This window comes from Girardinichthys multiradiatus, chromosome 12 (genome assembly GCF_021462225.1).
Source record: "Girardinichthys multiradiatus isolate DD_20200921_A chromosome 12, DD_fGirMul_XY1, whole genome shotgun sequence".
Taxonomy (NCBI): domain Eukaryota; kingdom Metazoa; phylum Chordata; class Actinopteri; order Cyprinodontiformes; family Goodeidae; genus Girardinichthys; species Girardinichthys multiradiatus.
In genome coordinates this window covers 33500055-33558577 of record NC_061805.1, presented here as the reverse complement: position 1 = coordinate 33558577, position 58523 = coordinate 33500055, and the positions used below count along the sequence as shown (strand labels likewise).

Here is a 58523-nt window from a genome sequence, read left to right as displayed (position 1 = left end):
GAGACTCAAGTCCCAACACTCTGGATGAGCTAAAGGCCGCTATCGAAGCATCCTGGGCCTCCATAAGACCTCAGCAGTGCCACAGGCTGATTGCCTCCATGCCACGCCGCATTGAAGCAGTCATTTCTGCTAAAGGATTCCCGACCAAGTATTGAGTGCATAACTGTACATGATTATTTGAAGGTTGACGCTTTTTGTATTAAAAACACTTTTCTTTTATTGGTCGGATGAAATATGCTAATTTTGTGAGATAGGAATTTTGGGTTTTCATGAGCTGTATGCCAAAATCATCCGTATTAAGAAAATAAAAGACCTGAAATATTTCAGTTAGTGTGCAATGAATCTAAAATATATGAATGTTAAATTTTCATCATGACATTATGGAAAATAATTAACTTTATCACAATATGCTCATATTTTGAGAAGGACCTGTATGTGGTATAAATCTTTTTTGTCATGGCTTAATAAACAGGGTAGTATGTTTTCTTCTAAATACAAAATACAGAATTCTAACTTTATCCAGTTTGAGATCATCAATAAGTACAGTGCTGTGAAAATGTACAGATTTCTTCTATTTTTACTTTTTCTGACCCATGCTTCTGATCATCAAATGCATTTAATATCAGACAAAAATACAAAAAGATAGTATGTATATCTGTATAAAAATACAGATAGTAAATGATGAAGTAACCATGATTAACAATGTTTTTTGGAAAGCTGGTTCAGTTTAACTAGCCACAACAGGTCTACTTACAGCCTGACCTGTAGAATATAGAAATTGTTCAATAGAACCTGTCAGACAATATGAAGTAGGCTAAAAAATCTTAAAATGCATCACATCACGGAGTTATAAAGACATTTCTAAGGCTTTGGGACTCCAGGAAGTCTTCGTGAGAACCATTGTCCACAATTGGAGAAAACATGGAAATGTGGTGAACCTTTCCAGGAGAGGAAAGGCTACCAAAATTACTCCACGAGCACATGAACAGCTAATCCAGGAGGTGGCAAAAGAAGACAGAACAACATCCAAAGCACTGCAGACCTCCCTTTTCTCAGAAAATGTCACAGTTCATGATTCATTAATAGGAAAGAGACTATGGAGTAGTTCTCCTCCTGAGTTTTAGATTATGTTACACAAATTAAATTGAAGTGAATCATCAGAGAAGGTTTGAGCACCTGGACTTATGAGTATGACTCTTTTATAGAGATTGAAAGTTTTCATTGATTATATCTTAGTTTGAGTTATCTCTGCCTGCTTTCATATTATCGCCACTCGCACTATTTAAGCAAACATCAGGGCCAAATCTTAACAAAAACAATGGTTTATACGATAATTGTCTGGTCTAAAATTAAAGTCTGAGAAAGCTTTAAAGGAGTTGCTCCCCTGCTACATTTGACCACCAATGTCTTCGGTCATATTAAAAAGCCAAACCTGAAAGGCCCAAACATCTTTATCCAAAAAATTATTTGGAGAATCTGCACATTAGGGAGACTATCTCACACCATGAAAGCATGAATAATTCAGTCTGTGGCATTTCCACTCAAACTGATTTTAGGTGTGCCTACTTATCACTACAAGCAGATCTGGCCATGAAAAAATAAAAACTGACATGCTCCACAAAAATGATTAAGAGTTGGTTCATCGTCTCAGGGTGCAGCTCACCGCCCCTTGTTGTTTCGCACCTTTACTAAGTATGCTGAAGTTTCCCCCACCTACTTCAGAACGGAAGTTTTAAATGCATAAAATGTTAATGTTCATGGTTTGAAGGCTTAAAGCAGCTGGTACATTAAAACGGCAAACATTAGTATCAGCCATGGTACAACCATGCTGCCATTGGGTTTCTTATTCTGAGTGTCATTGGTATCTCTGTTTAACCCTAAGCACAGTGGAGTTTGGACATTTTCCATCAGCGACAGGTAAATGCATGCTTTGACCTCAACTTGACAAAATTCCCTCGGACATACGAGCCTCATCAGGCCCTTGGAGTGATCCCAGGTAGGAACAGGAAGAGTCAACATTTTAGTTACTGAGACAGTTTTAGAAAAGATGAATGATACTCGCTGGTCTGCAGCCAGGTCCGGGGGCAGATAGGTCCGGTTGTTTGTGCAAGACTGCAATCACGTGAAACTGCAACTGTGGAACAAATTGTGTGCACCACATAGGTATGGATGTTGAAGATGATTATTCAGCAAGGAGCTCAGCTGCAGCTACATTGCACTGTGTAATGGTATATAGCTGTGTCAGCCATTTCAAGCGTTACGGTTGGGTTCACAGAAGGATTATGAATCCATTGAGAAGCTCCACTTTGAGGGTAAAGAAAGCTCTCAACAGTAAGTAGGTCAGTAAATATTTTGTTTGTCTGCATATAAAATCACTTTTGCTCTGTCTTAAGCTTCTGTATTATGTAAAATTCACTGAAAATTCCTACAACCCTGCTGCAGGGCATAGTTAATGAATCCAGTTGTGAGTGATAATCAGTGACAGAGTATTAACAGAGTCATGATGACCAGATAATCACAGCACCCACTTCCACAGGGTTTAAGAGGAGCCCTCAAAACACTCGTTTGTCTCTGCCTGTCCTCCATCAGGTTCTCTGAGCTGAAACATGAGCACTTTTGTGACTCTCTCGTCGGGGCAGAGGATGCCTATGGTTGGAATCGGCACGTGGAAGAGTGCTCCAGGTCAGGTAGAGCTATAGACATTCACAAAGATTTAATAGATTAAGCCAAAAGACAGTTTTGTATGTTGTTTAAGTGTGAAGAGTAACCATGAACTTTCAGGTGAAGCGGGCAGTGCTGGCAGCTTTAGACTGTGGCTACAGACACATAGACTGTGCAGCTGCGTATGGCAATGAGCAGGAGGTTGGAGAGGCTCTGGCTCTTTGGCTGGGTGCTGGAAAGGTGAGGAGCCTCAATTATTCTTCCTTTTGTGCCAGTTTGAACAGATTTTCATTGACCTTGTTTTATATATTTTTTTTATTATTTTTTTGAAAAACAACTGGCCCAAGTCATGTTGCATTGCTGTTTAGTATTGTATTAGTATGTTGGTGCTTAGGAGCTAGTAATTACTCAGGTGATACTTGTCATGAAATATTTGAGTACCACTAGCTTCGCTTGTAAAAACCAATCACAGCTATTGCCTGAAGTGTTTCCTAGATCCTCTCTTAACCCCAGGCTCTGCGGCGGGACGAGGTGTTTGTGACATCCAAACTTTGGAACACTAAGCATGACCCAGAGGATGTTGAGGACACATGTAGGACCTGTCTGGCCCACCTGGGTCTCTCCTACCTGGATCTTTACCTCATGCACTGGCCCATGGCCTTTAAGTGAGTATCGGTTCTTTTAGCAAAGATTGCTTCTCCCCCCCAGCTGTTACGTGGCCTTAGAGTCAACGTTGAGGTGTAAACCAAAAATCCGTGTTGAAACATAATATGGTTGTTTCAGGCGGGGGAAGGAGCTAATGCCTCGACAAGACGATGGGAGTATTTGCTACTCTGATACACACTACAGAGATACTTGGAAGGCCATGGAGAACCTTGTAGATGAAGGTCTCGTTAAGGCTATAGGGCTATCCAACTTCAACGCAAGGCAGATTGATGACATCATGAGCATTGCCAGACACAAACCTGTGGTGAACCAGGTACGGCTATTCAAACAGAACATCTTGCAAGCTACAAATCCAGAGTTGACCCACGGCAAACAAACTAATATGTTGCTTAGGGTTACAATTCAATTCCATTCAATTTTATTTATATAGCACTAATTCACAACACATGTTGTCTGAAGGCACTTTACAAAGTCAATTCAATCCAATCATACAGATTTCAAGTCAGGTTCATACATTCCAATTAATCCTAACTGTCAAACAGTGCAGTTGGATTCAGTTTATTATTCAAATTGGTAAAGAAGTTGTTCTATCTAAGGAAACCCAGCAGATTGCATCCAGTCAGTGACTTGCAGCATTCCCTCCTCCCGGATGAGCATGTAGAGACAGTGGACAGTCACTGGCGTTGACTTTGCAGCAATCCCTCATACTATGCATGCATGTAGCGACAGTGGAGAGAAAAAACTCCCTTTTAACAGCAAGAAACCTCCAGCAGAACCAGGCTCAGTGTGAGCGGCCATCTGCCACGACCGACTGGGGGTTTGAGAGAACAGAGCAGAGACAGAAAAAGAACACAGAAGCACTGATCCAGGAGTCCTTTCAATAGGAAAGAAAAGTGAAACATTAATGGTTATAGCTGCTTTTGTGGCTTCATCTAAGAGAGAAATACAGCTAAGCAGATGAACTCTGAGCCAGTTTTCAAGTCTAGGGTATGAAAGAGAGCACATAGAGTTAGTCACAGTAGAAGCTCAGCCAGTGGCTATGTGTAGCAGACAGGGTTAAACACTGAGGCACAGGACCAAGTGTATAGAAGGCGAGCATTAAGTTGTTGGCAGCAGCAGCTTGGCCGATGTTCCCCTCTAGGAAGGTGTCACAGGTAGACATAAAGCCAGGTCAGATGTAGCTTCTAGAAAGAGGAAAAACAGAGAGAGGACACAGAGTTAAAAGCTGAAATAACAGCAAATAACACAATATTGGAGAGTAGTATGAGAATGTAGCAGAGAGTGTAAAAGTGGTCATTATGTCCTCCAGCAGCCTAAGCCTATCGCAGCATAACTACAGAGATAGCTCAGGATAACCTAAGCCACTCTAAATATAAACTTTATCAAAAAGGAAAGTTTTAAGCCTAGCCTTAAAAGTAGACAGGGTGTCCGCCTCACAGACCAAAACTGGGAGCTGGTTCCATAGGAAAGGAGCCTGATAACTAAAGGATTTGCCTCCCATTCTACTTCTAGAGACTCTAGGAACCACCAGTAAACCTGCAGTCTGAGAACAAAGTGCTCTGTTAGGAACATATGGAACAATCAGATCTCTGATGTATGATGGCGCTTGATCATAAGCCCCCCCAAGAGACCCTGACTTTTCTTGTAGATTACAAATCTCAAAACCTAAGGTTTTGTAGTCATTTTATCAGGAATTCACTCAAATACACTTCAAAGATTAAGAAAAAGTTAATTTAAAAGAACAAAAAACTCCTTAAAATAAAAAATATATATATTAATGTCTAATAATCATACAAATATTTCTAATTTGACCGCCATCATTTAGTGTTGCTAGTTATCTACATCTTGTGTCTGTGCTGGACTCACATTTCATGCACATCATTATATAGTGCTGAGATAAATAATGCAAGGGTAAAGCAAACACTTCTGTAATAAATGTAGTGTAATTGTTAGCTTATTAAACCTGGAAACTGAGAGTGTTAAATTCAAAACACAAACACACATTTGCGATTTAAAAAAATACAGTATTTATGCTTTGGTGGCTAATGAGCTTGCCTGGGAATGGGGCCTCAAAACTCTATTCGAGGCCCTATTAAATTTTAGACTGGCTTTGACAAATCAAATATTTTCCATAAAGGGATCAAAAACTACATCTGATAATTGTCCCCTTTTCTTGCTACAGGTCGAGTGCCACCCTTATTTATCTCAAGTAGACCTCCTGTCACACTGTCGGTCAGTTCGATAAACTTTAAATCCCAGTCCTCATTGAGATCAGATGCATTCATTGCAGCTGAAACCATGCTCTCACATCTGTTCCAGGTCTTTAGCAATTTGTGTGACAGCTTATAGTCCTCTAGGCAGCAGAGACAGACCCTGGACTTCTCCTGATGAGCCTAGTCTGCTTGAAGACCTGCGACTTGGAGCCATCGCCGAGAGATACCAGAAATCTCCCGCTCAGGTGATACTCAGGTAAGTATTGCTGTGCACTGCTAACTGTCCTCTAATGTTACTGTAGATCAAGGGGCAGTATCATCTGACTCTGCAGGTGGCAGGTCCAGAGGGGTGTGGTGTGTATCCCCAAAAGTGTGACTGCCTCCAGGATCAAGGAGAATTTAAAGGTGTTTGATTTTTCCTTGTCAGAAGAGGACATGAAGCTGATCGACTCCTTTAACCACAACACACGTTTTATTGTTCCAACAGTGGAGGTGAGCCATTACAATTACAAAGGACACCTCTAAGACCCTAATATTTTTGTCATTTCCAATATGGTCACCAATTCTCCATGCAGAAATTAAGCGGAAGATATTATTTAAAAAAGGATTCGGAGTAAGTATATATTTTTCTCTCTGCACAGAAGGACGGCAAGAGAGTGTGGAGGGATGCAGAACATCCTCATTTTCCCTTCCATGATCCATACTGAGCCATACTTTAAAGATGAAAAATAAAAGAAACTGAACCTCAATCAGAACTGGTGTCATTTTTCTTCCCAAGGGACATTTGCTGAAAAACGTTCGACATTTAATGTGCAGAATAAAGGTCATTGTGAGAGTGACACTGTGTGGTCAAAGACTTAACTGCCTCTCAGCCAAATCCCAACACGAGTTTAAGGGTTCCTGCATGATGTCACAGGTGGATCTCGATCATTTATATCAAAACGTTTTTTTATTCCAGCAATTCAATTTAAAACGTGAAACTTATTGAGATTCATTACACACAGTGAGAGCGAGGCTTTTCATATGTTAATTTGTGTTCATTGTGATTACGGCTACTGCCTGCAGAAAAGTATGTCCACAGTGTCAAGGTCTTTCCCAGGGCCCAAACGTTAAGATCTATAAATTAAAAAAATCCTTTGGTTTTTACCCCCATACCAATTTTCAGATTTTTAGCTACAAACTGTAATTATGAAAATGAACAGAAACAAACATTTAAAGGGCTGTTTCATGAATGGTTGAGTTTCACTTTTTGAACTGAACTTACTGATGACACTATAATTTACTGAGAAGCTCCTGCCTAGTTGAGTGCCACCCCAGGCAGTAAGTAGGGATGCTTATGTTATGAAAGCTAGTTTATTGCATAGAAATTGCAAAGAAATCTCCTGAGTTAACGAGAAGTGTTAAAAACTTTAAACTAATAAAAACAAAACAGTCGAAACCTTGGTAACGCCTCCACTTAGTGAGATTTTATTTGCAACAACATAACCTTGACAAAGTTGTAATACATTATATGCTACTGTTTTATTTTAAAAAAAAGAAAAAAGTCATCAGCAATGTTTGTCATTCAAAATCTAGCAGAAATCCCAACACTAAAGCCATTCCTGTATTTTTGTGTGATATACCGACAATGAAGCCACTGAAAGAACGCCAACCACGCCTTCTGACCCTTCTTTGCAGTCACTCACCTTCTATTTTCATCATCCCAGGCCCCCACCCACATCAAAGTCAGGGCAAACCAAGTGGCTACATGCTTTCTCCAAGGTAAATTATACAAAATAAAGAAGAAGAAAAAAAGAAAATAAAAAGAAAAGAAGGGAACACATGAAATAAGCACAAAGTCCTAAAAATGTGGAATCTGGTGAGAATTTGTACAGGTGTGATCCCAAGACTGACCACTGTGGGGCAGTGTGAATTTATCCGTAAAGATCATCATCGTTATCTTCGTTGAACACTGGACCAGTACCAGTTCCACCTGAGCTGTGACTTGGACCGCTGCCACCTGCAGTACTGGAGGGAAACCTGGGGGGGAAAAAAATGAAAAAGATATTCAACTTCATGATTTCACCGTTTAAAAAAAATAATAAAAACAAAAATCAGTTTGAGTCACAATATAAACTGTTTGGAGTCACTCTTGACAAAACTGAAATTAAAACGTAGAGTTTTGTTGAATAAGGATTTATTTGTGATGTCATCCAGTTGCTCACCAATATGCCAATTCTGATCAACCCCTATATGTCCTACAATAAAAAAGGAACCACCTAAAAAACCATAAACAGTTTAACACCTGAAAATACCAGAAAGTATACCTGAAGCTGCCAAAGCCTCGGCTTTGCTGCAGTGTCTGAGCAAACATCTCGTATTTGCGGATGTCGTTGTCGCTGACAGACCGACGAGCAAATCGCATTGCCTCTTCAAAGTGGTCCTTCCTGATCTCTGGCACAGGATCATCCTCCTCGACCTCCTACAAGGACAAAGATGGAGGATATCATAAAGACTTCAGGGGCAGCAGTGAACAGACGCTCAGCCAGACAAAGCACTGACCATGGCTGATGGGTTTGTTTGCCTCTCCCTCTCTCTGCGGATCTCGTTCTCGATGCTTTCTCGGATAGCGAGCTTACATGCCCGCTGACAGATCTCTGTGAGATCAGCACCGGAGAAGCCGTTGGTCATCTTAGCCAAGAAGTCTAGGTCCACGTCCTTTTGGACAAAACCGAGAAATTGTTTAATACTTTGATTCAGGTTTGATTATATTGAGTCATCCCAAGAAGTCCATCCTAAACTTGTTTTCCAGAGAGGTCTGTAAATTTCTGTACAGAAACCGTAAATCACATAGAAAAGTTAGTTATTTATGAGGGATTTACTAGAATACATTATGGCCATTTCAACTGAAACATGTCTGTGTATAGACCATGGATAATGGTGAACGGCACCTTGCTGATGGGACTCTTGCGCAGGTTGGCCTTCAGGATGCTGATTCTGCTCTTCTCGTCTGGCAGGGGGATGTAGATGAGCTGGTCGAGACGGCCAGGTCTCAGGATGGCAGGGTCGATGATGTCTGGTCTGTTTGTGGCCCCGATGATGAACACATTCTTCTTGCTCGACATTCCGTCCATCTCGGTTAGGATCTGGTTGATGACACGGTCGGCAGCTCCGCCGCCATCTCCAACGTTGCCGCCACGAGCCTTAGCTATGGAGTCCAACTCATCAAAGAAGAGTACGCACGGGGCAGCCTGACGGGCCTGAAAACACGGGTACAACAGTTTTACAAAGCGGTTTCTACACATCTGTAATTATTCAGACTGAAATTTCAAATATTTCGGGATGTGAGATAAAAATAAACAGTACATAGCTGTCATCTCCATGTTCCATATATCATTATACACCATGCTGATACTGGCTTCTAGGAACCAGTATTTATTTTTTTCTGACAAATTAAATAAGATCTACTTTAAAAATCCTCTACTTTAAAAATCTATGACACTTTGTCAAATCTGAACTGATTTATCTTACACTACATACAAATCCTTTGTTAATATTTCATTTTTTTACCCTGGTTCGTGAATTACTTTGAGCCCTTAACTAGATCCAGTATAAAACACTCGGATCCAAGACAGTCTAGATGCCATCAAAGCTGGGAAATGCCCCTTTTCAATCTAATGTTTACCTGCAGATTCTCTTGTCCAACTCTAAAACTAACCCCCCAGAAAAATCCATTTTATGTGCATCTCAGACCCCTTTGTTTTCTACCCAAATTAATTTTTCAGCCTTTTTTTTTCTATAAACAAATGATCAATAAAAATTCAACCTCAAATGTGAAGATGATATATGTGAATTTAATGTATACGTTAATGTGAGAAGAACTTCATTTTTCAGCATTTTTTTTTTTCATACAACATAGAATTATAAAAAAAAAAAAAAAAAAGTCAGTCAATGGAAATATTTTTTTAAATAGTTCATTTCCCTTGTTCTGTGTTTATTTAGACATGGAATCTGATTAAAGCAGATTCCAGACTTTAAAGAGGCCGACCTGAAAAACAAAACGTACCTTGTCGAAGATCTCTCTGACATTAGCCTCCGACTCTCCAAACCACATGGTGAGCAGCTCAGGTCCTTTGATGGAGATGAAATTTGCCTGGCACTCATTGGCAATGGCTTTGGCCAGCAGAGTCTTACCACAACCAGGAGGACCATAGAAAAGCACACCCTTAGATGGGGTCATGCCAAACTTCAGGAACTTGTCTGGGTGCTCCACAGGGTACTGAATTACACACAGAAACAACCATGTTACAGTAAGAGACTATTCCAAGTCTACAAGGAGTAAAGAATCCTTTCCTAGCATAATCTCACTCATACCTGCACCAGCTCCTGCAGCTCTCTCTTGACATCTTCCAGACCTCCAATATCATCCCAGGTGATGTTGGGAACCTCAACAACCGTCTCCCTCAGAGCTGATGGGTTGCTCTGGCTCAGGGCCCACTGCAACACAGTGTTGACCGAGTTAGTATTGACAAAGACAGCCATTACTGGCTAAGTGATACATCTAATCCCCATTTGAAAAGATCACATTACAGGTTCACCTTAAAGTCGTCCATGGTAACGGCAAGAGAGTTCATGACTTCAGCATCAATAGTCTCGTCCTCAAGGTCGATCAGGTCCATCTTCTTCCTAATGGCTTGCAGAGCGGCCTCGGAGCAGAGAGCCGCCAGATCTGCACCAACGTGGCCGTGGGTCTCATTGGCAACCTGCAAAATAAAAGAAAATACATGCAGATTCACTATGAAGATGTTGAAAACGTGACCACAGTTATGATGTTTAAAGCAACAACTGATGTATTAAACAAAAAGAGACATTTCAAAAATTTCTTATTTAATAAATTAGAACATAGGTTCCAATGAGGCTCATTTATCAGATTAAAATTACCGTTTGAAAATAATCTTTAAGCAGCAATTGAATATATATTTCATTAAGCCCATATTTTAATAGCTATTAGTGGAGCATCATCAAAATTAACAGAAATAAAAGGCTTAAAATAATAATAAAAGTGTTTTTATTGGATCCATTTAATGTGTTTCACTCAGTGAATGAGTTACTGAAATAAACTTTGAATAGTATTCTAATTTACTGAATGGACCTGTATAAACTTTGTCCAAGACATCCTGCAGAGTACAACAGCCCAGAGATGTTAACCAATCCCTGATGTTACAGGAACACATTTCTGGCCAACGGTTTTCTGGAGCAGTTAAATTAAAATGACAAAATAAGCTTTGTAATGTTCAAATAGGTTACAATCCGCATCAGCATAAAAAAAAAGAAAGATGTTTCAATCTGAAATATTTGGCATCCCAATAATCATATTGTATGGTTTGATGCCAAGCATGTTTTTTTTTTTTTTGGTAGAATTGAGAATTGTTTAGTTTGTCAGATTCACATGGTTATAAGAATAAAATAAAATGCAAAGACCTCTGCAATATGTATTTTGACTTGCTTTCTGATGCATTTCACTAATAAAAAAAATAAAGTACATGTATTAAACTTTGATATATCCAAGTATACACAGACCACTTATCCATATACATCAAATATACAGGTCCTTCTCAAAAAATTAGCATATTGTGATAAAGTTCATTATTTTCCATAATGTCATGATGAAAATGTAACATTCATATATTTTAGATTCATTGCACACTAACCGAAATATTTCAGGTCTTTTATTGTCTTAATACGGATGATTTTGGCATACAGCTCATGAAAACCCAAAATTCCTATCTCACAAAATTAGCATATCATTAAAAGGGTCTCTAAACGAGCTATGAACCTAATCATCTGAATCAACGAGTTAACTCTAAACATCTGCAAAAGATTCCTGAGGCCTTTAAAACTCCCAGCCTGGTTCATCACTCAAAACCCCAATCATGGGTAAGACTGCCGACCTGACTGCTGTCCAGAAGGCCACTATTGACACCCTCAAGCAAGAGGGTAAGACACAGAAAGAAATTTCTGAACGAATAGGCTGTTCCCAGAGTGCTGTATCAAGGCACCTCAGTGGGAAGTCTGTGGGAAGGAAAAAGTGTGGCAGAAAACGCTGCACAACGAGAAGAGGTGACCGGACCCTGAGGAAGATTGTGGAGAAGGGCCGATTCCAGACCTTGGGGGACCTGCGGAAGCAGTGGACTGAGTCTGGAGTAGAAACATCCAGAGCCACCGTGCACAGGCGTGTGCAGGAAATGGGCTACAGGTGCCGCATTCCCCAGACTTGGGCTACAGAGAAGCAGCACTGGACTGTTGCTCAGTGGTCCAAAGTACTTTTTTCGGATGAAAGCAAATTCTGCATGTCATTCGGAAATCAAGGTGCCAGAGTCTGGAGGAAGACTGGGGAGAAGGAAATGCCAAAATGCCAGAAGTCCAGTTTCAAGTACCCACAGTCAGTGATGGTCTGGGGTGCCGTGTCAGCTGCTGGTGTTGGTCCACTGTGTTTTATCAAGGGCAGGGTCAATGCAGCTAGCTATCAGGAGATTTTGGAGCACTTCATGCTTCCATCTGCTGAAAAGCTTTATGGAGATGAAGATTTCATTTTTCAGCACGACCTGGCACCTGCTCACAGTGCCAAAACCACTGGTAAATGGTTTACTGACCATGGTATCACTGTGCTCAATTGGCCTGCCAACTCTCCTGACCTGAACCCCATAGAGAATCTGTGGGATATTGTGAAGAGAACGTTGAGAGACTCAAGACCCAACACTCTGGATGAGCTAAAGGCCGCTATCGAAGCATCCTGGGCCTCCATAAGACCTCAGCAGTGCCACAGGCTGATTGCCTCCATGCCACGCCACACTGAAGCAGTCATTTCTGCCAAAGGATTCCCGACCAAGTATTGAGTGCATAACTGTACATGATTATTTGAAGGTTGACGTTTTTTGTATTAAAAACACTTTTCTTTTATTGTTCGGATGAAATATGCTAATTTTGTGAGATAGGAATTTTGGGTTTTCATGAGCTGTATGCCAAAATCATCTGTATTAAGACAATAAAAGACCTGAAATATTTCAGTTAGTGTGCAATGAATCTAAAATATATGAATGTTAAATTTTCATCATGACATTATGAAAAATAATGAACTTTATCACAATATGCTAATTTTTTGAGAAGGACCTGTACATAAAAGCCACTATTTTAGAACACCAAACATTTTATATACATCAGGATCTAAAATTTCACTACTTCTGTTCTTCCTTAAGCATAAAAATGTACTATGTATGTAGCGTCTCATTTCCTGAAATAAAGGTTACAAAACAGGAGAGGTTCTTTTAGAAAATCTCAAGTTAAGATGTAAATGAGGCTGGCACACTACTTTTGGTGCATTTACTTATTTTAAGGAAAATAAATAAAAGCTCCCCTGCTGGAAGTAATAATGTGCACTAACCTGTTCCAAGTCAACATCATCAGCTAGTTTCATGTTTTTGGTGTGAATCTGCAGAATCTCCAACCGGCCGGTTGCGTCAGGGATCCCAATGTCTACTTCTCTGTCAAAACGTCCTGGAAGTGGAGATGGTGTAAAGCACTCGATGGTTTGAAGTATCATAACAAATAACATTTCAGCCACATGCAAAGACAATTTAAAATCTTTTTTCAGAAGAACCAGTAGCAGATCTGCCTTTCAAACTGAGCAAAATCCGTTTGCTTGCCTCCATAAAGGCTGTCACAAACACTAAATCATGTCTTAAAAATGCCGAACTGGAGAGATGGGGGTCCGAACAAACCCAACATGCTCTGGACCACAGATAACTAAAATAATAGCCCGTGGTGTTCAGCAGCGCTTTGTTTTGCAGGCAAACCCCGATTTTTTTTACAAAAAGAAACTGATACTTAGTTCCTACGGACAACAACATGTATAATAAGGTCCACAGTGCAACTTACAGCTGTTAATATAAAACTGCCAGGGTGATGATGTCACAATTATCTAAAGTGAATTAATGTTCACTGTACAGTAACACCACCAACATCGACACCCGGGCTACATAAAACATTTACCAAAGGATTCAAGAGGAAACAAATACTTGTTATGCCAGCTCTAATCGGTAAAAACAATGAGCACTGCCAAAAAAGCTTTACATTAACACAAATATCTGTTTGGGGGGAACAAAGAAGTGTTACCAAATCTCCTAAGAGCTGGATCAATGCTGTTGGGTCTGTTGGTGGCAGCCATGACGATGACGTGAGCCCTCTGTTTCAGGCCGTCCATAAGGGTCAGCAGCTGGGAAACAATGCGCCTCTCCACCTCTCCATGAGTCTGAAAAGCAAGCAAAACAAACAATGCTGCAATTTATGGAAGCTAATTTTACAGTATGTGGTGAAAAAGGGGTATGTATAATGAACAAAAATATTTTACACAGAATAATTGCACTTTCAGTCTATTCAAAAGGTCTAAAAAGGTTTTGAAATCTTCTAAACAGGCCTTGCATCACTTTACACACCTTCTCTCTCTTTGGAGCAATAGCGTCAAGTTCATCGATGAAGATGATGGCAGGAGCATTCTTCTCAGCTTCCTCAAAGGCCTTTCTCAGGTTACTCTCACTCTCTCCAGCCAGCTTACTCATGATCTCAGGCCCTGAGAGCACAAGATCAAGGTTTGAATTTTAGAGAGTCCTCCTCTTATATCCAGCTATTGAACAGAAATGCTGGCGAGCGCACAAACCGTTAATGAGGAAGAAGAAAGCTCCTGTTTCGTTCGCCACAGCCCTGGCAATCAAGGTTTTTCCAGTTCCAGGTGGTCCATAAAGAAGAATTCCACGGGGAGGCTGAAGACGCAGAGATATTTGGAGATTTGAACCGTCTCAAAACCAAAAGTTCTTACTAAGAATAATCATTTAAACAGAATAAATTTACTTAAACTCAAGTCTCATAAATCATATCATACAATGTTATACTGAAACAAAACCTAAGCCATTATAGGCTAAATGAAGTGATCAATAGCAGCGGGAAAAATAATCGCACGTAACGTCTGTAAAAATTCCAGTTTAAAGCTATAATGTAGCTAAATTTAAATCCATTTTGTTATATATTAAAAGTGGGAACTTTGAATTAGAAAACCAACAAGTGCCTCACCTTGACTCCTATGGCCTTAAACAGTGCAGGATGTCTGAGAGGCAGCTCCACCATCTCTTTAATCTGAGCTAACTGCTTCCTAACTCCTCCAATGTCGTCATAGCCCACCTCATTCAGCGACTCCTCCTCATCCTGCAGGTTCAAGACCGCACATTTCAGTTTTCACGTCGTTTACCTAGAACAAATTAAAACGTTTGGTTTGAGTGTGTTCGTACCTCTCTTCTGATTGGCTCGCCCTCACAGTGAATGACTGTGTCAGGAGCAACTATGCAGTAGGGGGAAGGATCAGTCTCCACTACCTTGAACTCCACAGCTCTCATGCCTCCTCTGACCAAGAAAATATCACCTTTACAAGTCAAAAAATAAAAAGGTTACTTCAGAGCTACCTGTCAACTTATACCAATACAGATCAAAAGCAACGGCACAACAATGGGTTGTGGAACCCACCTTTGCGAATTGGTCTGTAAGCCTCCAGAAAGTATGGCTTCAGGTAGACTTCAAACAGGTTGCCAGTAATTCCCTCCACTGTGTCATCTATGGGGAGGACATGAATCCTCTTTCCATACTTCACATCAGGACATGGCTGAATGCTGAGGAAGAAATTATAGTTAGCATGACTTAACATTTATACAGGTAAATAGATGAAAGTTGGACAAGAATGTGCTCCCCCCTTACCTGATGACGTCACCAAGACGGACCCTCAGATTGTTGCGGACAACCCTGTTCATCCGGACTTTTTCATCGGAGCAGGTGTCATCTGAGAGCACGATGCACACAGTCTCCCGCCTCTTCTTCCCCTTCATCAGAACTGTATCACCACGGAAGAGCTGCAGCTCGTCCATCTTAGCCTTAAGACACATAAAACGTGGAATCGATAAATTAAGCACTTCAACTATTCTGGATCTCACCGAAACAGGATCCATCTTTGCTCATCAAGTTTTGGGGGAAATAAGCTTCTAAATAATTACCTGAGAAAGAGAGACCACGCTGTTGTCTTCGTTAATCGACTCATCAACAATCAGTCTGTTGGGTCTGCTCTTTTGCTTCAGAATTGCAGTCTGTAGATCATCATTTTTGGATCTATGGAGAACAAACAGTCAAATTGAATCATCTTACTCCTCAGAATAAAGGCCTTCTGTGACTAAAAAAAAAACATTAAATTGTTCTTTCAGAAAATATAAAAGTTATCATGTTTTCAGTTTTATCAGTTTTATTTATTTTTCATACAGAAACCCTCCACTAGTAAAATATTGTATTTTGTCAATCCCAACAATTACATGCCATACTTGGATGGCTTAAGGTCAAATCATGAATTCCTCATTTTGTCACAGCCTCTGTCCATTCTGTAACCATAAATAAACCATTTAGTTTACATTTATTGTAATATTGTGAATCAGTTTATTACTCTTGGTGTTCTAGTATTTAGATTAATACTGGACATCAATAATAATAAATATTTAAATCCAATTTAAAACTGAATTTAAGTTAATTGTGCCTTATTTCCTGAATTATATTTTCACAAGCTATAGTTCTGATCTCAGCTCGGGCTCACTGTCTATTAGCAATATAACATTAGGCCGCCCAATCAAACCAAAACTATGAACAAGCTCCAACCATCACTAAAAGTTATTTAAATACTTTTTCCATTTCCTACCAAGAAGGGTAGATGCAAACTGGTGTATACTACGATTTTGGGTCCTGGTTTTTTGAACCTTTGTCATTTTAGTTGTTTCATACCAGACTTACCAGGTACAAAAAGGTCACAGGATGATCCACAAACTGTGTACCTGCCAGTGGGATGTTACATACTGGCCTTGACAAAAAACACAAATTCTTATGACTGATGTTTAGTCCACTTTTAGTATTTTAGTTCTGACTCCAATAAATAATGTCTACCAGAACAAGAGGTCCCTTAGTTATTTTGGCTTTGATATGAGGTCCTAATCTGCCATATCTCAGGTGATACAACTGATCCAAAAAGGTACGCAAATCCAACTAAATGTGAAAACAGTTTAAAACAATTGTTTCAGACAATTAAATACAATACAGACTGACTGACTAAATTGTATGTAAGACTGAAGCATTTCTGTGACCATTAATATTTAAAATGAACGACAATGAGAAGACCAGTACCACTCAGATTAATTTAATACCACTAATCATTCATATAACAGACAATGCAATTACACTGCAGTGCAGTCTGAGTCTCCTGAAGCCAATTAGTAAGAAATGTCTTAATTGTTGGGATGTTTTTTTGTTTTTTTTTAAACCAGATATTCAGCTTTAGTTTTTTCTTATTGTCTAAATATACAAGATATGCAGCAAAATGTAACTTAATTTTGGAAATCCAGTGGAAAGCGCAGATATTTCTCCCTGCTGTGCAGTGTTTTAAGTCCCATTCAAAATTACTAATAAGGAATGTGGCCCACGTCATGTTGTATTGATATGTGCAAACAGGTCGTTTACACAACACCCCAGCGACCACCATATTACGTTACGCGCAATCAATCCACAAATACTATTATAAAGTCATAAGACCGCACTAAGCACTAAGATAAATGAATAGTGTTGCCTTTTTTCAAGAAACTTCGCGGAATGTTTTGGTAGTTTCCCTTTCACGTTGACAGCATGCTAACGTTAGCCTCCAGCTAACCGGCTGGCGAGCAGGGGAACGCAGATGACACAGCAAAAGCACCTGAGGAAAAAAAACTTTGCTCGCTAGCTGCGTCCCTTTTAAGAACTGCCTTTGAAATTACATTGTGATTGGTCAAATCACAAGTAGATCTTCTGTATATTTCAAAGAGATACCTCATCTCAATTGTATTATACTAACTGTGAATAGATGCCTATAGGATTGCCGAACGCCTAAATTAAATTAGCCTGCGTTGGTGAAGCGCTTAGCATAGCACTTCGTCACAACATCATCTGATCAGTCTCGTAAAATTGTCAGCTTGTCAGGTAATCTTTTGACACAAGCTGGTGGGTTTAAATGACGTTTGCTCACTATTTGATACCAACTCTAAAAAACATACTGATCAAGGACGGAGAAAAGGCCAATTCTCAGTGTGATCCGGATGGCTTTGGCCTTGACAGTGTTGCTAAGCTAAAGTTAGCATTCGAGTAGCGATGACTGCGCTTTGTAACTGGGAAACTGAATACCGTTAACCGACCGGGGAAAACTGTGTGTTTTAATACCAATTAACGAAACCAACTTAAAACTGCTAGTAAGTTTTTAACATCCGGAAAAAAACTGCGGATGATGAAGTAAGTGACCCAATTAGCTCCCTTGCTAACAAATTCGTAACGCATTAGCATTTTGAACGTTAGACATTTAAATGGTAATTACTACTGTAACAAAAAAAGAAGCCTTTCAGAAAATCGAAAGATTATATACTTACTCCCCTCCCGAAGCCATGGTCGTCAACCTGGATTGCTGGTAATAAATAAAGAAATTCTAGCTAAATGTTCAAGAAGCTTAACCGGTTTTCGATACTAAATCTTCCCTGTGAATTCAGACGAAAGAGCAGCAGTTTCTTTTGCCTGCTTTACGGTTATACCATGAGTTACACACATCCTCCTTTCTCATTGGCTGGAACCACTCCGTCAAATTCGGGAACCAATCAGCCACGGGCACTGCTGAAGTTTGGCCAGTTACAAAGGACGGAGAGGAGGTCGTCAACTTTTTTCTATTGGTTTATTATCGAACCCCACTCGTCCAATTAACGCTCACCGCGTTGATATAAAAGCAGAAAATATGTGTTTTATTCATAGTAACAGTGTGTTGCCTCATTGCAGACCTATAATTTTTGATTGTAAGGAACTGGCATTTATTCCTAAAAAGATACCAAACTTAAGGCTGCCTATTTTGTTTCAATAATAATTCAGTTTAAAACAATAGTTATTTGTGCTTTTATTACTTCTAGACTGGACTAATGGAACTCCCTCTATAATTGGATTGACCAATCTTTTCTTCAACTCGTTCAGAATTTCATCTGCCCATCTGCTAAAGGGGACAAGTCGAGAAAAACGCATCAACCCAATTTTCTATTTCCTCCACTGGCTGCATGTTTCTCAGACTTGTTTTTAACACATCCCTTTCAGTTTTTAAAGGTCTAAATGGTCTGGCAGCTCTCTACCTTAACGAGCTTCTACATCGACATATCCCAAGTGGAAATCTAAGATCTCTAGACCAAAAGCTCTTAGCTGTTCCCAGGACTCTGCTTGTGACCAGTGGAGACAGCTTTTTTTAGCTGCAGCTTCTAGCCTCTGGATCAGTCTCCCTCTTTCTGTGAGGTCTGCTGGAACTTTAGATGGTTTTAAATCTCATCCTTTTAAACTGGCTTTTAATTCCAGAGAGCACAACTATTAGGCCAGTCCCCATTTCTTATATGCCTTTAATTGATAACTTTATTGTTATGGTGAACTTTGTATTTTATTGCTTTTTAATCTTCCTTTTAGTTTTTATTTACCTGTACAGCACTTTTGTCACCTTTTGGTTTGTAAAGTGCTTTATAAATAAATAAATTAGGATAGTAATATACCTATGGAAGAACCTTCACACACACTCCACATGACAGGTTTCCATCTACATAGTGTAGTTTATTCTCTTCACATAAGCATTTTAGACTTTTATTGCACAGCCCCCTCCATCCTGTTCACTAAGTGATTAAGTTGTACTTCCTTATTCTCCATCTGACTAGATAGAACCAAGTTCTTGCAGTTTGCGGTGCAGCTCTGTAGAATCCAACATTGGACCAGACTGAAGTTCTTGTGTGTACACAGGAAGACCCCTGCAAGGGAGATGAGATTCCCACCATAAGAGAGAACAGAGTAAACACATTAAAAATAGGTTTAAGGATTTTTCTTTTTGCATTTTTTTGATCTACATCCATTTGAAGTTCCCAGATCTGATCAGGTAGAAGCATGTTTTAGAGCATAGAGTATAGGTACAGTATCTCACTCTGCTAAGGATGTAATGGAATGGCTCCAGGTGTTTTCCCAACAAGCAGCCGCCTCCTGCTTCCTGTTCAGCCTCCACAGCACCTCTCCACACCACTGCCCTGCATTCACACCCTCTGAAACAGAAAGGACTGCATGATCATGTGACTGAAAACAGGATAATATGAATACACACACCTATAGTGGTTTCCCCTTCTATTTAAATACAACCACAGTATCAAGTCACAGAAATAAACACTGATGCAAAAACACTTTTTGCTCTTGGATTGTGTTGTTCAATTTTTTGCTTTGCAGACTTCTCACACTGCTAACATGTCCACCGCTTGAAAGCAGCCCACTCTACCTTTAAAAAGCATTCTGGTGGGCAGAGTATTTCCACAGACATTTGATCAGCCTGCTCTAGGTGTTTGTGTATAGACACAGGCCGTTTTTGCATTTGAATTTTGACGACCTCTGTGCACTAGCAACGATTCTGAATGCTTTTGTGTAGTTAAATATTTGTTGGTCATCTTCTACAACAAACAAAAAATACAGCTACATCTAAAATAAATTAAAACCAACAAAAGTTAAATCCCTTATTGTTTCAGATAACTGGTTCAGCTGAACGTTTTATATACCTAAACAAATGAAAATGGAATCAACAAAATAAATGCCTCTCTTGATATTCTATGACAGCATTATTTACAGCAATCTGGCTGCAAATAATGCTAACAGGTGATCTCTGTGCTTCACAATGACATGCAGCAGGTACATAGGCCCACTCTTCCTAAGAAAACTGGTTTAAAGTTCAGGTTTAAAAGGTGGTGTCTCCAGTACATTTCCCAGATGTTTCCACAGATGTTTCATTTCCTCGGCTTGTTTTCTAACATCTGCGGTACCCTCATTTCAGCCTGTGGTTTCATTTCCTCCTGCGTCTACATCCTGGGAGGTTATTTACACGAACCTTATACTTTTTATAATATTGACAGCTGGCCACATGAATATGGATGACATATAAAACCTTCTTTCTGAGGTCCTGATCTGATGAAAAGCTTGAAGGCATCTCGAATACTAGTTTATGTTTCAAACAGGACTATACCATCAAATCCCTTCATTTATTTTAGCACATCTTTGTAAAACAAACATTTATTATTTTAACCGTTTCATTCATTCTCCCCATCACACACTGAAGGCATGCAGGCATGCATTAGACATCCACTTTTAATTTAAAAAGTTTTCAGGAAAAATGAAGCATCGTTTTAAATGCGCTCTCAGGGTACAACCATGCTTACTATGAATATATCCTCGGATCAGGGCTCAGAGGACACACTGAGCTATGGATCTTTAATTGTAGCTGCATTCATAGATTTACAGCCGTGGTGTGCATACCTGGGAGGGCTTGCAGGCTGAGCTGAAGGTCTCTGAGCGCCTCTCTCAGCCGGTCTATCTGGGCGAAGCTGACGCCCCTACCAGCTAATGAAAGTCCCTTCAGTCTTTGGAGGACACACAAATCTATACCCTGCTCTTTATCCAGGCTGGGAACTTGTGGTGGGAAACCTGTAATGAAGTATACAATTAATAAAGACCACAGCTAGAGATCCAGTAAAAAAGAAAATTGGATTTTTCTATTTTAAAACATTGTTTCAAATACCGCACCTCTGTTTTTATAGTGCACCTTCACCAACAGGTTGACACACCTAAAGTGCAAAAAAATGTTCTGCGTTTATTTATAATCTCACACAGAGACAATCTCCGTAAAACCAGTCCAGAACCACAGACCTCGTGTAGAAGGTTACTGCTTGCTGCCAGTCCTTCAGCTGAGAGTAACAGTGACCCTGCAGGAGGTAGGCAGCTGCAGCCCAGAGCAGCCGTTCCAACCCACTTTCGGCCTCCTCTTTCACCCCCCCGCTGCGAGCCACACATCTATCCTCCGGATCCTCCAACAACACTTTGTCTGGAACCAGATCCAAAGTTGTGCTGATGACCTCATCGCAAAGCGCCATACAGTCTGCAGGCCGTCGGGCCATGAGTAAGGCAGCTCCAGCCTCAAGGTAGAGTTTGGGTAACTTGGGGAGGGTGGAGACCGTCGCATGCGCCTAAAGCGATAAACAATAAACATGTCAAATAAAATGTTTCAGAAATAATATTTTCTAAGTTTATATATGACCTTATAGAAACTGTCCGTCAACGTGTTTGCTCTTACTCCATGTTGATCTTCTGAATGGATAGCAGCAAGCAGGTCCAGATAATACTCCACACCTTCTGAAACTCTAAAGAAGCAGCAAAAACCTTATTTATTAACAACAAAGTAGGGCTGCATGATTATAGAAAATCTTGCAATGGCAATAATATTGGTAGTTATTGCAATGGCAATATCAGCTGCAATAAATGCCTATATTCTTCTGCTGCCTTGATACTGTCCAACTGGCTAAAAATTATATTAGCATGTAAAATCCAAGTTTACAACCCTTGGAATAGATTAGCAAACATTTATTGCTCTCCAAGCGGTCTTTTGCAATAGGACTTTTCCACACACTGATATTGCCATGATGATATATTTGCGATATATTGGGCAGCCCTACAACAAAGTTAACATCTTCACTGTTCTCATTTACATGATCTGTAACAGAATACATGTTCTGGTGAAAGGAACTCACAAGCACACCTTGCTGCATCTCTCACCTGCCATAGATTACGCATTTGAGAGCCAAACTGTGAAGGACACTGAGGGCAGACGGGACAGAGATCAGTCTGCTCAGTGATTGGCTGCAGAGAAATAAGGACGGTGAGAGGGGATGGCTTGGAGCCACTGCAGGTTCTGTAGTCGAGGGTAACAACAAAGTCTATGGGACAGGAGAGGTTAGATGTTTCAGCATCCAGACTCGGAACCCACTAATATGTATCAGTGATAAAAAGTTAGTTCTTGCTTATTTGTTTATCTAGTCAACAATAAAACACATATACAGTGTTTCGCCAAAGTATTTATAAGCCTTGAACCCTTTCAGCTTTTATTAGATTACAGCCACAGCCTTCAGTGTTTTATAGGATGTGTTGAGATAGACCAACATAAAGGAGTGCATACTTGTGGAAGGAAATAAAGCACTGTTTTAAAATTTAAAAATCTAAAACGGATGATGAATATTTGGAGATATGTTCCTTCAGATGGAACAGGGAAGCTGGTTGGAGTTGATGGGAAGATGGGTGAATATAGCTAAACACAGAACAATCCTGGAAGAAACCCTGTTGCTGCAACAGAGAAGAAACTAGGTTGGAGGCTCAACTTTCAGCAGGACAATACTAATCATACAGTAAGATGTGATTTAGATCAAAGCTTATGCGTGTGTTAGACTGGTCCAGTCAAAAATCTAGACCTAATTTCAGTCCTTAAACATAAAAAGCTAGTAGAGACTAACTCTAAAGATGTGCAGCTATAATTGCAGGAAAAGGGTGGTTCTATGAACTGTGTTTATTGGTTGAAAAAATGAGAACATGTATCATTTTCCTTCCACTTCATTATAACGCACTATTATGTGTTAGTCTATTAAATAAAATACTACTGTAAGACATTTAGGTTTTTGGATGTAATGTGTGATGACAGATTGTAGAAATTTTTTAGGGGTGTGAATACTTTTGGAAGCCACACAGGGACTAATTAACACTAAAATAATTAATCTTTATCCAGAAAACATTTTAGATAACAAAAGGCACCCTACTGTTTGTGCATGTAGATTTGACTGCTAGCTATGTAGGTTACTCACCGAGTGCAGTAAACGGAGCGCCTGTATCTCAGCATGAGAGTTTTCCAACTGCCTGTAGATGAGCATGCTCTGGTAGAGAGCACATACACAACGGGGGTCTGTCTCCAGAGCCTTTCTGTAACACAGCAGTGCCATCTGAGGGCGGTTCTAGAGACAAGTGCAAACACACGTGTTCATGGCATTCAAACAACCTTGCATTCTTCCTTTTCTGTTGTCTCAGTGGTTTGTATGAGTGGCTTTGTGTACCATATGGGTGAGGCAGGAGCCTGAGAGGAGGTGTGTGTATGCTATGAGACCTCTGGGAGCCGGCAAGGCAGAAGCAGCCTGCAGAGCAGAAAGAGTGCTCCAACCTTCATTCAGCCTTTCTGCACCTTATTAAAACAAACAGAGAAGAGCAGAAGACTGGGGTTGTTGGTCTAATCATTAACAGCCACTGACAGGAGAACACTGATCCTCTTAAATAACTCAAAAAGTTGAGAGATCAAGAAACAAGCGAGCTGTCAGGTCCATCGTTCTTACAAATTTTCCATTGAAAAATTCCAAACTTTTCCACACTACAATTCCCAGACATCTCGCTCATGTCTGACATCTTGCTGATTTCTGAACCATTAAGAGGAAATCTGGTGTATTTTTTTAGGTGTAGTTTTTATCATCTTGCAATATAGAAATAATGAGACCTCAAGCTTGGTTCAGTTATCTCATCCTAATTGAACAACATTATGACCTTCATAATCCAATTATCTTGAGATGAGAGGATTTCAAGCTCCTTTTGTTGTTCAATTGGGCCATTATCTTGAGAGCAGATCCCACGCATTTTGTCACATTAATATGAGTGTGTGTTTTTTGCTGCGATTACTGTTTAATTGTCCCAAATTCTTGAGATAAAGACATTTCAAGCTTGTTTTTGCCACAATAGCAGTTTCATTAACTCGTTCTGTCAAAGTAACATAATCTCTGACTGGTTTTCCTTTGATGAGGTTCCTGTACATTTTTCATGTGAAAATTACAAAATTAATCAGATCCCAACTTTTTGCAGCAAATTTTGATAGATACATTTACAAGCGTGAAGGCTTATTTATGGGACCTGTAAAAAAACCACAGGATGGATGGATGGATGGATGGAGGGACGGATAACCCACAAATGGCTGGACCCATAGAGGGCAAATGGACCGACTCTTGGATGGATGGAGAGCTAATGGACATCTGATTAGAGCAGGGCTGTCCTGTCCTCGAGGGCCAGTGTCCTGCATGTTTTATGGTGCGATCAGACCGAACGCGATTTGAGCGTCAAAAAGGCGTCCAAAGGCTCAAGTTGGACACTTGTGCACTCTGAAGTCAGACGCCGACATCAAGTGTCAAAAACGCTCTAAACGTGCGTCAATAACACTTTAGATGCACATTCCCTGCAATAACACACCTAATTTGCATTGATGGGTGATTAACAGCCTTTTGCTGAACTGCAATCGCCTTAACAGGTGTGTTAAAGCAGAGAAACATTTAAAACATTAAAACACCAGCCCACAAGGACCGACTTTGGACACCCCTGGATTAGAGAAATGATGGACAAATGGACATTTCCATCGTTTAATTATCTTCAGACCTCAAGCTTATGTTGTTATACCAACTGTTTATCTGATCAATTCGATGTATCAATGTCAAACTCTTCAGATAGCAGGTTAATATATTTATCACAACCCAGAAATCATGAAACCACCCCCATCTTAGACCAGTTCATCACTGTTCAGCACAGCTGAATTAACTGTTGAGTTACTTGCTCCCTATGTCGTCCGGTTCTGCAGAGGTGTGTGTTAAACCAGGGGAACATCTTAACTATGCAGGGCACCAGCTCTGGAGGATTCTAGTTAGCCACCCCTGTACTAAACATTGGAATTTGTTGCAGCACTAAAACAAAATTTTCTCCATGATCCCAATTTAATTTAAAAAGAAATCTTTTTTCATTAACATTGTCAGCTCAAGATCTGATGTAATACCTAATTAAATATATTACAACAAGAACAGCTGTTCTTGGCTTTACACATTTTTTTTGTCAGACTAAAGAATTTTCCATATTTTTGGAAAATTTGATTTACTGAAAGTCTTATTTTCATGTTCTGTGAAACAAAACTGTAAGAGTCGGGAAACAAATGATTTTTCTAATTTAACCTTATTCAGATTAGAAAAATGTTAAAGGCAAATTCTATTTTCTCCATATTTTTCAGGTTTTCCTGTAACCCTTATATTAATTATGCTAGTTAGAAAAACAGCCAAGCAATTTCTAAATTCATTTAACAAGAGACAAATCTAAAGGCTAAACATAGAATGGTCTGTCTGGGTATTTTATATAATGTGAACAGCCATTTACTTTGGGAAGAGAATGTAGTAGATTCACCGCGCTGCTCGTGGCAACCTGCTGGTGGGAAATCTCTGGAGCAGACAAACCACACTTATGATAGAAAGAAATCCCTAAAGGCTAAAGAGGTCTCTTACAGCACAATAACACACCTTTCTGTACTTCAATAAATGTTAAATGTATAATTTAAGGTTTTAAACTACTGAATTCCCAGAGCCAGAGCCTGTGCAGCAACAACTGGAAACACAGCCAACGTATGGAGGGTCCACCTTGTAGCTGCCTTTGTGGAGGTCCTGCAGTGTACAAACAAACACTGCTGAAAGTTATTTTATTTCAGGCGGCTACAGGGGGCACAGAGTGAAAGCTATGACGTTGTTTTAGATCAGTGCTTTTGGATACGACTAAACTAAATCTAACCAGAACATTTAACGTTTTTAACCATATGGGTTTTCTTCCATTTAAAAAGGTGACAAATGAAAACATGACTTTTACTGTACTTAGAAACAAATGTGGGGCTTTTAAGTCTCAAACAACCTAAAACTGGGAAAAAACTTTGGTAATTTGGGTGAGGGCATACGCTTTTAAACATCTCATTCAGTGACTGGTTTAGACTTGCAAGGGAAATGTTATTCTCCCAGTTCTGCCTCCTTGTTTTTCTCTTCTTTCAGCTCGAGTCTAACATGTTGCACTTGCTGCACTTCAGGAGTGAGAAATAAAAACTGGATTTGTATTCGGTTTTGCTTTGCTACTAACAAAGTTCATTTGAGTTCATAGATGGAAATGGTTAATAATTCTCTAAACGAGACCCACCTGATGGTTTTGGCAGTCCAGACAATAAAAGGAGTTAAAATTATGGAAAAATGAAATGTCAGAGAACATCTCAATGCTAGGCTAATGATTTCTTAAATGTTCAAGTTTAGTCACAACAAACTGGAATCAGCATTTAAAACTCAACAAGTAGAAATGTCGCTGACCTTGGACAACCGCAGTGCAGACCTTCAACAGCTCAACAAGTCTTCTTGGGTCCAGAACCAGACTGGGAATATTAGGGATTTTTTCCTTTGATTGAGACCTACAATCATCCCAAACTGCTCCACCCTGTCTCTCTAACAAAGATGACATCTCCTCCTGTAGCAAGGAAAAGGAGTTTACTTTAGGTTCTTCTAGTGATTTTCTGGGGATTCCAAAAGGTGACCAGAAGGACTGTAGCTTCTATGGTTGCAAAAGAAAAAAACTCAGATGTGGGAGTAATTTGAGGCTATGGATCAGGACTTTCAGTTGGAAGTTCTGGAAAACCACTCAACAACTCTAAAAAAGAAAGCAGAACCTATCCCAGGGTGTAGGTCTCCAAATGAAAGTCATCTGAGAGCCGCTATCAAGCAGTAAATTATTTCTGACTCATGTGAATGGTAAATGGTAAATGGACTGAATTTATATAGCGCCTTTCCAGTCATACAGACCGCTCAAAGCGCTTTACACTAGAGCCACATTCACCCAATCGCACTCACTAACGCACACACATTCATACACTGATACACAGATCAGTAGGCAACTTGAGGTTAAGTGCTTTGCCCAGGGGCACATCGACATACAGCAGGAGGAAGCTGGAATCAAACCCACAACCTTCCGATTGCAAGACAACTACTCTTCCTACTGAGCCACATTGGGCTAAAGTATGTTTAAAGCTTCTAGAACAACCGCTGATCAAATAATGCTGTTCCTACATGTGTGTTAATGTGCAGATGATAAAATCCACTTTACTGCTGCTAATTGACTTAGATTTTTGGAGAAAAACTTAACATGGAGATTGGTGGATTAAATGAAAAATGTGTTGATAGATTAAAATACCCCTCCTTGAACCGCCACCTTAACGTGGTGGAGGGGTTTGAGAGCTCGAATGATCCTAGAGGCTATGTTGTCTGGGGCTTAAATGCCGCTGGTAGGGTCTCGCCATGGCAAACAGGCTCTAGGTGATGGGTCAAACAAAGAGCGGCTCAAGACACCTTCATGAGGACTACTAAATCGAGGCATGTGACGTATGGCGGAGCCGGGATCCCACCCAGGAGCCAGGCCTGGGGTTGGGACTCGTCGGAGAGCGCCTGGTGATCGGGTTGCTCCTCGCGGGATCCGGCCGGGCCAAGCCTGAACGAGAGACGCGAGGCCATCCCCCAGTGGGCCCACCACCTGCAGGGGGAACCGTGAGGGACCGGTGCAAAGAGGATTGAGCGGCGGACGAAGGTGGAGACCTCAGCGGCCCGATCCCCAGATGCTTAGGCTGGCTCTAGGGACATGTAATGTCACCTCACTGGGGGGAAGGAGCCTAACTTGTGCAGGAGGTCGAGCAATATCAACTAGAAATAGTCGGCCTTGCCTCCACGCACAGTGTGGGCTCTGGAACCCATCTCCTTGAGAGGGGCTGGACCCTCTTCTACTCTGGAGTGGCCGATGGGGAGAGGCGGCAGGCTGAGGTGGGTTTGCTTGTTGCCCCCCAGCTCAGCCTTCACGTGTTGGGGTTTACTCCAGTGGATGAGAGGGTCGTATCCCTGCCCCTTTGGGTTGGGGACAGGTCTCTGACTGTCGTTTCGGCCTACGGGCCGAGCGGTAGTGCAGAGTACCCGGCCTTCTTGGTGTCCCTGTCGGGGGTGCTAGATAGTGCCCCTCCCGGGGACTCCATTATTCTGCTGGGGGACTTCAACGCCCACGTGGGAAACGACAGTGACACCTGGAGAGGCGTGATCGGGAGGAATGGCCTCCCCAATCTGAATCCGAGTGGTGTTTTGTTATTGGACTTCTGTGCTAGTCACGAAATGTCCATAATGAACACCATGTTCAAGCATAAGGGTGTCCATCAGTGCACTTGGCACCAGGACACCCTAGGCAGGAGGTTGATGATCGACTTTGTTGTCGTATCATTAGACCTTCGGCCGCATGTTTTGGACACTCGGGTGAAGAGAGGGGCTGAGCTGTCCACTGATCACCACCTGGTGGTGAGTTGGATCCGCTGGAAGAGGAGAAAGCCGGACAGACTTGGCAGGCCCAAACGTATAGTGTGGGTCTGCAGGGAAAGTCTGGCGGAGCCCTCGGCCAGGGATGTATTCAACTCCCACTTCCGGGAGAGCTTTGACCAGATTCCGGGGGATGTTGGAAACATAGAGTCCGAGTGGACCATGTTCTCTGCATCTATTGTCGATGCTGCTGCCCGTAGCTGGGGACTCGGGGTTAGACTCTTTCATCACCCAGGCTGAAGTAACCGAAGTGGTTAAAAAGCTCCGCGGTGGCAGTGCTTCGGGGGTGGATGAGATCCGCTCCGAGTACCTCAAGTCTCTGGATGTTGTAGGGCTGTCATGGTTGACACGCCTCTTCAACATTGTGTGGCGGTTGGGGACAATGCCTCTGGACTGGCAGGCTGGGGTGGTGGTCCTTCTTCATAAGAAAGGTGACTGGAGGGTGTGTTCCAACTACAGGGGGATCAAACTCCTCAGCCTCCCTGGTAAGGCCTACGCCAGGGTATTGGAGAGGAGAGCCCGGCCGATAGTCGAACCTCGGCTTCAGGAGGAGCAGTGTGGTTTTCGTACCGGCCGTGGAACACTGGACCAGCTCTATACCCTCCACAGGGTACTTGAGGGTTCATGGGAGTTTGCCCAACCAGTCCACATGTGTTTTGTGGACTTGGAGAAGGCATTCGACTGTGTCCCTCGTGGTGCCCCGTGGGGGGTGCTCCAGGAGTACGGAGTCAGAGGCCCTTTATTAGAGGCCATCCGGTCTCTGTACGAGCGGAGCAGGAGCTTGGTCCGCATTGCCGGCACTAAGTCGGACCTGTTCCCAGTGCATGTTGGACTCCGGAAGGGCTGCCCTTTGTCACCGGTCCTTTTATGGACAGGATTTCTAGGTGCAGCCAAGGACCGGACGGGTTCTGGTTTGGGGACCAGAGGATTTCGTCTCTTCTTTTTCCAGATGACGTGGTCCTTCTGGCCCCCTCCAGCAAAGACCTACAGCATGCGCTGGGGCGGTTCGCAGCCGAGTTAGAAGCGGCTGGGATGAAGATCAGCTCCTCCAAGTCCGAGGCCATGGTTATCGACCGGAAAAGGGTGGCTTGTCCTCTTCAGGTTGGAGGGGAGTTCCTGCCTCAAGTGGAGGAGTTCAAGTATCTCGGGGTCTTGTTCACGAGTTGGGGAAGAATGGAGCGGGAGATCGACAGACGGATCAGTGTGGCTGCCACAGTAATGGGGGCACTGTGCCGGTCCGTTGTGGTGAAGAGAGAGCTGAGCCGAAAAGCAAAGCTCTCGATTTACCGGTCGGTCTATGTTCCAACCCTCACCTATGGCCATGAACTTTGGGTCATGACCGAAAGAAATAGATCCCGGATACAAGCGGCTGAAATGAGCTTCCTCCGTAGGGTGGCTGGGCACTCCCTTAGAGATAGGGTGAGGAGCTCGGCCATCTGGGAGGGGCTCGGAGTAGAGTCGCTGCTCCTCCACATCGAGAGGAGCCAGTTGAGGTGGCTCGGTCATCTATGTCGGATACCTCCCGGACGCATTCCTCGGGAGGTGTTCCAGGCACATCCCACCAAGAGGAGGCCCAGGGGACGGCCCAGGACATGCTGGAGGGACTATGTCTCTCGGCTGGCCTGGGAACGCCTTTGGCTCCCTCCCGGAGGAGCTGGAGGAGGTGTCTGGGGAGAGGGATGTCTGGACGTCTGCTGAGTCTGCTGCCCCCGCGACCCGGTCCTGGATAAAGCGGAAGACGACGAGTACGAGTAGGAGGGCACCATATAAACTGGGACCTTTTCTGTTGTTGCCTTAACATAAACAGTATGTCGAAATTGAACAGGTGAATGTAGTTTGTATAACAAATGCAGAATCTCTATGCAGTGGCAATGACAGATATGAAGTTAAACTGGATTCAATCATTCTAAACAACACAAAGATGTAGGAAAATAAACTAAAAACCTACCCGAAACTCTTTTATAGAGTTCAGGCAGCTCTTGGTCAGCCATATGCCCCACTGCAGACAGAGAAGGCTCAGGACATGGCAGTGCAAAGCTGTGGTGGCCACTGATTTAAGGGCTGCTCTCCAAAGCACAGAAGGGTCAGAACTACCAGGATCAACTCCTGTTATCTCAAGCACTACCAGGAACCAAGGCAGACAGAAGGAGAGTTAACAAAACCTTATTAACAAAGTAAGAATGCAATTATGTCATTAGATTATGACATCTACATTACAGTAAAGGTTCTCGTGCTTTCAGGCAGAAACCCACCTCTCTGTGCAGCCTGTGTGAGGAGCAGTTCGGCCTCCTCAAACTGGGACCGAGCAGTAAAGAACACACAGGTGTTGTAAACTACCGAAAGCTCCAGCTGTGCATGATCCAAATGAGGAGGAATGCCTAAGAGACACAAACACAGGAAAATACGAGCATGAGATAAAAGTTAGAGATGAGAGATTCTTACGTATTATCTTTTGTAGTAGGGTATGTTGCATCTTTCACTGCTTTTTTTGGGGGGCATAAGGACTAACCAGCTCTATTTTAAAATCTGCAACTCTTGTATTTGCCAGATGAGGATGGGGGTATGTGAGAATATCTATATTTTTTAGGCACAATTGATGAACGTTGGTATCTTCCTTGATTTGATTTCTTTATAATTAAAAAGAAAAGAGCTATTTTAGTGTTGTTTGGCATTTTAGCCAAACACAGTTTAAGGACATCAGAGTCAATAAAGAGTCATTAAACATTCTTCCCAGTCTATTTGGCATCTGTCTCTCCATACTGCTGGAGCCTCACAGACACAAATACTAAAAATAAAACTCACTATTACATTATTAAACAGGTCACTTCAGTACACCAGTTACATTACGTGGTGCAGTTGCACCACTGAACCGCTCACAGTTATTGCATTCAATCATATTCTCACACACATTGATATTAATTGGTGCTTCATGAAGCCAACAGTGAAAAAATATTCCAAAGCATAAGGTCAGTTTTTAGGGTTCTCAAACTTCATCAGTTAGAATTTATTGCTTCACAATAACTCCCAATTCTATTGATTTTATTTTGCCCCCAATAACAAACAAATACAATAATTGCCCATCCATAGTTTGCTTTCAATCAGTACATCAATAACAAAAATGTATTGCAAAACCCATTGCACTTTTTAATATTTCAACAAAACTTCAAAGTAGATATTATAGTGGTCTTTGTGGCATTAAAAATATGTTAACTAAAAAGTATTCACTTTTGTGAGCATTTTGGCAGGTAAAAGCCCCGACCAATTCATTTCCATTTGTGTCCATGAACAAATCTCAGTTTTTAACAGCAGGAAAGGAAAGTTCCTCCTTCTGCTCCACAGAAACCAATGAGGCGCATAACCATTAGAAAGCTAGGGCTGAGAGCTAGGGCTATACGTATGAGATGGAGTGGAGTAATAAATAAGAAGATGGTGGATCACCTTGTATTTTCCTGAGAAGTTTGTGAAAGTCAGAAGAACATCGTCTTTGCCCGAACAGGTTGTGATCTCGGTTCAGAGCATCTTGCTGGTAAAACAATTAGTTCAAAAACAGACGGGAAACATTAGGGTGTATTTTAGCTTTCTGTCTGGCAGGCAGGTAGCGAAAACCCCTGCATTGTCTGCAGTCACTTAGTCGAACACAACTTGGATGGAAATAAGCTACACTTTAGCTAACTTAAAACGAATGGCTAACCGTGATCAGCTAAAGTTACTTACTTTACAGTTAGAAACCAAGTCGTTATTTTCCTGAGTCCATCTATCCAATAAACACGGTGGCTGGATCATTTTATGAGGAATTACAACACTCTTTGTGAAAATAAGAATAAAAGATACTGGTGCTTGTTTAATTTTCCCTCTTTCTCAACCAGAACTTCCGCTACCGGAAACACTTCTTCTTCTTGTTCTTCTTCTTGTGCATTGCCGCCATCTTCCACTCTGGAGTGGAGCACAGAGCTAAATTCTGATAATCGAGCAAGAATGTCTGATAGAATAAATACATAATTTTATGTTCGGCCTTCTGGTCAAGTTGGCAAATAAAGTTAAGGTTAATTACCGCCACCAGCCTGCAAGGAGTGCGGATCAGAGCACCCAAACTCAAGGACATCAAAAAACTAATTTTTATCATACCACAGCCAAATCATGAAAATTTATCTAAAACAATTTGAACCCTTTATTTTGTCTATAATTTAGATTTTTTTCCGTTTCCTGTTATTCTCTTAATTAATTAATATCTTTGTTGTAAAATGGGAGTTTTTACTCTCTTTCCTCCCTGTGCACCACCGGGTCTGTTTCTCTCCAGTTCTGAGACCCAACCAGTAAAACCAGCAAAGTATTTACCTTGTGAAATAATGAGAAATGGTTAAGTATAAAATCAAGATTTAATGCCAAAATGATCAGTGTACAGAGTATACAAATGAACAGATACAGAGTGACATTCACCTTCGGTACCGGGGCCCCCTCAGCCCAGGGATGAACCGAGAGGAGCCAAGAATGGAGCCTGACTCCTGCTTTTATCCATCCCTGTTCTTAACCCTCCTAAAGGGTGTCATCCTCTTGTATCAGTTTATCTTTGACTACGTGTTGCGTCTTATGTGATATCAACAGTTATGTTGTGTAAGCTGTAGCAGTGAGCGGTGCGGCAGATAAGCAACAAGGGCAGATATATTTAATTAAGGCAACAAAGAGATGATTAGAAAAGGCCACAGAATCATACATCTATAACATCTTTCTGACACGTTTTTGTCTACATTCACCCATTATAAGTACAATTGTTTCTTCTTAATTAAAACTCACAACTTCTTGTAACAGTTTTTCCATTCTGTGTAGCACTGCCGGTGCTAGTCACAGTCTTGTTGTTACCCCTTCTTTTATTCAGTACCTTCTCATACTCTTGAATTCTCCGACCTTTGTTTAAATAATCTTAATATTCTCTCTTCTTCTTATTGTGCTATGTTTTTCCTTTTTTTTTTTTTTTTTCATTTACCTTATTTAGATTTTATATTTCTGACTCTTTTTTCCATTTTATTGTGCTTTGAAGATTATTTAGATGTTATATCTGTAGTTTTGTTTTCTTTCATCCTGAAATGTGTTGGTATCCAAAGAAATATAACTGTTAATCTAATCATAGGTACGCTGTATAATGCTTGTTGGATGTATATGAAAATACCCGGTCAACTTTCGAAACCACTGCACGGTAAACTAGCCAATGATGACCCAGGATATGAGCTGAAAAGTTTTGTGTCCCTAATAAACTGTGCTGCTAACAAAATTGCAAAAATGATAAATTTGTTATTTTTAAGATCAAACTTTTCACAGTTTGAAGTTCCATATTATCTGTTACTATCCTTGTATATATATTTAATGAAACATTCCTTTATCACTTACTGTTGTTTAGAGAACCAAAATTTGAATGAAATAATCCAGGATAATGTTTGTTTTGCCCACAGTCTGTCAGTCAGTCATTTTCTACCGCTTATTTCTTTGTGGGTCACAGGGGAGCTGGTGCCTATCTCCAGCAGTCTATGGGCGAGAGGCAGGGTACACCCTGGACAGGTCACCAGTCCATCGCAGGGCAACACACAAACAACCACGCACACACTCATTCATACACCTAAGGGCAATTTAGAGTGACCAATTAACCTAACAGGCATGTCTTTGGACTGTGGGAGGAAGCCGGAGTACCCGGTGAGAACCCACGCATGCATGTTGAGAACATGCAAACTCCATGCAGAAAGACCCCCACCCGGGAATCGAACCCAGGACCTTCTTGCTGCAAGGCAACAGTGCTCCACATTTCAATATACTTAAAAAATTGTTGACAAATTATATCATAGCATTAGTTTCTGATGAATAACAAAGTTACTCTAAATGTTATTTAAAAGTAACATCTCCCTCATATTGCTGCTGCTCTTTGAAAGTAGCACATGGTTTAGGTCTGCCCTTGTTTATTGTTGTGGATCTTTTTTACAGTTAGTTTTGCTTTAGGATAGTTTGTAGATGATGTGGTTTTAGCCCTATGAACTCCTGGACTGGGTATGACTAACTGTAATAAAGCAAAACAAGAACACTAACAGAAAATCATCCTACTTGTAAATGATTTTATTCCATTTTATTTCTTTTTACCGTTACATCGACAGTAGCTTTGGGTTAGATCTGTTAAAATCATTCATTTTTAGCTTAGTTATTTTCTGCATTTTTGTCCCTCTTACTCTTATATCTCGTCTCTTCCTTCCCCCTGCAGGGTTTAACACAGCCTGTGTTGGATTGTCCTGACTGTGGCCCAATAGATTAACCCAGAAATGTATTGACAACCATAATCTTCTCAGTTGCAAGTACATTAATCCACCTCAACCTGTAAAGCAGCTGTTGGGGTTGTTTTTTGGTGTAACATCTGTCTGTAGCGGCGCAGTTCTGCTGCCCCCTGTGGACACATCTCTGAATGACATGAGCAGTGTTGCCATCTGCCCAGTAGAAGGTGCTGCTAGGAAGCCTGGCTCAGATGCTCTTACAGAAACCTCAGTCACTCCATTTGTAACAACCTCCAAACTGTTAAGATCTGCGGTTTCCTTGCGTCCTTCAAGCCTCCAGAAATAAAAGCAAACAATGTATAGGTTATGATCAATTTAAGTTAATTCAGAATAATGGAATTCCCACCAAATGCAACCTCAATCATCTGCAGAAATATGAGTGCTCACACGTCCACGTCTTAATTGCGTTATGGCTGAGTCATACTTGAGCCTGCTGGGAGAGCCATGTACAAGGTGACCCCTGTCCTCTCATCCAGATGCATCCTTCTTGGATCACTCTGTCTTTGTTGTCATCCTGGCATCAGCGCATCAATCTGGTCCCTAATATCTGAGTTTGTTCCTGTTTCTTCACCATTGTGCATCCCCAAACTGGTGGATGGCGTAAAATGCTTATATATCCCAGAGAGTTGGTCCTGAAAACACACAGAAAACTGTTAGATCAAAAGAAATGACTTCGTGCTGATTTGTCTACTCTCCATCTTAGATCTCAACAGATCAGTGCATTCACAGTTTTCAGGACTCTGTGGAGGAGTGCTGTGTAAACTCACTCACCCTCAGTTAATCAATAGGTGCTGCACATGCTCTTGATAGGAAGCTCTATTCTCAGAGCACGCAGCTCTTCACATCAGCAGCTCACGTTTTGGGATAATGCTTTGTCACTGTAGCAAAAGGCACACCCTGACACATATACTAAAGGTGCTGCTAATTCCACTGCTGATGATAGTTTATAGTGGTGTGCATGGCCTAAAACCAGACAGACATGTAGAAATATACCTGTGATCAGTAGCTCACAGGAAGTTATATTTTTTAGACAAGTTGGAATTGTAACTCTTGTTTAATAGGGAAGTGGAAGAATAATACATAGTTGTTTACAGTGTATTTCACAAATGATCTAAGAAATATGCCATACATTTCCATTTTGCACCCAAACTCTGACACACCTAAATAAAATTCAGTAAATCGAACTGCCTTCAGAAGTCACCTCATTAGTAAAAACCTGTGTAGAAGGTGCTGCAAGGAAGCCTGGCTCAGATGCTCTTACAGAAACCTCAGTCACTCCATTTGTAACAACCTCCAAACTGTTAAGATCTGCCGTTTCCTTGCGTCCTTCAAGCCTCCAGAAATAAAAGCTAACAATGTATAGGTTATGATCAATTTAAGTTAATTCAGAATAATGGAATTCCCACCAAATGCAACCTCAATCATCTGCAGAAATATGAGTGCTCACACGTCCACGTCTTAATTGCGTTATGGCTGAGTCATACTTGAGCCTGCTGGGAGAGCCATGTACAAGGTGACCCCTGTCCTCTCATCCAGATGCATCCTTCTTGGATCACTCTGTCTTCTTTGTTGTCATCCCGGCATCAGCGCATCAATCTGGTCCCTAATATCTGAGTTTGTTCCTGTTTCTTCACCATTGTGCATCCCCAAACTGGTGGATGGCGTAAAATGCTTATATATCCCAGAGAGTTGGTCCTGAAAACACACAGAAAACTGTTAGATCAAAAGAAATGACTTCGTGCTGATTTGTCTACTCTCCATCTTAGATCTCAACAGATCAGTGCATTCACAGTTTTCAGGACTCTGTGGAGGAGTGCTGTGTAAACTCACTCACCCTCAGTTAATCAATAGGTGCTGCACATGCTCTTGATAGGAAGCTCTATTCTCACAGCACGCAGCTCTTCACATCAGCAGCTCACGTTTTGGGATAATGCTTTGTCACTGTAGCAAAAGGCACACCCTGACACATATACTAAAGGTGCTGCTAATTCCACTGCTGATGATAGTTTATAGTGGTGTGCATGGCCTAAAACCAGACAGACATGTAGAAATATACCTGTGATCAGTCACAAAATGTGAGTAGGAACACTTTACATGTTTATAAAAGTTTCCTACATGCCACAAAGCCTCCTTTTCTGTTCTTACACTGCTAGAGGGATGAACCAACAAAAATAAAACCAACCATGTCGTGTTTTATGGCCTTTATGAATAAACCATCCTCATTTGTGCTGTGGACCAACCTGTTAAACAATTTGATTTGATCACTGGGTTGATATATATCAATTCCCGACGTGTTTGTAAATATAGGAATTTTTGAATTGTATCATGCCTAATCTGAATGTAAGAAGAAAATCTGGGAGCAGAAGAAGTGTGACACAATATGTACAGTGAATAAGACAGAGGAGGTAAAACTGGAGGTGAAGAAGGATGATCAAAATGGTAGTGGTGTGGGAAGGACAGTTTTCAGGTTTTTTATTTGAAAAGAATGTTAAAAACTTTTATTTTCCTTTATTCACTATTTCACATTTATACACTACTTTGTGTCGCTTTATCTGTAAAATCCTGATAAAATACATTCAAGCTTGTGGTTGCAACTTGATAAAACAGAAAAAGGCGTGTGAACACTTTTGCAAAGCGCTGGAAGAGTGCAATATGTCAATGGCCCAGCAGCTGAGGTGATTCCCAGGAGGGATGATCTGCAAAACTCACTGCAGCAGCAAACAATCAAAAATATCAGCAGAACACACTGAATCCTCTCAGTTAACTGTTAATATGTTTTTTGTTTTTTTTAAGTCATGCCAGCTGTTTATTAAATATTAGTGTTTGGAGCAATTCATGGCTCCATCTATTAAATTGTGTTGCTATTATGTTTTACCACAGAAAGGTAGATTAGGTACTTTCTGAGATGCATGTTGCGTGACATAAATTTAATATTAAGGTTTGTAGTTTCAGAAACTCAGGTGCCCAGAGGGAACAGTTATTTCAGCGCAGCCGGTAGATTTTTGGGGAGGAAAAGATGCCTCTTTAAAAAGACAGCGTCCTTGTGCTGACTAGCGACTTTTCCCTCCCTCCTATAAAAGCCCAGCGCTCTCCCTCCTTTGCAGTCAGTTCTCCCCCGGCCCAGCCAACATGAGTTTCACAGTGGACCACCACTTCATGGGCCCGAGCTCGTACCGCAAGGCTCGGCCCACATCCGTGTCCTCCAGCGGCTTTCACTCTCAGCAGCGCCGTCGTCTCGCTTACAGCCAGCCGTCCTCCATCGAAAGCCTGGAAACCTTCAACGGCGACATGACGCGGAGGAGCGAGAAGGAAATTCTGCAGGCTCTCAACGACCGCTTCGCCGGCTACATCGACAAGGTGCGCAACCTGGAGATGCACAACCGCAACCTGGAGGCGGAAGCGGCGGCATTGCGACAGAGCCAGGCTGGGCGCATCTCCGCCGGGGAGCACTACGAGCGGGAGCTGAACGACCTCAGGGGTCTCCTGCAGCAGCTGACCGGGGAGAAGACCCGCGCCGCCCTGGAGCATGAACACCTGGAGGAAGACATCCAGCACCTGCGGGTCAGGCTGGAGGACGAAGCGCACAATCGGGGGGAGCTGGAGGCTGCCGCCCGCGCAATGAAGAAGTACGTGGAGGAGTGCCGGCTGGCGCGGCAGGAGCTGGACAAGAAACTCCGCGCCCTGGAGGAGGAGGCGGCTTTCCTCAAGAAGAACCACGAGGAGGAGGTGGCGGATCTCCTGGCGCAGATTCAGGGTGCGCAGGTGAGCTTCGACCTGAGGGACACGCTCAAAGCGGACGTTACCGGCGCGCTGCGAGAGATCCGCTCACAACTGGACAGCCACGCGTCAAAGAGCGCAGTGCAAGCAGAGGACTGGTTCAGAGGTGAGGCTGATCAAAGGGAAAAGTTTTAGGAGAAACATTTGCGCATTTTCACATAATACATCTTTGTATTGCTATAATACCAGTGACTTGTCTGGTTGCAGACATTTCCAAGAAAAACATAAAAGCCTATTTTGTGGTACATAATTAGGATTTAAATTAAATGCACTGCAGTTCTAGTGGCTGCATCGACACCGCATAAAGATAATTTCCACTGAAGGAAAGGACAACTCTGCAGGCGGGAGATGGCACACAGTGAGGAGACTAATTTGCACTCTGGCTTGCTTCCCTTTCATGCAGTGCATTTCTCTGTTATGATGGTGCACAAAAAGAAAACTTCTCTTCAAGGTCATTGTTTATTGCATCAGGGGGTAAAGACCAATTAACACCTTGGTCCGTGCTTCTTCTGCTACATGCAGATATGGATGGTTTATTTTCCCCTGTCAAAAAAATAAATTGCACACCGTGTTTCTGACCTTTACTCTTTTTAAGAGCTGCAACTCCAACAACTGTGCTAAAAAAAAACCTGTGCAGCCCATTTCCATGCTGATCTGAGTTTGTAAAAAGAGCAAGCTGCATGACCTCTGAGTCCAGCTGACTGCAGCAGAGGTTGATTCCTGAAGGAGAGGAAGCTGAGTCAGACTGAGTGACAGATGGACAGTGTCAAGGTTATCCAGGCACCTAGTGGAGGAGGAATGGACTGCCAAAAAATCTAATCTGATCATATATATAAGTCAGTACTATAAAAATAATGGGGCCCTGAATGTTAAAAACGTATTTTTTCCTATATCCCCTGCAGTGCGCATGGAGCGCCTGTCTGACGCCGCCAGATCCAACCAGGATGCGATCCGTGGGTCCCAGGAGGAGATTGCAGAGTACCGCCGTCAGCTACAGACCCGCACCATTGAGCTGGAGACGCTCCGAGGAACCAAGGACTCGCTGGAGAGGCAGCGGATGGAGAACGAAGACAGACACCAGGACGACATCAACTCACTCCAGGCAGGACCCTCAGCACAAACATGCACTTTTCCCCTCACATAAGCTCCTCAAATCCTCTGCATGAATTCTGAACTGGAAGGTTCTGTGTTTTAATTTTGCAGGAGACCATCAATCAGCTTGACAATGAGCTCAAAACAACCAAATGGGAGATGGCGAGCCAGCTGAGGGACTATCAGGAGCTCCTGAATGTAAAGATGGCTTTGGATATTGAAATTGCTGCATACAGGTTTGTCAGGATCAAAGTGCACAAATTGTATTTAATTCACTGCTACCAAATGTTTTCAACTTTTTTACCATCTGTGGTTTTGAAACAGGAAGCTGCTGGAGGGAGAAGAGAATCGTTTTGTGTTAGGTGGCAGCCCGTATACCTACCTGGAGAGCAGGATCTCAGCCCACATCAAAGTTAAAAGCGAGGAGATCTCAGATACAGTGATTGTGGAGGAACAGACGGATGAGACACAGGTGACGGAGGTGACAGAAGAGGCAGATGAGGAAGAGGAGGAGGAAGAAGAGGAGGAAAAGAAAGAAGAGGACGAGGAAAAGCAAAAGGAAGGCGAAGAAACCAAAGAGGAGGAGGAAGGTGAAGATGCAGGAGAGATAGAGGAAGAAGGAAAGGATGAGGAGGAACAGGGTGAGGAAGAAAAGCAGGAGGAGAAAGAAGAGAGAGAGGAAGAAGGCAAAGAAGAAGAAACTAAATCTCCACCTGTTAAATCCCCAGAATCCAAATCACCAGCAGCCAAATCCCAAATGCCCAAATCACCTGCCAAGTCTCCTGCAGGAGACGAGTCAAAATCCCCTCCTAGTAAATCCCCCGAATCTAAATCCCCTGCTCCAAAGACCCCCGAACCAAAATCTCCAGAAAAGGAGAGCGATAAACCTGCTGCTGCCAAAGACACCCCAAAGGAGGAGAAAAAGGAGAACTCTCAGCCAGCCAAAGAGGAGCAGAAGGAGAAACAGCAGCCTGTGAAGGAGGAGAAGAAGCAGGAACCCAAGGAGAAAGAACAAGAGAAGGCGGACAAACCTGATGCAAAGAAGGATGAGAAACCAAAGGAAGAAACTCCGAAACCTGAGACTTCTAGCAAGACCGCTGAGGACAAACCTACTCCAAAGCCTGAGCCCAAAGAGAGCACTCCTCCTGCTAAAGAGGAGAAGCCCTCTGCTCCCAAACCAGAGAAACCTGAGGCAAAGTCCGAGAAAACTGACAGCAAGGAGGAGAAGAGGCCTGAAGAAAAGCCAGAAAAGACTGTAAGCAAGAAGGAAGAGAAGAAGACTGAGGAAAAGCCTGCACCTAAAACAGAACCAGAGAAAACCGAGAGCAAAAAGGAGGAGAAGAAGCCAGAAGAGAAGAGTAAAGAGGAAAGTAAAGAAGCAAAGGCAGAAAAAGCAGAAAAGTCCTCTAGCCCTGAGTCAAAGGAAACCAAGGAGGAGAAGGCCAAGAAGTAAGACTTATCGCTGCGTTTTGCCTGTGGAGGAGAAGGAGATGCCAAAGAACAGAGTAGGAGAGAGAGAGGAGAATGGTGGAGAGCAGGAGGAAGGGGCTGGATGTACTCAGCTATTCAGACAGACAGGTAACAGTATGTAAGCAATATTGATTTCTGTAGCAAATAACCCCTCTGCTCCCCATGTATGGCCATTACATACCCCCCGAAGCTTCTGATGTATGACTGTAGTGAATGCAGAATGCTCTAAGCTCCTTATCTGAATGTGACAACTGCCCTTAATGAATAACAAGTGCATTTAAACTGAATCCTGATGTGGCCCGGCAGGACCCTGCTGAGCCCACACGAGCCTTCAAGGGTAGAGATGTCAAAACTATGTCGAGCTAATGATTGTGAACAATATTGAATATATGTATAATGTTCTTTAAAGGAGACAGAAACCTCTATATTATATTTAGAGATTAATAAGTTAAGGAAGACTTGAATGTTGCTCGTTGCACACCTTAATGCTTCTCCAGACAGGTGAAAGGTGGCGTCTCACTCTTCCAGTCTGCAAATGCTAGGACAAGGATGACTGTGCTATGTATACACTGCTGAGAATATGCAACACGAAACATTAAATAAACAATGAAAAAAAAAAATTTGTGTGGCATTATTTGTTTTTTTATTTAACACTATATATAACACTGCGGAAATTTGCAGTGAAACAACCCTTGGTGGTGATTACTGAAGTATCAGGAACACTCTTACAAGGTGTGAGACCCCAAAAGGTAAATGCTGGAAGTTACTGCACTGCATTGCGGCTAAAGAGAGGGGGAGCTGCTCCCATCCTCGGCAGCCCCCGCACCCTTCCTCACATCCAGCAGCTCACACTCATTTATAAATCAGTTGCCCTGCCTGCACAGAGCATGCACATCAACTTTACTGTAGGTAGGAACACATGGGAGCAGGACCTTTCTGATCCAATTCAGTATTATTGATTTCTTATTACCAAAGTGTGGGAAAAAGTGGCCCTGAGTGTGGAAACATGGAAAACAGAGGAAAAGCTTGTACCTATTCAGATCAAGCTTGTTTAAATCAACAGGGACAAATGTACCTGATTATAGGAAGTATTTCTTTCTAGGAAATCCTCTGCATTGGTGCTACAGAGTATGCAACCGTCAGGGTGCCAAATGCTGCATAAATAGGGTGCAGTTACCCCTGTTCCAAGTACTCAGACTTGAACATTTAAACATTGTAACACCAAGCAGGAAAGCATGCTATTGTAGTTTTGATTAGGTATGAAGACAACCCTCCCCAAGCTGGACACACTTTTTGCTGACTCTGTGAGGATGCGTGCTCTGGCAGGTTTGTCCACATTGCATCTGATACTTGGCTAAAGCCTCAGAGTGCAAGATTTTATAAAGAGTAAAGGAATTCCTCCTCCTCCAGCTGCAGCTACTCCTTTCAACCTCTCTGTCCCCGGCCCCTCCCGTCAGAGCAGCATGTTTTGATGCATGCAGCACACACACTAAAAATAGATCCCTGATCATTAATAGGACTGGTTCTTCACTGGCATCATGCCATCATCTGTTTAACCCTTTCATCATCCTATAGCTACAATATCAATAAGTTGATGGGTCAAAATGTCCTCCAGCTCATTGCAGAGAAGACTGGAGTATTAATGTTTTGGTCCAAAGAAAGCAAAGCTAGAGATCAGTGCTCAATTAGAATGTATGAGACTAAACTACACTACAGAACAAGTAAGCCTTAGTGTCGTTTTAGACTCAGAACTGATTTTGACCGATCACATAAATGTGTTACTAAATCAGCGTACTATTGTCTGCTTAAACAATGGTCCCAAGACCAGAACCCAGTGAGGCAGTGTTTGGATGCTGCGTTTCTTAGAAAGTTCCTGAAAACCTGAGATGTGTGGAGACTGTTGGCTCCTTCAAACCAGGACTGAAAACATTTCGGTTGCATTTCATTTGATGTCCTGCCTTATGCATGAATGGAGGTATTTAAAAAAAACTTACCTTGCCTATAGCTGTCTTTTGTACACTAACTTAGCCTAACCCCATTTAATAGATTGAATTATATTCAAAAGTCTGCTTTCTTCTGAAAACACTGGAATTACATTACTTTGACAAACTATTTTGATATTTTGCAAAAAATATAAAATCTTTTGCTTGTTTAAACAGGTTTAATGGTCCCAGTGAATATAGTGTAACTTTCAATATATTTTATTGGGATTTTGTGTTGCACCAACACAAAGGAGTGCATAATTATGAATTTTGTTACAAAAATCTAAAACCACGATCATAAAGCCTTTATTGGCATTGCAGATCATATATAAACTATTATACTGTTAAACACACAAGAGGACAAAACACCAAAAGAAACAGCAAATTAAAAATGAGCAAAAGCATTCTTTCCTAACTTAAAACAGTTCAAAGACAAGGTAGAATATTTTTTTAGCTAAATTTGCATATAGCAAGTTCCTTCGGAAAGCCTGATGACCCAAGGGTTATTAAAGCTGTTCTCCAGCGTCTTTGTTCTTGACGTTGTTTCTGTATCTCTTCCCAGAGGGCAGAAGAGTAAGAGATGAGGATTCTTTGTCTTTCTGAGCTGATCATTGTCTCACCCATCTTTTTTACCCTGCATACAGGTGCCGTTCATATGTAACAAGCCCACTTTTTTCTAATGCCCTTAAATAAAATCCAGGACAACCAAGTGCCTTCATAAGTCACCTAATCGGTCGTCTACCTGTGTGTAATTCGAATTCAGTATTAATAGAGCTTTTCTTTATCATGGACAGGAGAGGTGCTCAGTTTATGGTAAGATTGATGAAGGTAAATACGTGGCTTTTCCTGGAAGAAAACCTGTTAGGGGCTGCAAAATACTGAGGTTCACCTTCCAGCAGCACAACACTGTACAGCCAGAGATCAAATCATATTCATGTTAGAATGGCCCACTCAAAGCCCAGACCCCATTGAAAATCTGTGGCAAGACTTGAAAACGGATGTCCACAGATGCTCTCCATCCATTCCAACCCTCAGATATATTTGTAAAGAGGAATGGTAAAAAAAAAAAAAAAAATCAGTCCTAAGCTGTGCAAACTGAGAACATGCTTCAAAAACTGTAATTGATGTGAAAAGTGGTTCTACAAAGTATTGCTTCAGAGAGGCCATAAATAAATGCATGCCACACTTTTCAGATCTTATTTGTAACCAATATGTCCTTCCCTTCCACTTAAAAATAACAAAAAAGTAACACTACTTTGTGCTCAACTGTCACATCTAAAACAAAAACAAACAAAAAAAACATTGAAATTTGAAGCATTGAAACCAATTTTATCTTGAGTGCACATTTTTTGCTCTACAGAGAATAAGTATTAAACTGTCTGCAGAACAGTTTACATGTGTGGATGAAAATCATCAAACTGAGGTCAGCAGTGATAATCTTCACCAGAAGGCTTGTTATAAGAGACAATCTTCTCTGCCCACAAGAACAAAAAAATAACGTTTACTACTATTAAAGCCAGGACAATAAAAGAGGTCAAAGGCCAACTCCACACGAAATGCTAAATGTTGCATTCTGTGGCTATTTCTCTCTGTGGAAATGACTCAGCTTACTGCTCCACTGAACCACAATGGAATAATAATCAGCTTGTTCTCACAAACCTATAAATAGAGTAGGACAGACAAAGGTTGGAGAATGGAGGACAACAAAGGGATTAAATGGAAAATTATGTTGTGAGAAACAGAGCCTGCGTGCACCAGGCTCCTACATAAACCAGATCCATGATGATTAAAGATGATATGAGTTTTTATTTCCAAACTGTTTAAAAAGGGACCTTGTGTTGCAAAAAGGTACAAAGACGATCTTAGGAGGACAAATATAAATGCAGGTTTAACGGTGACTGAAGAAGCCCTGAGGGTGGTTATACTTGAACGGCTTCAGTCGGTTTGGACCCCTGAATTCAGAAAGAGACACAGAGAGAGAGGATGTTACGGTAAATGTATTCTAATTAAACTGTGTAGATTGTTAGATTAATTGGATACCTGACAGTACGCAGACACATCTTTTCTTGTGGGAACTCACGAGGTCCCTCCACACTGTCATCTTGCATTTCTGTCTCCAAATACACATCCAAGCAGACACACAGACGTACAATCTGATTGGTCAGAAGCTGATGTCCCGGCTTTGGACCCTGTAGCTCATTTTTGAACACATTCACTTCACTCTCCATGGCCTAAAAATGCAAAAGATAAGTTGGAAAATGGACATCACAGTTATTTCAGAATGTTTTCTTCAGCAGTGACAGTGATCAGAAGAGATATAGCTTAATAAAGGGCAATCATGGAAGAAAACCTGTTAGGGGCTGCAAGAGACCTCCCAATAGAATAATTAGATCAGGGCTCTCAAACTCCAGTCCTTGAGGGCCACTTTTAGATGCAATTCTGGTCCAACACACCCAACAAACTATAAAGCCCCGAATAATGATCTAATTATCTGATTCAGGAGTGTTGAACCTGATGCATCTCTAAAAGTCACAGGACACCAGCTCTTGAGAACTGTGCAAAGCTGGTAGAAACATACCCCAAAAGCTATGATTGCAGCAAATGGTGGTTCTACAAAGTATTGACAGATGTCTGAAAATCATGCTCTCTTTTCCATCTACTTCACAATCATGCACCACTTTTAGGTTTGTGGATGGGACATGACCAAATGTGAAAGGGTTAAATGAGTATGAAAAGTTTTGCAGGGCAGTGTGTTCACAGAACAAAAGCCAGAAACTGTGCACACAATTTGAGGACATAATAAACTGAAATGTCCATACTCTGAGGTTGTCATCTGTGCGTCCAGTGCACTCTCCCTTCCAGTTGAGAGACAGGGTGAACAGAGGAGAGATCTCTGGATAGCGGGGACTCAGGACCACGGCAGCATGGAGACGAGCTAAAGGAAAAACAGGCATAACTTTTAAAAAGAGATGCAGAAACAAATGACTCCAGTTCTGTTGTCAGTGACTGGACATACCTGTGCCCCTTTCGACAACTGCCATAAAGTACAGGTCTGTCTCCCTGGCCAGTCCAGCTTCAGTTACATGATGAGTGTATGGGAGTTCCTTCAGAAAACATTACACTGAGCAACACTACACTATGTGTACTTGTAATGGATACTGCTGAATTTGATTTCTTGTTTTTGTTTTACCATGTACTCCTGTTGACTGATGGTGGTCCACCGAGCCAAGCGGGAGATGACCTTGGCAGGAAAGAGGTGCTGACACTCACTGGAGATTGGGACGATGCTGTGCTCTGCAGCCACACACAGAGTCAACCTCTTGTACAGTGATTCACAATTAGGATTATTTAACATAAAAAAAGTTGTAAAATAACGTACCTAAAGAAGCAAACTGTTTGTGCAGAGCCAAGCGGGACTGGACTCGCCCCCTCAGCAGCTTCATGGTGCTCTCCATGTGGCTGGCGCTCAGAGAACTGCCCACCAGTACACCCTGGAAACACACAGACATAAACCAGCACTTGACAGCTTTGCTTTGCTTTCCTGTGACACCTCATGAAGTCAGCACACACCTCTGATGCTTCAACAGGAAAATGAAGTCCTCCCAGATTCTGAACCCACATGTAGGGATATCCTAGCTCCTCCAAATAATCAGAAAAGGAAACAATCCTAAAAGAACAATTATGTGTTAATCCTTAAGCAATTACCTTAAATTTAATATTATAATCTAGTATAAGCTCTTATTCTCCTCGGCTGCTTGATGTTCTTACCCAACTTTATCAAACTGGTAGCGATTAGCTGGATTGGGAGTTTCCCTTCCTTGGTCACTGGTGTAGAGACAGCTGAGGAGAGTGTCGGATTTAAGAAGCTCTCTGGAGAAAAGAAAACACTCTTAAAGGCACATTTCCACTGTCTAAATGCAATACTTCTTCAGACCTAAACTTCCAGATTTCTTAGTCCTTTTTAGCCCATTTTTAAAGTAAAAATAGAAATGATCGAAGTGAAATTCTGGCAGATTTTTCTGTGTTGAGCATTTAAACATGGACCCTGTAAGTGACAAAAATTAGACAAATGCACAGATAAGCGGACAGGCTGATAGACGGATAAATAAAATAAACAAGATGGACAGACAGCCAGATTAAGGACAAAATAAAGAACAGATGGATAGACAAAAAAAATGAATGGATGGATGATAATATGAAATGAATGAATAGATGATGGACAAATGCATGGCTGGGTAAAGTCTACAAAACCCTTAAAATCTATCCACTTACCCAGAAGAATTGCTTTTATCCATGTACCTTTAAAACGTTCGTGCTAAACCTTTGGATTTTGCAACAATATGAATGTCTGTTAATAAGTGTCAAAGTTTCCCTTGAACTAATGGTCTTATTTTTCTCGTACTCGTTGTCTTCCACTTCATCCAGGACCGGGTCGCGGGGACACCAGACACCTTCACCAGCTCTTCCGGGAGACATACAGGTCCTTCTCAAAATATTAGCATATTGTGATAAAGTTCATTATTTTCCATAATGTCATGATGAAAATTTAACATTCATATATTTTAGATTCATTGCAGACTAACTGAAATATTTCAGGTCTTTTATTGTCTTAATACGGATGATTTTGGCATACAGCTCATGAAAACCCAAAATTCCTATCTCACAAAATTAGCATATTTAATCCGACCAATAAAAGAAAAGTGTTTTTAATACAAAAAACGTCAACCTTCAAATAATCATGTACAGTTATGCACTCAATACTTGGTCGGGAATCCTTTGGCAGAAATGACTGCTTCAATGCAGCGTGGCATGGAGGCAATCAGCCTGTGGCACTGCTGAGGTCTTATGGAGGCCCAGGATGCTTCGATAGCGGCCTTTAGCTCATCCAGAGTGTTGGGTCTTGAGTCTCTCAACGTTCTCTTCACAATATCCCACAGATTCTCTATGGGGTTCAGGTCAGGAGAGTTGGCAGGCCAATTGAGCACAGTGATACCATGGTCAGTAAACCATTTACCAGTGGTTTTGGCACTGTGAGCAGGTGCCAGGTCGTGCTGAAAAATGAAATCTTCATCTCCATAAAGCTTTTCAGCAGATGGAAGCATGAAGTGCTCCAAAATCTCCTGATAGCTAGCTGCATTGACCCTGCCCTTGATAAAACACAGTGGACCAACACCAGCAACTGACATGGCACCCCAGACCATCACTGACTGTGGGTACTTGACACTGGACTTCTGGCATTTTGGCATTTCCTTCTCCCCAGTCTTCCTCCAGACTCTGGCACCTTGATTTCTGAATGACATGCAGAATTTGCTTTCATCCGAAAAAAGTACTTTGGACCACTGAGCAACAGTCCAGTGCTGCTTCTCTGTAGCCCAGGTCAGGCGCTTCTGCCGCTGTTTCTGGTTCAAAAGTGGCTTGACCTGGGGAATGCAGGCACCTGTAGCCCATTTCCTGCACACGCCTGTGCACGGTGGCTCTGGATGTTTCTACTCCAGACTCAGTCCACTGCTTCCGCAGGTCCCCCAAGGTCTGGAATCGGCCCTTCTCCACAATCTTCCTCAGGGTCCGGTCACCTCTTCTCGTTGTGCAGCGTTTTCTGCCACACTTTTTCCTTCCCACAGACTTCCCACTGAGGTACCTTGATACAGCACTCTGGGAACAGCCTATTCGTTCAGAAATTTCTTTCTGTGTCTTACCCTCTTGGTTGAGGGTGTCAATAGTGGCCTTCTGGACAGCAGTCAGGTCGGCAGTCTTACCCATGATTGGGGTTTTGAGTGATGAACCAGGCTGGGAGTTTTAAAGGCCTCAAGAATCTTTTGCAGGTGTTTAGAGTTAACTCGTTGATTCAGATGATTAGGTTCATAGCTCGTTTAGAGACCCTTTTAATGATATGCTAATTTTGTGAGATAGGAATTTTGGGTTTTCATGAGCTGTATGCTAAAATCATCCGTATTAAGACAATAAAAGACTTGAAATATTTCAGTTAGTGTGCAATGAATCTAAAATATATGAATGTTAAATTTTCATCATTACATTATGGAAAATAATTAACTTTATCACAATATGCTAATATTTTGAGAAGGACCTGTAGTCCCTCCAGCGTGTCCTGGGCCTCCTCTCGGTGGGACGTGCCTGGAACACCTCCCGAGGAAGGCGTCCAGGAGGCATCCGGTATAGAAGCCCGAGCCACCTCAACTGGCTCCTCTCGATGTGGAGAAGCAGCGGCTCTACTCCGAGCCCCTCCCGGATGGCCGAGCTCCTCACCCTATCTCTAAGGGAGTGCCCGGCCACCCTATGGAGGAAGCTCATTTCAGCCGCTTGTATCCGGGATCTATTTCTTTCGGTTATGACCCAAAGTTCATGGCCATAGGTAAGGGTTGGAACATAGACCGACCAGTAAATCGAGAGCTTTGCTTTTCGGCTCAGCTCTCTCTTCACCACAACAGACCGGCACAGTGCCCCCATTACTGCGGCAGCCGCACCGATCCATCTGTCGATCTCCCGCTCCATTTTTCCCCTACTCGTGAACAAGACCCCGAGATACTTAAACTCCTCCACTTGAGGCAGGAACTCCCCTCCATCCTGAAGAGGACAAGCCACCCAAGAATCCCTCATGAGGACAAAAATATTGAGGCACGTGACGTCGCCCGATACGGCGGAGCCGGGGTCCTACCCTGGAGCCAGGCCTGGGGTCGGGACTTGTCGGAGAGCACCTGGTGGCCGGGTCGCTCCTCGCGGGACCCGCCCGGGCCAAGCCCGAACGAGAGACGCGAGGCCATCCCCCAGTGGGCCCACCACCTGCAGGGGGAACCGTGAAGGACCGGTGCAAAGAGGATTGGGTGGCGGACGAAGGTGGAGACCTCAGCCGCCCGATTCCCGGATGCTTAGGCTGGCTCTAGGGACGTGGAATGTCACCTCACTGGGGGAGAAGGAGCCTGAGCTTGTGCGGGAGGTCAAGAGATATCGACTAGAAATAGTCGGGCTCAGCTCCACGCACATGTGGAACCCCTCTCCTTGAGCGGGGTTGGACTCTCTTCTACTCTGGAGTGGCCCACGGGGAGAGGCGGCGGGCTGGTGTGGGTTTGCTTGTTGCCCCCCAGCTTAGCCGTCTCGTGTTGGGGTTTACCCCAGTGGATGAGAAGGTCGCATCCCTGCACCTTTGGGTTGGGGATAGGTCTCTGACTGTCGTCTCGGCCTACGGGCCGAGCGGTAGTGCGGAGTACCCGGCCTTCTTGGTGTCCCTATCGGGGGTGCTGGATAGTGCCCCTCCCGGGGACTCCATTATTCTGCTGGGGGACTTCAACGCCCACATGGGAAACGACAGTGACACCTGGTCTTATTTTTCTCATTTAAAAATTCAGAGACCTTTCAAAAAAAGTGTAATGAGTCATGACTTTAAATTCTCTTTAATGTTCAACTCAGAGTTAAACCTGTGGTTTAATTCAGCAGAATATTTACATGTTTGGAGACCTTGACAGTAAAAGCAACTTCAGGAATGAAATATTATATTGTCTACAGGGGGGGGGGGGGGGCGTCATGACGGCTGGATAGCTGGAAACTGGACTGACAGAATGATCAGGAAACAAATATTTTCCCACACAATTTTCTATTTCACCAAAATCATCCAGACTGAATAGGGACCCTGTAACCAACACAGGGAGCATCAGATTGTTGAGTTTATACACACCCAGCACTGATGGCCGTGTTGAGGTCTGTGGAGGTGGAGACTTTGGTCTTCACAGTTAAAATATTCAGATTCATCAGGTAGAAGAAGTAGAGATGGAGATTGCTGCCATCTGTAGGGATAATGAGTAAAAAACATAATGAAAAGCAAATTCACTCCCCTGTTAATAACCTCTTGTCATCCTTTCATTAATCCTCCCAACTATAGCCCCACTGGGTTTACTTCACACTGCAGTTGGAGGGCAATAACAGGGCGTGGTCAGTGTGGCAGCTAGCAGCACACAATATGCTGATGGTCATCTTTAACATTCACTCGCTGCAGAAACACTGAACTCAGTGACACACTGTCACTATTTCACACCTACACTGCTCACTTTTTGCTTTTCCTGCACTAAAAAAGCTGTTGGCAGCAGAGGGGGAATAAACATGAAGGGAGATGGAGAGAAAACGCTTACAAGATGGTGTAGGTGCTGCAGACCTACGATGCTGCAAGTATCTACCTCCCTTCCCCTCCCACTTTAGGTAGAGTTACGCCTGCAATGCAGATCTCCCCCATAATCTGTCACCATGTTCCTTTTGTTGCCAGCAGAGGGAACACTAGGGTCAAGCGGTGTCATGCCACAGCAGAGCAGGTCACAGTTTCTTTCTCAAACAACCACAAGTATAGCGTTACATCACAGCACATCAGATACACGGTCACATTACAAGGTGTGCACGAGGAAACAATTGTAAATACTAGGGTGGATGCTGTGTAAAGACAGGGAATATTTGTGCCTGCAGAAATCCTTTACCTTTACACTGAAGGTCCAAACTGAGAGACAGAGGGTGCCTTTTAAGCATCTCTCGTCTTTTGTCGTCCAGCTGTCCCCCTGTTGTCGGCCTCCTTCTCTTCTGTCAAACACAGCCACAAAGAAGAAAAATTAGAAAACATGACAAGGCAGAAGGTGTTTGAAGATGCCATTTATGAGAAGCAATCAAAGAACTCAACTAAAAGGGTTGGGGACGGATGGAAGGACACATTTCACCCATTTGTGAAATCAGAGGTTATAGCCAGCACTATGTAACGACATAGACGTTCTACAAGTTTAGCTTTTTATGTGTGCAAATCAAAGGTTAAATTTAAAAAAAAAAGACATCTCAAACATGCAGGACACCGAATCTTAATAGACTGAAGTTGGCTAGCTCCGAGCTTGATTACCGACCCAGGCCCATTTACTGCTTGGTAAACAGATGCATGGACAAATGGACAGATTGACAGTTGGATGAATGGAAGAATGGCTGCATGGAAGGCCAGTGGACAGCTGGAAGGATGAATGAAGAAACCAATGAATGGACAAACAAAATGGACAATGGGCAGATGGATGGGTACAACTTTTAGGCAATGTGGAAGGGAACAATGCTTGGAAACACACCTTGTTTTTCATACTCCATTTTCTTTTTTCATACACGTTAATTATATTTTTAATTCCAACTAAAAGGTTCATCCTGCCTCCAGCCGCTTTGCTGTACGGCTGAGTGAGCATGTCCCAGATAGACTCAGGTTACAGTCACCTCCCCGATCTAGGTAAATATTTCCCAGAATCCCCCACTCACCTCCGGATGCAGGCATCGATTGATTGCTACCACTCTCTGACCCACCAGACAACAATGCGTGGAAGGCAAAACATCAGGGAGGATTTGTGTCTCCAGCCCAGAGACGGGTATATTTATAAAGCAACTGAACTCACTAACCTCTGTGTGTCTGTGTATCTTGGAGTAAAGACCTGGCCTGAAACTCACCGTTTTCTCCTGCTCTTCCTCCGCATCAGAATCACTCTCGTCATCTGGGAACAGAAATGTAACTTTTTGTAGAACAGTTGTATAGAAAATAAAACAAAATGGACAGAGACACCTGCCAAATGTGTTGTTTTTTTGTGGACAGACTCCAGTGGCATAAATATGGACTTGCATGTACCTTGGGAATCATCAGGGGGTTTGGAAAGAGCCCTGGCCTCGTCCACGTCACCACTGATCGACACATTCAGGTTCTTGTCTGAAACATGAAGAAAAATTACACAGTTACCAGACAGAAGCATGTGAGTTGTCCAACTCTAATTTTCTTCCTCATTCAAGGTATATTCTATTGTGGCTCACCACAGGCCTGGCCATAAGCATTCGCTTGAACAAACAGTACATAGAGTGGTGGAGGAAGGTGGCGGGCAATCTCTGCCTGCTTCTGGGTCTTTTCAAACGGCATGGACAGGTAGTCCTGCACTGGGAGAGACGCCTGAGGAAACAGAGCATGAGGAGGGGATGTTCATTTCTGATCAAATAAACAAAGCTAGTCAAGAATTTCAAATGAAATATCTAAGCCTAGGCTAGAGGATCAACAGAAACCAGTAGTTCTCCGTTTTATTAACTCACCTGCATGATGGCGTTTAGTCCAGGCTGAAGGCTTCTCAGGTGCTCCTTCTTCACTTCGATGCTCTTCTGAATTTTCTCCTTTGTCGCTTGTGAGTCCTTGTATTTCTCCGCCAACCTGGATTTAAAAAAAACAAACATTTAAAAACAGTTATTTATTTCCCGCAACATTTAATAAAAGCAATAAGTTAATCCAACTCTGCTTCAACTTGTTTACCTCTTCCTCTGTTCCAGCTCCCAGTCCAGTCTTGCCAGGGTGAGCTGGTGGGGATCATTTTTCGTTAGGTTAGGCCTGGAAATCTCCTGCGGAGCATCCTGATAGAACTCCTCTTCGCTCACCAAGTCAATTTCTTCATGCTTGGATCTGCAGCAGGACAGGGGATGCCAATTACCAATGTGACAAAATATGAATCTGAACATGTGGAAATGAAACATGAAAATCAGATCTAAAAATTCAAACGTTTGAGGAAACTGGATTGTGATGTTCATATTTATTTTCCGTTTCTCTTGATCAGAGTCTTTAGCGTTCAATTTAAATGCATCAAGACTTACTGTAATGATGTCTTATAATAACAGTATTCCTACCTCTTGAACTTCTTCATTACAACTACAAACCTAAATGAATTCTATTGGGCTTTAATGTGACAGACCAATACAACACAACATGTAATTGTGAACTGGGAGGAAAAGAAAATATGATTTGGAAAATTTCTTACAAATAAGCATCTGAAAAGTGTGACATGCATTTACTTTATAGAACCACTGCTATTACAGCTCAAAGTCTTTTGCGGTATGCCTCAACCAGATTTGAAGACCCAGAGACCTAAATTATTGTCTATTCCTTGCAAAACAGACCAAACCCAGGGTGACTGGATGCAGAGCTTCTTTGACCCATACATGTTTATGCATTGCCACAGATTCTTAACTGAATTTTGGTATGAGCTTCAACTGAGGCCATACCAATACATTGAAATACTTTTATCTAAACCATTCCACTGTAGCTCTGCTTGTATTTTTAGGTTTGTTGTCCTCAAGCTGGAAGGTGAGGCTACATCCCACTTTCAAGTTTTCTGCAGCCACCAACAGGTGTTCTTCTAATACTGAACTCTATTTAGCTCCATCCAGCTTCCCTGGCCCTTTAGGTCCAACATGCAGAGTTAAACTGCTGCATTATCAGTGTTTGTGCACTGTCTCAATAGAACTTTAAATTGGTTAGATCTAATTAACAAAGGATAATTTGCACTAACTTGAACTCAAGACACTTGCTGATCTCCTTCTGAAGATGCATAACTTCATAGAGCAGGTTCTGCAACTGAAGATGAAGCACATCGACCTTTTGCTTTGCCTGAGGACAGAAACAAATCGCTGGTGAGGCTTTTCCGCAAGAATTACCAGTGAGGATCCAAAATAAGTAAAGAATACATTTATACCTGACAATATGCTAGACCTGAGAACCAGGTTTCTGTGCGATCAATGATTAATGAACCTAAATAAGACCCATAGTGAACATTCACAACCTAACACCAGTACACAAACTCTTCTTGCAGAGTGTGGCATCTACTGCAGTTAGATGTTGCAAAGGGAAAAAGTGCTTAGTTCAACATTCCTTAAGTGATCAGCACAAAAGGAACTTGAATCAGCATTTTCTGTGAATGCATACAATAATACGACTTTTTTTACGTTTCATGAATAACGCCGTAGCTCTTTGAGGGAATTACCTCATGTGTCTGGTCTCTTCCTCTTTTTAGTCGCATGTGAGCCAGGCGGTTCAGTTTTTTCATGTTCATGAAGTGGATGCAGCCCTGCATACGTCTCAGCTCCACCTCTACATTCTGAGGAGAAACACACTTGTTAGATGTATAGATATGCAAGGCCAGTGAATACACTGCAGTAAACAAGAGGGGTAGAACATGAGTAGCTAAATATCTGCAATGTTGCTTCCAGGGTCCTTGGAGAGATTTCTTATCAATGTTATGACAAATTTTAAAAGGTAGCAAGTAGTTCTTAATTAATCAATTTGTTTGATTATGTGTGCTGCTAAGAAGTATTCCTTCATATTCGTTCATGCTGACCTCAATGTTCCCTTTCTTGTCAGTATCGTGGATGGGTTCCAACTATTACTGTATGTTGGGTAGGGCTGGGCAATATGGCCTAAAATGAATATCATGACATACTGAGGAGTTTCCACCGCAAACCCCCCACTACCTTGTCGCCGCAGTCAATATTGTCCTTGCTGAACCCACTTTCTTTGGGAATGAGCTGGTCCTCGACCAGCTCTACCACCGCTTCAATATTTGAAATTTCCTCCATTTTCTCAACGTCACCATCTTTTTCACTTATTGTCACAGACTCAATGGGGTGGAGTCACGGGACTACAGACTATACACATAGCGTAGCGTCTTAAAGGAACATGACCATAACCGACAAAAACGACTTTTCTTTTCATTTTTTTAAAACATTAAAATAACGGACATGGGCAAAAAGACGTCGGTTATTGTCGTAAATTTCGGTATCTGTATATTTTTGGTTTATCGCCCAGCCCTAATGTTGGGTAATCAAATCAATGCAAAAATCAGTCAGCAATTAGCCTCATCTGTCATTCCTGAGGTGTTGTAGTTTCCTGCTTCATTTCTGCATCATGTATTGTATCCTGTGACTAGATGGAGGTTTTATCCCGCCCCTCTACATTCCTAGCAGTAAACATATTAGAATTTTTCACCCAAAACAGTAACTTGGGAGAAATGAAAGCAAACCACACTGAATTGAATAAAGGCATTCTCTCATAATAACGATGGAAAATCATCTGTATTATGAAATGATGGTTTTTACCCCTTCCTTGGCTCCACTGGCTTTCAGCTCCTGGATCTCACTCATGATTGTGACCAAACTCTCACATGATTCTTTGTACTGCAGGAAGTCCTGCTGGGGGTCCCGGCCGTCCAGCTCCCCCTCCTCGTTATAGAAACGCACATCCTGAATGAAAAAAAAATCCACATTATATATATATATATATATATGATAAAAATCCTGCTGTACACTCTACAACCTAATGATTAGTGTAACCCAGCCTCTGGCTGAAATAACTTCAATTAAACACTTTTTGCAGCCTCAGACATTGGTTTGCCCCACTCCTCACTTTCAGCTGTGAGATGTTTGATGGGTTTCTTGCTTGTACAGCCCGTTTCAAGTCACTACAGGATGGGTGGACCAATTCTGCCTTGATTTAAAATAAGTTCAGAAGTAAATAAAAAGCTGAATAAATACTCGCCCAATAAATAGTTTAGTAAATTCCTTATTGGGCCATTAAATGCAAGAAATTAAAAAAAGATTAATAAAAAATAAATATATAAAAAAATATTTTGGGGTATTTTAAGTAGAACTAAAAGTAGAGGTGTCCTAATTTTCTCCTTACGAGCAGCTGTGTTTTTATTACATTTTATAGAAAATATTAATGTTTTTTTTTTGTTCTTTATTTAAAATCTCAAATCTGTATACCTGTGCATAATCTAAGTATTTGCTTATAAAAACAGATCACGATACTCTTGTCTACGGAGCGTTGGGGGTCTCTAGTTCAGTGCTTACCTGGTCTACCTCCCCTCGGCCTCGCTTCGTCTCTGGGTTCCCTCCTTCACCGCGGAGAACCTTCGACTTTCGCTTCTTTAAGGCATCGGTCGACATGGCTCTCTGACTGTAAATATGATTGTGTGGATTGGATAAAATAAAAAACAACATATAAAACCACAGTTTAGCAACAGACCGTGTTAGCAGTGAACTAATGTTAGCACCATAGCCTGTGATAGCTTAGCGGCTAACAGCTTCTGAGCACACAGGGGCATGAAACCCGCCAGAACCTCAAGCCTAACGACTGGTATGCACACGATGTGTTTGATATTACTTTTTAAAATATTCATGTACCAATTTGGTTGGGGAAATGGCAACCGTAACTCCTTAATGGTGAATATACGTGAAAAACAGTTGTATTCTCCTACCACAAAGCGTTGAGTATCGACGGAGGCCTGGCTAAACCAAAAATATTTCTTCTTCTTCTGAATTATGTCGGATTGCAAACAACATTGAGGTGCATACCGCCACCTACTGCACAAGAGTGTAGCATCACAGTTCTAGCTGTCATATTCTATTCATTCACTGTATTTAACATTTTGCCACAATATGTTCTTTGGGAATATGCTACAGGTCCTTCTCAAAATATTAGCATATTGTGATAAAGTTCATTATTTTCCATAATGTAATGATGAAAATTTAACATTCATATATTTTAGATTCATTGCACACTAACTGAAATATTTCAGGTCTTTTATTGTCTTAATACGGATGATTTTGGCATACAGCTCATGAAAACGCAAAATTCCTATCTCACAAAATTAGCATATTTCATCCAACCAATAAAAGAAAAGTGTTTTTAATACAAAAAACGTCAACCTTCAAATAATCATGTACAGTTATGCACTCAATACTTGGTCGGGAATCCTTTTGCAGAAATGACTGCTTCAATGCGGAGTGGCATGGAGGCAATCAGCCTGTGGCACTGCTGAGGTCTTATGGAGGCCCAGGATGCTTCGATAGCGGCCTTTAGCTCATCCAGAGTGTTGGGTCTTGAGTCTCTCAACGTTCTCTTCACAATATCCCACAGATTCTCTATGGGGTTCAGGTCAGGAGAGTTGGCAGGCCAATTGAGCACAGTGATACCATGGTCAGTAAACCATTTACCAGTGGTTTTGGCACTGTGAGCAGGTGCCAGGTCGTGCTGAAAAATGAAATCTTCATCTCCATAAAGCTTTTCAGCAGATGGAAGCATGAAGTGCTCCAAAATCTCCTGATAGCTAGCTGCATTGACCCTGCCCTTGATAAAACATAGTGGACCAACACCAGCAGCTGACACGGCACCCAGACCATCACTGACTGTGGGTACTTGACACTGGACTTCTGGCATTTTGGCATTTCCTTCTCCCCAGTCTTCCTCCAGACTCTGGCACCTTGATTTCCGAATGACATGCAGAATTTGCTTTCATCTGAAAAAAGTACTTTGGACCACTGAGCAACAGTCCAGTGCTGCTTCTCTGTAGCCCAGGTCAGGCGCTTCTGCCGCTGTTTATGGTTCAA

At 42.1% G+C, this 58523-nt stretch overlaps 5 protein-coding genes across 10 annotated transcripts; 2 read left to right on the top strand and 3 right to left on the bottom strand.

The window, feature by feature from the left end:
- Positions 1–2316: 2316 nt before the first annotated feature.
- akr1a1a (aldo-keto reductase family 1, member A1a (aldehyde reductase)) lies at positions 2317–6289 on the top strand. Of its 3 annotated transcripts, XM_047381071.1 has the most exons (9): positions 2317–2339; positions 2590–2687; positions 2782–2901; positions 3175–3326; positions 3445–3640; positions 5510–5559; positions 5647–5796; positions 5873–6032; positions 6182–6289. In XM_047381071.1, exons 2-9 carry the CDS (start codon positions 2607–2609, stop codon positions 6245–6247), a joined length of 975 nt encoding a protein of 324 aa, XP_047237027.1. In that variant the 5' UTR covers positions 2317–2339; positions 2590–2606; the 3' UTR covers positions 6248–6289. The 3 variants fall into 3 exon arrangements, with proteins under 3 accessions (XP_047237027.1, XP_047237028.1, XP_047237026.1); XM_047381072.1 differs by lacking the exon at positions 2317–2339 and having other exon boundaries at positions 2550–2687; positions 6185–6289; XM_047381070.1 differs by lacking the exon at positions 2317–2339 and having other exon boundaries at positions 2550–2687.
- Positions 6290–6984: 695 nt separating this feature from the next.
- Positions 6985–18195, bottom strand: LOC124877671 (valosin containing protein). The gene is made up of 17 exons (XM_047381065.1): positions 18041–18195; positions 15611–15722; positions 15318–15490; positions 15090–15232; positions 14858–14988; positions 14643–14774; positions 14233–14335; positions 14012–14145; positions 13692–13827; positions 12961–13073; positions 10118–10282; positions 9894–10016; positions 9586–9798; positions 8471–8779; positions 8082–8237; positions 7847–8001; positions 6985–7559 (listed from the first exon to the last, which is right to left on the bottom strand). The coding sequence occupies exons 1-17, from the start codon at positions 18055–18057 to the stop codon at positions 7454–7456; spliced, it is 2421 nt and encodes an 806-aa protein (XP_047237021.1). The 5' UTR covers positions 18058–18195; the 3' UTR covers positions 6985–7453.
- A 1020-nt stretch (positions 18196–19215) lies between these two features.
- fancg (FA complementation group G) lies at positions 19216–32626 on the bottom strand. Of its 3 annotated transcripts, none has more exons than XM_047381067.1 (14): positions 32408–32626; positions 32132–32216; positions 30946–31071; positions 30642–30814; positions 26663–26816; positions 23585–23709; positions 23339–23485; positions 22263–22423; positions 21748–21850; positions 21360–21676; positions 21237–21277; positions 20970–21137; positions 19603–19717; positions 19216–19432 (listed from the first exon to the last, which is right to left on the bottom strand). In XM_047381067.1, exons 1-14 carry the CDS (start codon positions 32474–32476, stop codon positions 19339–19341), a joined length of 1878 nt encoding a protein of 625 aa, XP_047237023.1. In that variant the 5' UTR covers positions 32477–32626; the 3' UTR covers positions 19216–19338. The 3 variants fall into 3 exon arrangements, with proteins under 3 accessions (XP_047237023.1, XP_047237024.1, XP_047237025.1); XM_047381068.1 differs by having other exon boundaries at positions 21784–21850; positions 32408–32625; XM_047381069.1 differs by lacking the exons at positions 26663–26816; positions 30642–30814.
- Positions 32627–38082: 5456 nt separating this feature from the next.
- LOC124877280 (neurofilament medium polypeptide-like) lies at positions 38083–41957 on the top strand. The gene is made up of 4 exons (XM_047380360.1): positions 38083–38881; positions 39678–39877; positions 39979–40103; positions 40192–41957. The coding sequence occupies exons 1-4, from the start codon at positions 38128–38130 to the stop codon at positions 41318–41320; spliced, it is 2208 nt and encodes a 735-aa protein (XP_047236316.1). The 5' UTR covers positions 38083–38127; the 3' UTR covers positions 41321–41957.
- A 1646-nt stretch (positions 41958–43603) lies between these two features.
- Positions 43604–57508, bottom strand: thoc5 (THO complex 5). Of its 2 annotated transcripts, none has more exons than XM_047382239.1 (20): positions 57392–57508; positions 56985–57090; positions 56232–56375; positions 55121–55234; positions 54650–54747; positions 53620–53766; positions 53406–53520; positions 53136–53268; positions 52957–53034; positions 52782–52825; positions 51794–51893; positions 51007–51115; positions 47088–47189; positions 46890–46986; positions 46699–46810; positions 46510–46613; positions 46336–46423; positions 46139–46254; positions 45360–45550; positions 43604–45271 (listed from the first exon to the last, which is right to left on the bottom strand). In XM_047382239.1, exons 2-20 carry the CDS (start codon positions 57078–57080, stop codon positions 45208–45210), a joined length of 2052 nt encoding a protein of 683 aa, XP_047238195.1. In that variant the 5' UTR covers positions 57081–57090; positions 57392–57508; the 3' UTR covers positions 43604–45207. The 2 variants fall into 2 exon arrangements, with proteins under 2 accessions (XP_047238195.1, XP_047238196.1); XM_047382240.1 differs by having other exon boundaries at positions 57318–57457.
- Between the last annotated feature and the right edge of the window lie 1015 nt (positions 57509–58523).

What these genes read in the sequence shown, in the direction of transcription:
- LOC124877671 (XM_047381065.1), bottom strand. An exon ending in GCGTGGTCTCTCTTTCTCAG is followed by an intron (nt 15,491 to 15,610) that starts GTAATTATTTAG and finishes ATGTGTCTTAAG; the next exon opens with GCTAAGATGGACGAGCTGCA. An exon ending in CGTCTTGGTGACGTCATCAG is followed by an intron (nt 15,233 to 15,317) that starts GTAAGGGGGGAG and finishes TTTCTTCCTCAG; the next exon opens with CATTCAGCCATGTCCTGATG.
- thoc5 (XM_047382239.1), bottom strand. Translation starts at nt 57,080, where the DNA reads ATGTCGACCGATGCCTTAAAGAAGCGAAAGTCGAAGGTTCTCCGCGGT. An exon ending in GAAGAGACCAGACACATGAG is followed by an intron (nt 54,748 to 55,120) that starts GTAATTCCCTCA and finishes TTCTGTCCTCAG; the next exon opens with GCAAAGCAAAAGGTCGATGT. An exon ending in AACACGGCCATCAGTGCTGG is followed by an intron (nt 47,190 to 51,006) that starts GTGTGTATAAAC and finishes TCTTTTCTCCAG; the next exon opens with AGAGCTTCTTAAATCCGACA.
- LOC124877280 (XM_047380360.1), top strand. Translation starts at nt 38,128, where the DNA reads ATGAGTTTCACAGTGGACCACCACTTCATGGGCCCGAGCTCGTACCGC. An exon ending in ACGACATCAACTCACTCCAG is followed by an intron (nt 39,878 to 39,978) that starts GCAGGACCCTCA and finishes TTAATTTTGCAG; the next exon opens with GAGACCATCAATCAGCTTGA. An exon ending in ATTGAAATTGCTGCATACAG is followed by an intron (nt 40,104 to 40,191) that starts GTTTGTCAGGAT and finishes GTTTTGAAACAG; the next exon opens with GAAGCTGCTGGAGGGAGAAG.
- fancg (XM_047381067.1), bottom strand. Translation starts at nt 32,476, where the DNA reads ATGATCCAGCCACCGTGTTTATTGGATAGATGGACTCAGGAAAATAAC. An exon ending in AAATGCGTAATCTATGGCAG is followed by an intron (nt 21,851 to 22,262) that starts GTGAGAGATGCA and finishes CTGCTTCTTTAG; the next exon opens with AGTTTCAGAAGGTGTGGAGT. An exon ending in CAGCCTGCAAGCCCTCCCAG is followed by an intron (nt 19,718 to 20,969) that starts GTATGCACACCA and finishes TTTCTGTTTCAG; the next exon opens with AGGGTGTGAATGCAGGGCAG.
- akr1a1a (XM_047381071.1), top strand. Translation starts at nt 2,607, where the DNA reads ATGAGCACTTTTGTGACTCTCTCGTCGGGGCAGAGGATGCCTATGGTT. An exon ending in GGAAGAGTGCTCCAGGTCAG is followed by an intron (nt 2,688 to 2,781) that starts GTAGAGCTATAG and finishes ATGAACTTTCAG; the next exon opens with GTGAAGCGGGCAGTGCTGGC. An exon ending in TTATTGTTCCAACAGTGGAG is followed by an intron (nt 6,033 to 6,181) that starts GTGAGCCATTAC and finishes CTCTCTGCACAG; the next exon opens with AAGGACGGCAAGAGAGTGTG.